General features: G+C 38.8%; 5 protein-coding genes across 6 annotated transcripts in view; 2 read left to right on the top strand and 3 right to left on the bottom strand.

Moving 5' to 3' along the window:
* Positions 1-42463: 42463 nt before the first annotated feature.
* LOC149385087 (uncharacterized) lies at positions 42464-48827 on the bottom strand. Its single transcript, XM_089626238.1, has 4 exons — positions 48187-48827; positions 44497-44568; positions 42650-42766; positions 42464-42595 (listed from the first exon to the last, which is right to left on the bottom strand). The coding sequence occupies exons 1-4, from the start codon at positions 48694-48696 to the stop codon at positions 42464-42466; spliced, it is 831 nt and encodes a 276-aa protein (XP_089482364.1). The 5' UTR covers positions 48697-48827.
* A 5148-nt stretch (positions 48828-53975) lies between these two features.
* LOC149385086 (ras-related protein RHN1-like) lies at positions 53976-57330 on the top strand. 2 transcript variants are annotated; one of them, XM_089625758.1, is made up of 7 exons: positions 53976-54119; positions 54642-54719; positions 55464-55598; positions 56520-56568; positions 56676-56749; positions 56851-56944; positions 57023-57330. In XM_089625758.1, the coding sequence occupies exons 1-7, from the start codon at positions 54081-54083 to the stop codon at positions 57121-57123; spliced, it is 570 nt and encodes a 189-aa protein (XP_089481884.1). In that variant the 5' UTR covers positions 53976-54080; the 3' UTR covers positions 57124-57330. The 2 variants fall into 2 exon arrangements, with proteins under 2 accessions (XP_089481884.1, XP_089481883.1); XM_089625757.1 differs by having other exon boundaries at positions 55431-55598.
* A 2639-nt stretch (positions 57331-59969) lies between these two features.
* LOC149385085 (kinesin-like protein) lies at positions 59970-62819 on the bottom strand. Its single transcript, XM_089626088.1, has 4 exons — positions 61733-62819; positions 61488-61663; positions 61174-61397; positions 59970-61086 (listed from the first exon to the last, which is right to left on the bottom strand). Exons 1-4 carry the CDS (start codon positions 62613-62615, stop codon positions 60285-60287), a joined length of 2085 nt encoding a protein of 694 aa, XP_089482214.1. The 5' UTR covers positions 62616-62819; the 3' UTR covers positions 59970-60284.
* A 3927-nt stretch (positions 62820-66746) lies between these two features.
* On the top strand, positions 66747-67740 carry LOC149385084 (uncharacterized). Its single transcript, XM_089627571.1, has 3 exons — positions 66747-66887; positions 66959-67257; positions 67333-67740. The coding sequence occupies exons 2-3, from the start codon at positions 66970-66972 to the stop codon at positions 67678-67680; spliced, it is 636 nt and encodes a 211-aa protein (XP_089483697.1). The 5' UTR covers positions 66747-66887; positions 66959-66969; the 3' UTR covers positions 67681-67740.
* A 2864-nt stretch (positions 67741-70604) lies between these two features.
* The window catches only part of LOC149385083 (uncharacterized), a 2695-nt gene continuing 1210 nt past the window's right edge, over positions 70605-72089 (bottom strand). Inside the window, exons 2-3 of the mRNA XM_089626237.1 lie at positions 71485-72089; positions 70605-70616 (exon numbers count right to left, since the gene is read on the bottom strand). The exon at positions 71485-72089 is cut by the window's right edge and continues 205 nt beyond it. Of these exons, the coding sequence (XP_089482363.1) occupies positions 70605-70616; positions 71485-72089 (617 nt within the window). The remainder of the gene's footprint in view (positions 70617-71484) is intronic.

The raw sequence follows: 72089 nt of genomic DNA, 5'->3' as shown, positions 1-72089 counted from the left end.
CGATCCATCAAACTTCCCGATCCCGTGCACCGTGCCTTCTTCGCCTCTCATCGTTTTCTATGTTGCTTCTTCTCCACAAGCCGCACTCCGTTTCAATAAGAAACTGCAAACCTAGAAGCTCTGATACCAGTTGTTGGGATTTGACCTCGTCACTTCGTCTTAATAGCTCGCTTCAGCTGTTGGGTTTTAGTTCGTCAGTTCGCCCAAACCGCTGTTGGGGTTTACTTCGTCAAAAACCCATTCTTATCTCCCCCTCTCCGAACAGAAAACGAAAAATAAATAATAATAAGAAGGGACACAAGATTTATAGTGGTTCACTTTCTATGGGAAAGTTACATCCACTTTTCCGCTGCAAAACTATAAACCCAATTGAAAAAAGTTTACAAGTACAAGTGTTTCTATTTTAGGATACACAAGAATACAACACATAGCATCCTTTATATATACTAAGGAAATGCACAAAGTTACTCTCCCTAACCGATGTAGGACTTTTTCCAATTCCTTAGATTAGGCTCCACCACTAACAATTATTATATTTTAAGTAGAGATTTCTTTCTAATCTTTCAGCAAGAATACAATTATATATATATATTTTTTCATTTGATCCGCAGCAAGTCGCGCGCATATAAACTAGTTATATAACTAATAGTAAACTTTGTTTTTTTTTATTAAGGTGTACATAAAGAAGGTCAGTTTCATTTTAATTTTTGTAAAACCTGGTTTTTGTACGACAAGGAGATTCACATAGATGTTCACATGTATTTGATGTTGGAAAAACAATTATTTTTTTTAACAACTATTTGTTTTCCTTTGATTGTTCACTAAAGAACAAATGTATTGGGAGAGAATGTGTGTATGGGAAAGAGTTTCCCATGACACAAACATTAAAGATTTGAACTCCTTATATATGTTCTAATTGATGATCCTTATTAAATACTATGAAACCTAGAGAGTGCCACTTGTCACTTTCTCATGCGCGTTGCTTGCGCAAGAAGGTGCGAACATGATGTTAGCATCGGGTTCGGGTATAGAGGCGTTAGTGGCGCTTAGCTGGCGCACTTAGGCACAACGCCACATAGGCTCGTGGCGAGTCTCGGTTCGCGGGCATTCTCGCCGTGGCAGTGGCCTAACCAACGGTCGCATCTTTTGGCATGATGGTTATTTTTTTAATTTATGTTTGAACGAGCAGTTGCGCCGTTTTGGAAACGAACGGTCGTGTCGTTTGCGACTATAACTGTGGTTCAAACAAACAGGTATGACTGTTCGTCATTACCTTTCGCGAACAAGTACGATTGCCTGTACAAACCACGCTGGGTTTCTGGAATTCGTCACATGGTTTTCGAACCTATCTCTCTCCCTCTCTGAAACACTTTACTCCATAAATCATTTTTGGCTACGTTGAGATTTCACTGCGTCTTGGTGTAGTCCGAATTCAGGCTTGTCGTATCCTGCGGTATTCTTGTATGTGACCTAATGAAATTTTTGAGGTGCAAGGGATACTATAAGAAAAGGGCATCCCATGCGTGATACAAGTCCATATGTCTACAACTTCGAAGAGTTTCACAACATTTGACCCAACATTCTAATACATTTTCAAAAAGGATCTAGAAACACATATGAAACCATTTTAAGTTAATAATTTAATAAATCTTCAACTATGCAATTTATCAAAATTCTTAAATACATCACAATACTCAAAATCTTAGAACAAGATGATTTTTAATAGACAAATTATAGATCATGAAACCTACCTTACACTACTACAAATCGAGCTATTTGCGTCGCTCGAAAAGTGACGCAATAGGTCATTTACGTCACTTTATAGGCGACGCAAAAGGCACTGCCGCAATAGGTCTGGGACGTCGCTTTTAAAAATGAGACGTTCCATGTGGCGCCACGTCGGATCTAACGCAAAAATCAGTTGGGGCGTCGCTTGGTTAAAAGTGACGCAATAGGCTCCGCGTCACTCGAAAAATGAGCGACACAACAAGTATAAAAGCGACGCAATAGGCCGGGCATCACTCATTTATCAAGCGATGCAATAGATAATTTATTTTTAAAAAAAATTACTTTGAGCGTGGAGATTCAAATTTTAAATTTTAAAATTCAAATCTCATGCCCTCCAAAAGTAAAATTCGAAAAACTTAAAACTACACATAAAAATAATTAACTTAGAAATTTAAAATAACTTACCGGGATGAGAGGCTCGGCCGTAAACATGGAGACATGGTCGGAATGGCTAAAGGCGATCGAGGAAGTCAACATCGAGTAAAAATCTTGAAACCACAAGGAAATATGCATTATAATCGAAACCTAAAATCAGGCCGAAACCTCATAAAAATGTTAGTTTAAAATAAAATAAAAATAAAACCATTTATATATATGACCACAAACATACCTTCGACGGAAACAATGATGGCCAAAATCGTGAGTACCGGCCGAACCTTCCAAGACCGAGTAAAGGAAACCAATGTTGAAAATTGTGGGTTTGAAAGTGGAGAAAAACCTTGGGTGGTCTCGTAAGAAAAATCAGTGAAGAAGTAAAGAAGAAGAAGAAGAATAAGAAGAATCAGAGGAAGAAAAAGAAGAAGAAGAAGAAGAAGTGTGTTTGAATTCGCTAAGTTCAGATTTTATACATGGAATCGTGCGTCGCTCAATTTAAAAGCGACACCCTAGATGGTAAAAATGACGCAATAGAACAAAAGTGATGCAATAGGTAAGAAAGCGACCCGCACCACATGTCATCATATAATTGGATTGTGTGAACTTTCTAGTGTCACTTATTTAATAAGTGACGCTTAATTTAAACCCGTCAACCCAGCGTCGCTTTTTTACAAAGCAACGCCCGATTAATTACACGTGGCGAATTATGGCCATGCCACATCATATTTTGACGAGAAAAAGAGCTATTGCGTCGCTTAAAAACAGAAGTGACGCAATAGGGCGACGCAAATAGCCCTTTTTGTAGTAGTGTTAAACTATGACGAAAACTTTAAACTATGACAAAAGTGACGGTAATAACAGTTGACTCAATAATTAAATTTGGATGTTCAGCCGGAATTGCATTTCCATTTCCAGCGGAACGCCTATTCCAGTCTTTAATGGGACGGAAGATTTCAGCCACTAAAAATTGGAAGTTTCAACTGTGCGGAACATAAATATTTTTGTTATAGCATAACTGTTAAGACGAAGAAGAAGAAGAAAAAGAAGAAGAAGAAGAAGAAGAAGAAGAAGAATCATCATCTTAGTTTTGAGTTTAGTTCTTTATTATTCCAGACTTTGATCTAGTTTTATGTCCATTTGAATATTGTTTGAGTTGAATCTTGAATTGAGGATATTGAAGTGATTATATTTTGAGTTTTGTTTGAATACCATGTCTCTTTACTTTCTATCTTTTAACTTTTCCTTATTGTTATTTTGCTTTGTTTGATTTCTATGATGAGTAGCTACATTTGTAAAGGGGCATGATGTAGTTGGAGATTTGATGATGGTTAGTTCGTATCCTTAGGATTAGAGTTGATTTTCATAAGGAAAAAGAAGAAGAAATCTATTGTGTTGATACGTTACTTGTTGGCTTTATTTTTTAGTGCAAGTTGTGTGGAAAGATGTCGTTCGTTATGTTTCTACTTCTGGTGTGACATCTTTCCTCCTGTGTGCAGACTTTATTTCAGGCAAGTTTCCAGAATTGACAGAATGCTTCGCTGGTGACTTAATTATGAGATATTCTCGCTGCTGTCTTCATTATGAGATATTTGCCTCGCTGCTGTCTTCATTACAAGATATCTGTCTCGCTGGTGTCTTTACCATGTGATATTCGTTTGATGCCGGGTAAGGAAATCCGAGATTCACTTCCAGGATTGTAAAACTGCCATAAAAGACATGCGCTTCCCCTTAGCAGCCTCGACGCTTTTGATAAAACACTCAGAGCTCTTAGACGTGCAAGACCGGCGGACTGGGAGGCTGTGTGTTTTGTTGATAGTGGTGTTTTCTCTCAAACATTATTCCACAAAGATTGAGTGTCTGTGAGAGTTGGGTTTTGTGTTCTCGTGATTGAAGGTTCACGAACTGCTGCAGACTAAAGGTCATCCGAGCCAGGAGGTTGCTCGAAGGGTGGAATTGAGACAGAGCTCAAATTCAGGGGGAGTCCCTGACTAGTTGATCACTGGTGGTAATAGTCTCTAGGTTTTTATTGATTTGTTGATTGTAATCAGATATAAACCTTGTGTGTACTATTGACTACAAGATAGTGAAATACTTTCCACTGGCAGCGTGCCCCCAGATGTAGGTGTTGTTCACCGAACTGGGTAACCATATCGTGTGTATTTCTTTTACTGCACTGTTTTTTGTTTATCTATAATCTGTGTTCAACCAAGTTGTCGGACACATTGTCAACGCATTGTGTACGACATCTTGTCTTTGAGACTAATCAGAATTTCAATTGGTATCAGAGCAGGCACCTTGATCTTTTTGTTGGTTTCCTGGATTTTTTTTCTGATTACCTATTATGGATAGTTCCCGAGAGGGAGGTTCTGTAAATCGCCCTCCAGTAGTCGACGGAACCATCTATTGTTATTGGAAGGCACGCATGACCGCCTTCATGAAATCCCTTGATAGCAGAACATGGAAAGCTGTGATACACGGGTGGGAATCTCCTGTCAATGTTGATGACAAAGGAGCCTCTACTGTTCCGAAACCCGAAAAGGACTGGACCCCCACTGAAGATGAGGCGGCCCTTGGTAACTCTCGTGCTCTTAATGCGATTTTTAACGGAGTCGATAAAAATGTTTTTAGGTTGATAAATACATGCACTAGTGCCAAAGAGGCCTGAGAAATCCTTGATCTTGCCTATGAGGGAACTACAAAGGTTCGTGAACAGAAGCTACAATATCTCACAACCAACTTTGAAGCCCTCACCATGCTTGAAGATTAATCAGTTGCTGAATTCAACGTTCGCATCCGAGACCTTGCCAATGAATCCTACTCTCTCGGGAAACCCATGACCGATGAAGATCTTGTTCGAAAAACCCTGAGAGCTTTAAGCCCAAGATTCAAAATGAAGATCACGGCCATTGAAGAAGTTCATGACCTAAAAACGCTGAAGTTTGACGAACTCATGGGATCCCTCATGACTTTTGAGCTTTCTCTACCCAAGACGTAGAAGAAACACAAAGGGATGGCCCTCAAAAGCTCTATTCATGAACAAAAGGAACATGTATACTCGGATTCTGACAATGATATTGACGACACTATAGCTATGCTCGCAAAAAATTATAGCAGGGTTATGAAGAGACTAAATCAGATGAATGGGAAAAATGTCTCGCAAGATGTCAAGGACAATTTCCAACAAAGATTCCAGAAGAATATTAACCCTCACAGGAATGGTAAAAGTGGTGAACGCTGTCATGAATGTGAAGGTTTCGGACACATTCAGAAGGAGTGTCCCAACTTCCTCAAGAAACAGAAAAAAGGGTACAACGCTACTCTATCGGATGAAGAAGATGAAGATAGCGACTCCGATCAGATAAGTAACTTTGTGGCCTTTACTACTTCTATTCATACACATGAATCTACTAATGAATTTGGTGAATGCTCCCAGAAATTTGTTCTAGAGGAAGAACTTTCTGACGGCGCCATGAATGACGCTTACAATACTCTGCACACCAAATGGGTGGAGGAATCCCAGATTATCGACAAACATGGTGCTCTGATCCTCACTCTGACTGAAGACAAGGCAAGGCTTCTAGAGACCATTATAGATCTGAAGAAGGAAGTTAGTCGCCTGAATGGAGAACTTGATCAGATGACTAAATCTGTCAGGATGCTGAATTCCGGGACTGATAGTCTTGACAAAATCCTCACCATTGGCAAACCTGCAAAGAACATGAAGGGTCTTGGATTCACTCACGGTGCTTCATCATCCCACACCACTTTTGTACCCCAACAGCAGGCTAGCCAGATGTCGCGAAACATGCCTCAACCATCTGGTAGTGACAAATTCCCTTATCTACATCAGCAACATCCCTCTGGACCAACCAGGTCTCTTGTCAACAGACCTCGTTGGGTCTGCCATTATTGTGGTAGAAAGGGCCATATTCGACCCTTTTGCTATCGGTTATACGGGAGAAATGTCCGACAGCAAAAATCCATTCACAGGAATGCCCTACCTCGCCGACAACCTTTCACTCGGCTGGAATGGAGAGTAAAAAATACGTCCTATCATGCCAATATTGCCTACACATCTTTGAGTGCGTCCACCGAGAGTGACTGGTATTCCTACAGTGGTTGCTCACACCACATGACAGGTGATCACACCTTCCTGACCAACGTGAAACCTTACTCTAATTGTCATGTTACCTTCGGAGATGGAGTAAAAGCCAAAATTGTGGGTAAAGGTCAGTTAAACTATCCTGGTATGTCTTGTTTGACTGAGGCTTTGTTGGTAGAAGGACTAACTGCTAATCTTATCAGTATTAGTCAGCTTTGTGATCTGAACTTACGTGTCAATTTCACTCGTGATAAGTGTGTGGTGGTTAATGAGGAATGAACTTATGCAAGGAACCAGATCTCGTGACAACTGCTACATGTGGTCTCCCGTACCAAACAACAACTGCTTCATGACCAAGGTTGACGAAACCAAGCTGTGGCATCAAAAGCTTGGTCACCTGAATCTCAGGAGCATGCAGAAAATTATTTCTGAGAAAGCCATTATCGGTGTCCCCAATCTAAAGATTATTAAAGGAAAAATCTGTGGTGAATGCCAGATTGGAAAACAGGTCAAGAAGTCTCATAAGATGGTGCAACATCTTACCAAATCTCATGTTCTGGAACTTCTCCACATGGATCTGATGGGACCGATGCAGGTCGAGAGTCTTGGAGAGAAGAGATACGTGATTGTGTGTGTGGATGACTACTCCAGGTATACTTGGGTTGATTTTATTCGTGAGAAATCTGACACGTTTGCTATTTTTGAAGCCTTGTGCAAGAAGGTTCAGAGAGAAAAAGGAGAAAGCATAGGCAAAGTGATCAGAATTCGGAGTGATCATGGGAGGGAGTTTGAGAATATGAGCTTCGCTAAGTTCTGTACTGCAGAAGGAATAGCCCATGAATTCTCTGCTCCCATCACACCACAACAAAATGGAATTGTTGAAAGGAAAAATCGAACCCTTCAAGAAATGGTCAGAGTGATGATGTTGGCCAAAGACATTCCACCACATTTTTGGGCTGAAGCTCTCAATACTGCCTGTCATATTCATAATAGAGTTACTATTCGTCCAGGTACTTCCATCACTCATTATGAAATATGGAGGGGGAGAACGCCAAATGTAAAATACTTCCATGTCTTTGGTTCTGTTTGTTATATCCTTGCTGACAGGGATCCTCGACGTAAATTTGACCCCAAAAGTGATGAAGGTATATTTCTTGGGTACTCTAGAAATAGTCGGGCCTATCATGTCTTTAACAAACGCACTAAGACTATGATGGAATCTATAAATGTGGTGGTAAACGATGATCATGATGTTACTAACAGTACTAATGATGAAGATGAAGTTTTTCCTAGTAACACAGATGTCAGGACGGTTGCTGAGAACTTTTTGGACGACATCTCTTCTGAAGGCCCTAATGTCAGGACAGATGCTAATGACAAAATGAGCGACATTTTTCCGGATGAAGAAACACATTCTGAGACTGAACAAAGAATTCCTTCCAGAAGAATTAAGAAAAATCACCCTGCTCATGAGGTGATTGGCGAAATCAGTGAAGGAATAAGGACTCGCCCAAAACCTCCTGTAAACTATCGAGAGATGATTGGTAATCTCTGCTTTGTTTCTAAGATTGAACCTAAGAATGTAAATGAGGCTATTGATGATGAATACTGGGTTAATGCTATGCAAGAGGAACTTGTTCAGTTTGAAAGAAATGAAGTCTGGGAGCTAGTTCATAAACCTGACAATGTGAATGTCATTGGAACCAAATGGATATTTAAAAATAAATATGATGAACATGGCAATATAACTCGAAACAAAGCTAGACTTGTGGCGCAGGGTTATACACAGGTGGAAGGTGTGGACTTTGATGAAACCTTTGCCCCTGTTGCGAGACTTGAAGCCATCAGACTCTTGCTTGGAATCTCCTGTCATCTCCACTTCAAACTCTTTCAGATGGATGTTAAAAGTGCTTTTCTCAATGGGTACTTGAATGAGGAAGTCTATGTGGCCAAACCCAAAGGCTTTGTAGATCCCAGCTCACCACAACATGTCTACAAACTCATAAAAGCTCTCTACAGCCTTAAGCAGGCTCCTCGGGCATGGTATGAAAGACTAACTCAGTTCCTTGTGCAAAATGGTTATACCAGAGGTGGCATTGATAAAACTCTGTTCATAAAGAAAGAGGATGGCAACCTCATGATAGCGCAAATCTATGTTGATGATATCATTTTTGGAGGAATGTCAGACAAGATGGTGGACCTTTTTGTTCGACAAATGCAGTCTGAATTTGAAATGAGTATGGTCGGCGAGCTTAATTATTTTCTGGGCTTTCAGATCAAGCAAATGAATGATGGTATCTTTATCTCCCAGAGTAAGTATGCCAAAAACTTAGTGAAGAAGTTTGGGTTGGAAAAATCTTCTCACAAGCGGACCCCTGCCGCTACTCACATTAAACTCTCTAAGGATGAGCATGGAGAATCTGTTGATCAAAGCCTCTACATGAGTATTATTGGTAGTCTTCTCTATCTCACTGCCAGCCGACCAGACGTAGCGTACTTTGTAGGTGTGTGTGCGCGATATCAAGCCAATCCCAAAGCTAGCCATCTAGCTCAAGCCAAGCGAATCATAAGGTACATCTCCGGAACTGCCAATTTTGGCCTCTTATATACCTATGATACTTCCTCTACGCTTGTGGGAAACTGTGATGCTGACTGGGCAGGTAGCACGGTCGATAGAAGAAGTACCTCTGGTGGATGTTTCTACCTTGGAAACAATCTCATCTCCTGGTTCAGCAAGAAACAGAACTGCATTTCCTTATCCACAGCTGAGGCTGAATACATCGCTGCAGGAAGCAGTTGCACACAGCTCCTCTGGATGAAACAGATGCTCGCTGAACATGATGTTGGACAAGATGTCATGACATTATTCTGCGACAATATCAGCGCCATCAATATCTCTAAGAACCATGTTCAACACAGTAAGACCAAGCATATTGAGATCATACATCACTTCATTCGAGATCTTGTGGAAGATAAAAAGATCAAACTCGAATACATTCACACCGAAAACAGCTCGCAGATATTTTCACCAAGGCTTTGGATGCTAACCGGTTTGAAAATCTCAGATCCTCTCTAGGATTGTGCGTCATTGAGCAATAGCAATTACTGTTTTTCAGAGGGATCATTGACTTTATTATCTGTGTTGTCAAAGCTGATACTTCTCTGTTTCTTGTTCGCGTTCTTTTCATGGAAGTTTTATCATGGGCCCATTTTTCTGGTTGGCCCATTCAATTGAATTGCCAGGCTAAAATGCCACTTGTTATATCCTTGGGCTTAAGATGGATCAAAGCCCACTACATGCCACGACGTCGTGTTAATACGTTCATGTTTCTCATACGTGCAGACGGTTCCATTCTCAAGAAAGAAAGGGAAGTTACCTCTTATTTGTATTTTGAAATTTCCCGTTTTTCTTCGCTGTTCTTGAGCTTTATTTCTCGTTTTTTCTCTTTCACCTCTCTCGACGGTTACTTGTGTCGTAGTTTCCTGAAAACTCTCTTCAAAATGGTTGGTACTAGAAGCGGGATTAACGCAACCATTCCCTCCAAGAAAGAGAAGGCCATAATGAAAGGGAAAGATGTCAAGACGAAGAAACCTGGACCGGAGAGCAACAAGCACGGTGTCAGGGTACGAGGATTGCGATCTAGTGAACGCGCCGATGGTCAGGCCGGAGGTGCAATCACTGGGTCATTAATTCCTCCTGTGAATCCCTTTCTATCTGCCACTAGAAGGGCAATACTCAAGAAAGCCGCCCTCTCGATCGCATACATTACCGGAGAAGTAAGCTCCAGCAGTTCTTCTGAAGAAGGAAGAAAAGATGACGCTGCTCCAGAAAAGGAAAATCTCACTGGTGGGTCTCCCATTGAGAGCCCTCACAAGGTTATACAAGGTAACCCTGAAACCTCTCTTCCCTCTGATAAAAATCCTAGGGATAGTGATATGTTGGATTCGCTCATCGGTGATCAAGAGCCTCATCCTGTCGATGCCATTGGTGGCATTCTGGGTTTAAGTGGAGATGTCGCGAAAGATGTTCCAACATCCTCTTCTCTGAGGCAAGAGAAGAATTCTGATCAGGTTCGGGATGATGGGGAGGATATCATTGCCTCCCTGAAAGAGAAGGTACAGAAAGATGATGACGTGTGTATCGCCACTCTTCTATCGGAGAAGATAAAGAAGAAAAGGAAGATGACGAAAGAAAGTATGCCTACTGTTCATGAACCGGAGAAAAAGAAGAAGGTAAAGATGGGTTTGAACAAGAAGAAGCTGAAGGAAAAATCTGCTGAGGAGAATGTTCCTGATGTTCTGAAGGATATAAAGGAGGAAGAGGAAGCTGCCCGTCCGGACATCGTGTCCCTCATCTCCAGGAAATCTCTTGGGGGTCAAAAGCTTCCTAAGGATGTTCCCGCCGCTCCTCTGGATAATATCTCATTTCATGAAGAAGATCGCGTCAGAAAATGGAGGTATGTCTATAACAGAACTATTTTTCCGGAAAAGGAACTGTCAAAGGAAGCCCTGAAGATTGCCGTGATCATGGAACTCATGTACGATGCTCAACTCGTCAAAACTGTCTCTGGGATCGGGCCTTATTACCCAAAACTTGTGAAAGAGTGTATTGTGAATTTGTCCTCTGAAATTGACCAGCCTCATCACCCTGAGTTTGGGAAAGTCTATGTTCGTGGCCACTGCTTTGATGTCTCCTCCGGTGCGATCAATGGCTTTTTTGGGACGAGGAAAAATTGTCACTGCCGATCGGCTTCCCTCCCTGGATGTGATTGCCAAAGAGCTCTCAAACGACGAGAAGAAGACTTGGCCCTCTAAGGGCTCCCTGCCTTCCTCAGATCTTTTTGCAAAATATTCTGTTATGTACAGAATTGGGATTGCGAATTGGGCTCATTCCTCTCATGGTTCAAGCATCAACTCAGACCTGGCATGCCTCATTTATCAGATTGGTACTCGATCGTCTTTTGACTTTGGGGAGTTCGTGTTTAACCACCTGGCCAAGCACGCTAAGTCATTTGCTATGAAGTTTCCTATTGGCTTCCCTTCTCTCCTATTTGGTATAATGGTGGCTCAGAAGAGAGATTTACTAAGGGCTGATGACATTGCTGGTAAGCCTCCCAGTGAACTTTCCTTCAGCCCTAAATTGTTTGAAGGGAAACATGCGAGGGATCTTGCTATGCCTTCTGTCGCATCTTCTGTCGCCCATGGTCGCACCATCAAGGTTGTTCCCCTCTCGGAAAATGCTAGGAGTGATGTTCTCAAAGGCCTGTTTGAAGAAGTTGATGCGCTCAAGGAAATCATTGATATCTCCTCTGGAAGGAAATCGGCCTGTGAACATCTTATCTCTGTCATGACCACCTCCTCTACCTCTTATGGTGCTACCACATCTCAGCCAAGTCACACTATGTATCCGGATGACAACGCAGACAATGAAGATACTGAGGATGATGCTGTCAGTGATTCCGAGGGGTCTGAAGGACGAGCGAAAGATGTTTCTGATTCCTTTAATTGATGTTTATTTGTTCTGGCCTGTAACATCTAACTTCTTTTCAGACATCTTTCTGTTGGTTTGTCACTCTGTTTTCTTTGTGGATGGCTGTTTGTTCCTCCCTCTGTGTTGGTCGATCCTTGCCTTTGGTATTATTTTGAGGCAATCAGGGGGAGACGCGTCATCATGAGGTCATTTATTTTGACTCTCTTCTCTGGTCATGACGCTTGTATGAGAACGGTTCCTGGAAGTGCTTGCCTAAAAAATAGCCAAAGGAAGAGATTGTTGATACGTTACTTGTTGGCTTTATTTTTTAGTGCAAGTTGTGTGGAAAGATGTCGTTCGTTATGTTTCTACTTCTGGTGTGCCATCTTTCCTCATGTGTTCAGACTTTATTTCAGGCAAGTTTCCAGAATTGACAGACTGCTTCGCTGGTGACTTAATTATGAGATATTCTCGCTGTTGTCTTCATTACGAGATATTTGCCTCGCTGCTGTCTTCATTACAAGATATCTGCCTCGCTGGTGTCTTTACCATGTGATATTCGTTTGATGCCGGGTAAGGAAACTCGAGATTCACTTCCAGGATTGTAAAGCTGCTATAAAAGACATGCGCTTCCCCTGAGCAGCCTCGACGCTTTTGATAAAAACACTCAGAGCTCTTAGACGTGCAAGACCGACAGACTGGGAGGTTGTGTGTTTTGTTGATAGCGGTGTTTTCTCTCAAACACTATTCCACAAAGATTGAGTGTCTGTGAGAGTTGGGTTTTGTGTTCTCGTGATTGAAGGTTCACGAACTGCTGAAGACTAAAGGTCATCCGAGCCAGGAGGTTGCTCGAAGGGTGGAATTGAGACGGAGCTCAAATTCAGGGGGAGTCCCTGACTAGGTGATCACTAGTGGTAATAGTCTCTAGGTTTTTATTGATTTGTTGATTGTAATCAGATATAAACCTTATGTGTACTATTGACTACAAGATAGTGAAATCCTTTCCACTGGCAGTGTGCCCCCAGATGTAGGTGTTGTTCACCGAACTGGGTAACCATATCGAGTGTATTTCTTTTACTGCACTGTTTTTTGTTTATCCATAATCTGTGTTCAAGCAAATTGTCGGACAGATTGTCAACGCATTGTGTACGACATCTTGTCTTAGCGACTAATCAGAATTTCATATTGGAATGGGTTATGTGTTAACTCTAGTTAGAGTAGCTAACTAACTAGTGAATGTCTAGGCAATTTTTGAAGCCGAGAGGTAATGAACATGAGAGTTCTATCCCTCTCGTCACAAATCCTCATAGCTCTATAGAAAGACCAGGGGATATGTGTAGTTGTTTGAACCCCGATTTTAATACGATTGTGTGTTTTAATAGGATCCAAGCCGAGAGATGTAAATTCGTCACCCAACTAGGTCATTAAAGACTCGGGCGATATTAATAGATAATTCTGAGGGGTAAAATTAAGTTTCCGATTCTTAGCAGATCTAAATGTGAACTCAATAACCAACCACATTATTGAAGCAATGAAGTCATGTCCCTTGCTTTTACCGTATTGTTTAAAACGCTTATTTTACTTTCTTGAGAATCTTGTGCAACAACCATCGAAAGCCTCATTTTTTTATTGTTTTATTTGTATAAATTCAAATTCAAAAGAAGTTAAAGCGTCTAGTCTTCGTGGGATCGAACTGTGCTTTGCACGTATATTACTTGTCGATTCATACACTTGCAAAAGTTTCTTGAGAAATCTCCCGATCAAGAGAGAGAGAGAGAGAGAGAGAGAGAGAGGGAGAGAGAGAGAGAGAGAGAGAGAGAGAGAGAGAGAGAGAAATCAAACTGGTTTAGGAAAATTCTTAATTTATACTGATTCTTGTAGAGTTGTCAAATATGTCTACTTTCCACTGTTAGTTCTACGTTAGGAAACTAGTTATTAGGTTGATTTATTTTATTTGAAATAGTAATCTAATTCACACAGATTAGTTTGATAATGTACATGTATCAATAAGTGTTCATTATAAAGAAATAGAAAATCAAACTTTAACCAATATTTCTGAGTTGGTATGCAAACCCTATTTTCCCCTCTTCTGCACCATGTCAGATGTCTCAAACGAATCCACCCTCACCCCACCTAAACAAACCACGAAACCTTTCAAAATTCCCTCTTAATCTCAGCCCATTCAAATCACCATCATTCGGCTCAATGGCTATAATTTCTTGAGGTGGTCTTAATCAATCCGGATGTACATGAGAGGTCGAGAGAAGATGGGCTTCTTAACAAGAGAGAGGATGGCTTCGAAGGATGATGATTCGGCATACGAAGCATGGGATGGTGAGACCTCCATGGTGATGACTGTGAGTCTAAGTCCGACTTGGTCAGCCCACATGAACTGAGGGACTCATGGGGAGTGGAATGGCGTGGCACTTTGAACATGTGCATGTGACAAAGATTTAGTCACATTACCAAGTCTTCATCTATTATTTAGGATAGTGGAGCAGTTTTAGGATCGTGGAGTAATATTAGGGATTTGTGTTTATGTTATTTTCCTTCATTATAAATATTATAGTTGTTTGATTCCAAATAATTAGAGCAGAGGTGCTCCATTTGTAAACCACCGCGTGTAGGTTTCATTTGATCTCATTCAAAGAATGTAAACACTATAACAAATATCCAGACTTTGGTGTTTTTCTTGAGTGTAAATTGATCTCTATTTTTCTCTATTATTTGTTGTAATGTTTTGATAGATATCATATCTAACAAGTGGTATCAAAGCGCAAGAGATGCCGAAGCAAATGTCGTCGCCGATCCAGGTCATCGTGGATGTAGCGATGCAGAAGGGCAGAAGTAAGCGAGTCTTGGCGCTTCAATACCCGTTGCTCACATGGAGCAACTACGGCGCGTGGTCGATCAAGATGCGGGTCAACTTGCAGGCTCAAGCTATCGAGCACAACAAAGTTGATGACCACACGGATAGGTTGGCTTTCGCCGCCATCTATCAAGGAGTCCCGAAAGATTTGCTCCTAACGATGGCTGAGAAGGACTCGGCTAAGGAAGCATGGGTGATGCTCAAGACGATGCACATGGGTGCGGAGCACGTCAAGGAGGCGAAGGAGCAAACCTTGAAGAGTGAATTTGACGTGCTTCACATGAGAGATGGCAAGTCGGTGGATGAATTTACCATGAGGTTGACAGCAATTTTCAAGGGTATCAGAGCATTGGGCGACAAGTAGAAGAGGTCTACGTCGTCAAGATACTTCTTCGGACGTTTTGTATGTACAAATTCCTTGTTTTCGGACTTGAATTGAAGCAAATCCTTAGGTGTTTTTTTATATATCTTTTTGTGTTTTTCTTTGTTATTAGAGGTTTATCATAATCTAAAAGTTTTTTGAGAGCAGTGGAGCAACTTTGGGATAATTTGAAGATTTTTCGGATGAGTTAGAGCTAACCAAGAAACATTGCGTCTTCATCTGCATGATTTGAGATTCTGAAGTGATGATTCTGGATATATTCTCTCCACTATTAGATAGATCTCTCTCTTATCTTTCCAACACATATTTATTCGCGAAAATCGGACATTGAAGCAAGAAGATACGGCCGATACAAAAACAGTGTGCGCGTTAGGAAGCATCCGCGCGCTGCGCGGAAAAAGTGCGAGCCGCACGGCTCTCCAGACTACTAGCACGCACCGCGAGTCCTTAACACGTGCACCGCGCGTTTCTTCGGGTTTTGATGGACTTTCTTTCCATTTTTTATGTTTTTGAGCCATTTGAACTATTCCAAAGGCCCAATATACTCCGAAAATTACATCTTAACTTATATATACGACTTTAAGCTCTCAAAAACACATCTTCCCTTTTGTTTAAGTTTGTCTTTTATTGTTTGGTTGTTTTTGAGAGCTTTGCTTAGAGAGAGCGTTTTTCTTTGGAATCGACAACTCCGGCGAATCACTTGAACTCACAACCATTGTTTCTCCCTCTTCTGTTACTTTTATTTTATTGTTATATCTTAAATCTTGTTGAAATCGTTTAATTTCAATATGAATCTCTTTTTGCTTTCCATGCTCATCTTGTTGCTTTTAATTATTTTGCTTTGCGTTTTGATTATTATGGGTTCCATTAGCGGCTAGGTTCTTATGGGGTTGCAATGTAGCTAGGGTTGATAATGGAAGGGGGGATTCGTTAGGTTAGATTATGCTTGTCCATTTATTGAATTGCTTGTCATGAATCATGCTTAGTGCTTTCTAGTGCTTAGAGCTGTTGTCTACGATTGTTTATTACTCGAGAGAGAATTGATAATCATGCTTTTATTCATGGCTTCATAGTTGATCCTAGGTTAGTGGAAAATATAGGCCATTTATGTAATCGTTTGACTTCTTCATTTATTGCATGTGATTGTTTTAATAGGATTAGAAGCCGAGAGGATAATAATCCGTCAATTGCATAGGTTTGCTAGATCATTTGAGAGAGGCTAGTGAGTAATTTCGATAGAGTGAGATTATCATTCATAGGAGTAGATATGTTGTTCGAATTCAAAACCCCCGAACTAGTTAGCTCTGGTGAAGTCGTGACCCCTACCTTCTCATCTTTGTATAACTCGTAGTTAATTCTCTGTTTTAATTTTATTTACTTTTGTTCTTGTTACAGACACCTTCTCAATTTATTTCGATTTAATTAGCATCAAGTTTTAGAAAATCGCTGTTTTCTAGTCTCTGTGGGTACGATACTCGAATTTACATTCTATGTTACTTGAGCGACACACGTACGCTTGCTTGCACGGATTATTTTGCAACAATAGGGACATATCCAATAATGACTTGGCTTGTAAACTCCATGGAAGAAGACATCAGCTCCACTGCATGTGTTATGCAACTGCCAAGGAACTATTGGAGAATGTTAATCAAATGTATTCTGATTTGGAAAATCAGTCGCATCTTTGAGTTAAATCTTATGCTCAGTGATATAAAGCAAGGTGAGGACACTATTACTAAATATTTCACTTTCTCTTAAAAGAATCTGGCATGATATGGACCTATTTGATACCTATGAATGGAAATCTCCCGATGATGGCTGTCATCATAAGAAAACCGTTGAGGACACAGGTGTGGTGCGATTTATGTAACAAGCCACACCATACTCGTGACACCTGTTGGCGAGTCCATGGAAAACTAGCAAACTGGAAGAGCAAATCGGGCAACATGGTCGGGCGTGGAATCCCTATCGTGAATGAGGCCGAGACCAGCCCCTTCACAAAAGAACAGATTGAGCATCTTCAAGCACTCCTGAAATCCAATCCGCAATACTCGGTTATTTCTGTTGCTTCTATGGCACATATAAGTCATGGCAAAAATGCTCCTCATTGTTTCTTTTTGAAAGATTCTGGAAATGGTGTTTGTTTGAGAGAGAAAACCTTCTCTGTGTAGAATTCTCATTAACTAAATTGGTTATTACAACTATTCATATATATACACTTATCATTTCATAACTAACTTAACAGCTCATTAGCCCACTTGCTCTTATTGACTCGCTGACGTGGACATTGACTCAACTGACTCTCTAACACCCCCTTTCAAGTGAAACGGGGATTCTTCCACGTGAAGCTTGTTCTTCAGTTTGAGAAATCGTGCAACTGACACTCCTTTGGTTAACACATCAGCGGTTTGCTCAAGTGTGGGTACATATCTGATTTCAAGCCGTTTTCCTATTACCAAGTCTCTAACAAAGTGTAGATCCAGCTCAACATGCTTTGTCCGAGCATGGAATACAGGATTTGCGGCCATGGCTATTGCGCCTAGATTATCACACCAAATCACTGGGGTTTGACCCAGTGTTATCTTGATTTCACCAAGCAGCGACTGTATCCACAGAAGCGCTGCTGACACATGTGCTAGAGCTCTGTATTCAACTTCAGTGCTAGATCTAGCCACTACACCTTGCTTCCTTGAACTCCAAGACACCAGGCACCCGGCTAGGAACACACAATATACACTCATTGACCTTCTATCGTCGGGACAGCTTCCCCAGTCTGAGTCAGCAAAAATGATGAGATTGGCTTCCTTGGTTGGTCTAAAGACAATGCCATGAGCTATTGTTCCTTTCAGATATCTCAACACCCGTTTACAAGCCAACCAATGAGTTTCTGTGGGGCACTGCAAAAACTGACTTAGTTTATTGACTATATAAGCTATGTCTGGCCTTGTAATGGTCACATACTGGAGAGCTCCAACTGCACTTCTATACTGGTAAGGATCGTCCATTGGCACCCCCTCGTCCTTGGACAAAGTGGAGTTGGGAGCAGCAGGGCTTGAGGCCGGTTTAGCACCACACATATTGAGCTTCTTCAGTAGATCGCCAATATACTTTGCCTGGGACAAATGAAGAGTTGTCCGATCTCTGAAGACTTCAATGCCAAGAAAGTAATGGAGAGAGCCAAGCCGCTTGAGTGCAAATTGAGCATTGAGATCCGTAGTAAGTCTTTCAATCTCCAACTCATCATTCCCTGTAAGTAGAATCTCATCAACGTATACCAATAGTAGCATGTAGGTCGATCCTTTGGCATAGATGAATAGAGATGAGTCAGATTTGGATCCTGCAAAACCCCATGTAAGGACTGCTGTCGAAAGTCTCTCAAACCAGGCTCGTGGTGCCTATTTAAGACCATACAGCGCCTTCTTCAGTTTGCACACATGGTTGGGGTGAAGCGGATCAACAAACCCAACTGGTTGCTTCATGTACACGTCTTCAGTCAAAATGCCATTGAGAAAGGCATTATTGACATCAAGCTGCTTGACATCCCAACCTCTGTACATAGCAAGAGTGAGCACAACTCTAATGGTACACGGCTTAATAACTGGGCTAAAAGTCTCCGAGAAGTCAACCCCCGGTGTTTGTGAATAGCCTTGAGCAACTAACCGAGCTTTGTGTCGCTGCAAAGAGCCATCTGAGTTATACTTCAACTTAAAAACCCATTTGTTTCCAACAAGATTGTGAGAGCCATAAGTTGTCACAAGATCCCATGTGTCATTATCAGCCAGGGCTTTCAACTCAGCTTTCATCGCAGCAACCCACCTCTGATCAGTAAGTGCCTTGACAACTGTGTCAGGCTCAGTTGGTCCCAGATCAATGGACAAAGGGTGGTTGGTAACATTGAATAGTTTGGGTTTGTGAACACCTACTTTGGATCTGGTTACCATATGATGGGCATTTGTTGTAATTTGTGGTTTCATGAGACTGATGAGTTCTGTATGGGAGAGGGCTGTGAAGTAACAAGCTGAGATGGTGTGGAGCTTTGGTTGTTGGAAGGGGGAGCAAAAGTTATGTTGTGGTTATTTGTGAGGTTTGGGTTATTATCCAGTGGTTCAGAAAGTGTATGATTGTCAGGTACATATGAGGAGCTCGATGTATTGTCCAGTGTATCAGGAAAGGTATGATTATTACCTAAAGGTTCATGGCCAGGACTGAAAGGCAAGGTTGGTTGTACCTGAACAACTGGTGTACCTGCATCAAGAGAAGCACTAACATATGGACTGGATACCTGTAGACTAGGAGACTGCTGATTGACCACTGACCCAAACTCAAAAGATGGTAACACAATTTGTTTTGACTCTAAGAAAGGACAACATGACTCAGTGAAAAGCTCTTTGTAAGGAAATTGTGTTTCATTAAAGACAACATTTCTAGTGATGTAAACTCTTCCTGAGGGGTGTAGACATTTATAGCCTTTATGACACGGACTATAGCCTATGAAGACACACTTGGCTGAGCGAAATTGAAGTTTGTTTGCATTGTATGGTCTGAGATGTGGAAAAACAGTAGAACCAAAAACCTTCAGAAATTTGAAATCAGGATTATTGTGATAAAGAACTTGTACAGGATTGAGGTTGTTTAGGACCGGTGTGGGAAGAGAGTTTATGACAAAGCTTGCTGAGTGAAAAGCATCAAACTAGAAAGATAAAGGCATGTTGGCTTGAGCTAACATAGTCAGACCTAGTTCAACAATATGCCTGTGTTTTCTTTCAATTCTACCATTTTGACCATGGATGTCAGGACAAGGATGACGAAAACTGATACCGTGTTCCTCAAGAAAGGTTTTGAACACACGATACTCTCATCCCCAATCACTCTGAACTTCACAAATGTTATGTCCCAGAGATTTTTCAACAAATTTTTTAAAGTTTTTGAACACAGATATTGCATCAAATTTTAGTTTCATTGGATAAATCCAAACAAACCGTGAAAAGTCATCTAAAAAACTGATATAATATCTGAAACCAAGAGTAGACATAACTGGGGCAGGACCCCAAACATCTGTGTGGATTCATTGAAGTGGTTTGGTAGATTTTGACTGAGACAATTGAAAAGGCAGAGAGTGACTCTTTCCATGTTGACAGGCATCACAGAAATCGGTTTTATTTGCATTCATATTGTTTTGAATGTTACATTGTCTTAACACTAACTCAACAACCTTACTCGAAGCATGACACAAACGTCTATGCCAGAGTTCATACTGATCAGTGGTGCTAGACACAAAACATTGAGCTGAAGGAAAAACAGGACTACAATTGTGAAATTCAGTTTTTACAGACAACAAGGTATGGTGTTTTGACTCACTACAAGAACTTGTTTCAGCATCTCCGGGCCGTGGTATGAGGTATAGTCCATTGTCAAGCGTTCCTTGAAGCAAGATCACACCTGTTCTCAGATCCTTCACAAAGCAAGTGTCAGGATGGAATTCAACAAAGACATCATTTTCAGAGGTAAATTTTGATATACTGATGAGGTTCTTTTTTATTTCTGGAACTCTGAGAATATTTTTTAAAACAAGATGTTTGGTTGTAGGGTTAGGGATTGATCTGGAACCAACATGAGTAATTTGTAGACACTTATCATCACCAACCATAAGCTTTTCTTTTCCTCTGTACTTTGAGTTGGCCTGGAGATTGTCAAGAGCAGCTGTGACATGGTTCGTAGCTCCCGAGTCCATGTACCAGGAAGGATCCATTACTGACTCAACTCCAGCAAAGAACGCTTGTTTGGATTGAGGCATTCGAGGATGAGAGAGGCTGTGGTTGATAGGACTCATCAAGTCTGTGCCAGCAAGCCGAGGCAATGTGGCCTTGTTTGTTGCAGATTTGGCAAATTGGTCGGGAATTTCCTCGAGCACCATTGCTGCGTCCACGTCTTTGCCTTCCTCTTCCAGATCGTCATCTTCCACGAGCATCACTGTAGTTGACATTTGCTCCATGAAGACTCACTTCAAGGCTTGCCGTTTGGTGTTCGATTTTGGTTTCTTGAGAGAGTGCCATAGCAAGCACTTCTTGAATCGTGACTTCAGAACGAGTCAGATCACCATTTTGCAACCGACTGCTTATCATTGCCACAATTACATCATATTCAGATGGTAATCCCATAAGAATCGATGTAATTAGGTCATCCTCAGAGACATCGCAACCAGCAAGGAAGAGCGAATCTCACTACTACAAATACAGTTTTCCGGTGCGGATGACTTTTGGGTGCGACTTTTCGCACCTAAAAGTCGCACCAAAAAGACTTTCAGGTGCGAATAGTCGGACCCAAAAATCAATTAAGCGTTGGAAAATTTTCGCGAATTTTTTTGAATTTGGGTGCGACTTGTCGCACCCAAAAGTGTGTTAATACTTTTGGGTGCGACTAAGTCGCACCCAATACTTTCTCCAAAGTAATAGGTGCGACTAAGTCGCACCTAAATGACCTAAATTTTTCCGCGGCCAAACTTCCCCCTTTTTTTTACAAATGTCATTGGGTGCGACTTTCTCGCACCTGAAATCACTGACACCGGTCATTGGGTGCGACTTTGTCGCACCCAAAGGTGTCATTGGGTGCGACAAAGTCGCACCCAAATTCAAAAGTCTGTATAAATTAAGCAGCAGCTCGGGTTTTCATTCTATCCGAGCCAAACACCAAAAAAAAAAGAACTCTCTCTCCGATTTCTCTCCTACAGTTTCTCCCACCCCTGTCGCCGCCACCACTCCGACCGCCACCACTACCACTCTATCTCAGCCTCCGACCGCCACTACTACGCTCTCTTTCAGCCTCCGACCGCCACCACTACGCTCTCTCTCTCAGCCTCCGACCGCCACCACTACCCTCTCTCTCTCAGCCTCCGACCGCCACCACTACCCTCTCTCTCTCAGCCTCGGACCAGTCCTCCGACGACCAGCCAGGCTCCTTCCTCGCGCCAGACTCGATCTGAACCGGCCTCGATCTTCCTCGCGCGACCCCTCGAAGCCTCTGCACCAAGAAGTCCGTGAGTCTTGGTGTGTGTGTCTGTGAGTCTCTCTAGCTGCAGCCAAGAAGTCTCAGTCTCTCAGGCGGCTCCGTGTATGTGTGTGGTGTGTGTGTATGTGTGTTCCCGTGTATGTGTGTTTATGTGTATGCCTGACCATGTGCGTGTATTAGTTTGTAATTTTTTGTCGTTTTTCAGTCCCAAGCCAGTCCCGAGCCACTGTCCCGAGCGACCTTTGCTTTAAACCCAAATTTTGTAAGTTTGTTATGTGACTGAGTGTGTGTGTATTTGTGACTGTATTTGGTGTATAATTTATAGTATTTTTTTTCAGTGTCGCTGTCCTGATCGAGCTGCTGTCCGATCGACCCCGACCACGAGCCGCTGTCCCTGTGTGTCTACGTGACTCCGCTTCCCTCAAATTGAGAGCCGGTTAGTCTCAGATTTTCGTTCTTATTTGCTTCGTCTAGACCCGCGCGCTTCATACAGTGTGTGTATGTGTGTTAAAGTCTGAGTGTGTGTATTTTTTTTTTAATTCCCCGTCAAGCTGCTGTCCCAGCACCTGAGTGAGCGCTTCATACAGCCGCTGTCCCGCCAAGCTGCTCGAGACCCGCGCGCTTCAACTCCCCGTCGCAGCACTGTCGTGCCTCTCGCAGCCTCGCCGTGCTCAAGTCCCGCCTACAGGTTAGCCTCTCGTAGTCCTTTTAATTGTATTTTTAATTACTTTAGATTAATTGTAATTAGTATAATTAGTCTAATTGTTAATTAGTTAGGTAATTAAATAGTTTTTTATATGTATATATGTATTAATAATGTAGTTAGTTTGATAAAATTGTTAATTATGTAATTGAAATTAATTTGATAGAATTATAAAAATTGTTAATTATGTAATTGAAATTAATTTGATATAATTAGTAAAATTGGTAAAATTGTTAATGTAATTGAAATTAATTTGATATAATTATTAACATTGTTAATCATGTAATTGTTATTAATTTGATATAATTAGTAAAATTGGTAAAATGTTTTATGTATAATTTAAGTTATTTTTTCAATTGTTAATCATGAAATTGAATTTAGTTGAGTTATTGTATAATTTAGTTTTAGTTTACATATTTTTTATAAATGAGTTGATATTATTGAATTTTTGTTGTAATCGAGCCACGGAGGTTCGATTTAGGGTTTAGTTGATTATTAAGATAGTTTTGGATGATTTGTATATGATTTTTGAATGAGTTTGCAGGTTTTTGGTTTGTTAGAATTATAGGGGAAATTCTGCCGAAATTTCGGTAGAGTTTCCAACCAATTATTCTCAAAACCCTAATTTTTTCAATTCGACTTCAAATAACATAAAATTCATAATTTCACCTTTATAGTTCTTCGTCCCTTAGCAATAACTCTTAAGCCGCACTATTCGGCATCAGCGCCAACATAAGTAATCGACTTCACTCGTCTTCGTCATTTAGCAACAACTCTTAATAATTGTTATTTTTCTCTTTCGTTTAGCGAAATCAATGTCCAATCCAAGTAGAGATTGGATCACCGAGAACAATCGGTTGTCCTTGCAGTATAAAATCGGAGTTAATGATTTATCCGCGCTGCAAGAAGATTTTCGAACGATAATTATGAATATCGATGTCCATGCAAGCCTTGCAACAACGTGAGATGGCACGGTATTGGAGTTGTCAGGCATCATCTGCTAAACAAAGGGTTTACCCCGGGCTACACAGAATGGTATCATCATGGCGAGGTCGTGCGTTCCATCAGTCATCTTGAAGAAGTCCCCATCGGAGAAACAGCCCAGAGATGAGTATGAGGAATACATGCTGCTGTGGATGATATAAGAGATCACGAGGATTTCGATGGTGTTACAGAGCCGGCTCCGAGCGATGTGCGTGCGGAGGAGCAAGTGGAAGACTTGTTCGCTGAGTTGGAAGCGGAATTGTACCTTGGATGCAAGGAGTTTTCGTCGTTGTGATTCTTGGTTCAGTTGATGCACCTTAAAGTCACGAACCATTGGACGAACAAGTCGTTCACAGAACTGCTGCAGCTTTTGAGGAAGTCTCATCCAGCCGGTAATCGAATACCGGAGAAGCACTATGAGGCAAAAGCAAAGCTGAAGCGATTTGGCATGGGATACGAGATGATCGATGCTTGCATTAATGACTGTGTCCTATTCCGAAAACATCTCGCGAACGTCGACGTGTGCCCAATATGTAACGAGAATATATGGAAGCCAACTGGAAAGAAGATATCGCAGAAGATATTGCGATATTTTCCCTTGAAAGATCGATTGAAGCGACTGTACGCATCTCGACACACGGCGCTTCATATGCAGTGGCACGAAAGAGATCGCGTCAGGGAAGCTGGCGTTCTACGACATCCTGCTGATGGTACAGCGTGGAAGAATTTGGACGAGAGATACCCAGGTTTTGCTGCAGAGCCTCGGAACGTGCGGCTTGGGCTAGCTGCGGATGGATTCAACCCGTTTGGGGATATGAACCTATCATACAACATGTGGCCTGTAGTATTTACGGCGTACAACTTGCCGCCTTGGTTGTGCATGAAGATAGAGTACCTGATGCTCACGCTTCTGATCCCGGGGCCCCATTCACCAGGAAAAGATATGGATGTTTTTTTGCAGCCTGTGGTTGAAGAGCTGAAAGAACTGTGGGAGAATGGAGTCCGCGTTCGTGATGGAGCCAGAGATGAAGTGTTTCGGTTGCGTGCCGCATTACTTTTGACGATAAACGATTTTCCGGCTAGATCGTATTTATCGGGATGGAGCGGCCAGGGGTATCTCGCTTGCCCTACGTGCAACTTTGACACGCCGTCCCTAAAAATAGAGCTAGACCAGATGGCTCTATTGCAGAAGCTTATGTTGTAGAAGAAGCTCTAACGTTCATTGCAAGGTATATTGAAGATAAGAAAGTAGTTGAAGAAGTTTGAGTGCGAGAGCTCTCCGTTTTTTTATCCGAGATGTGTGTGCCTTATGGGATGATGAACGCGATAGTATTAGACGATGAGCAAAGAGAAAAAGTGGAGTGGTACATCTATACCAACTGTCTTGAAGTGGATCCGTATTTGGCGTAAGTAATCGATCCACTTGCTTCTCTAACTTATTTCATTGTTGTATTTTGTTTAAGCAATGTTTTAAACATGCAACAGCGAGCATTTAGATTTCCTGAACGAATCTGGAGTTCGCGATATTGAAGCGGAGCATAGAAAGGGATTTAAAGATTGGTTTGCGAACAAGGTAATAACACAATAACCCGTTTTTTTATAAACACACAAGTGCTAACCAATACTTTGTTTCGTAATAACCAGATTTTTGAAATGAAAGCTAGTGGCTCTAACGTGTCTGACGAGATCTACTCGCTTTCTATCGGTTCCCTTCAAGTCGCTTATCAATATCCATGCTGCTTTGTTAATGGCGTGAAGTTCATTACTCATCGTCGCGATAATCAATGTGTCACTCAAAATAGCGGTGTATGTGTGCATGTGGATGATTTCACTTACTACGGTCGTATGGAAGACGTCATAGTGCTGAATTATAGGTACGACTGTCGTGTTGTATTATTCAAATGTATATGGTACGGTGACAAGCACGATTCTCGGCGACTAGTTCACAACGATAAGACTACTGGAGAAACGAGTGCTTTTACCGCGAAACAGTGGTTTACAGAGGAGCCGTACATACTCGCAATTCAGGCGCAACAAGTCTTTTACATCAAAGATCTTGTTTTAGGTGGTAACTGGGAAATCGTTCATGAATGCAATCATCGAGGGATTTGGGACGTTCCTGAAGTCGACCCCACCACCTCAGCCTCAATTCCGTTGACAATAGAATTGTCAAACATCGATCGTCTGAATCATCGACATGAAATTGAAGATGCTGAGCTAGTAAATATCGTTGACGATGGTGAGGAAGATGATGATGATTATGAGGAATGCATCATTTTTTAGGGAGAAGATGTTGATGTTGATATAGGTAGTGATGACGATGAATGAGAACTATCTATGTAACCACGGTATTCCTCCGCCATATGTGAGGTTTTATAATAAAATATATCTGTGGTGTCACCCACGTTTTTGTATGATGTTGTTTCCTTTTGTTTTGTGATGTATGTTCACAAATGTTTTATTTTATACGATGTCAATTTACAAATGTTGTTTTCATTTTATAGGATGTCGACCGCTTCAGGTTCTGGTGGAGATTCGCCACAGAGACCGGATTCTCAAGGTCCGCCACAGGAACCTGATTCCCAAGGTCCTAAGAAATCAAGGGGACCAACAACCGGCTCGACGTCGGCGCGAGCAACACAGGGTGTACCGGGTGCGAAGGTGGTCAAGTGGGACCCAATAAACCAAACATTCTATCAAGAGATAAGGAAAGAAAATAAAAAGGTTGGACTATTTAACAACCGCCTCGGTGCTTTGGTGAAAGCACATATCCCGCCTACGACTCGTGATTGGAGTGAAGTGACGCCCCAGATGTTGGCTGCTATTTTGAGCGCACTTCATTCCGAGTTCAGATTTGTGTACACGGATCCTGACACCGGCGAGGATCTGCCTGCGGATTGCTTTCAGAATACGATTGATCAGACTATCATTCGAAATGCCAAGATCAGGCGACGCAACCAGAAGTCCAAGCTATCAGAGAAGTTCAGGTTGGAGTTTTGTGGGAGCACAGAAAATGCTAAGGCGGAAACACCACCGGGATATAAGAAAGAGGATTGGGAGGCGGTGGTAGACGAGTTCGCAACTGACGATTGGAAGGTACGTAATGTATGATTGTAATAAATCACAATATCTTTATCAGATTGAATAATGACAAAATTAATTATTTGCAGAAAAAGTCTAATCGCAACAAGGAGAATTCGAAGAAGAAGAAGACGAGATCGACTCAAGGATCTCTTTCTTTCTTGGCTCATCGTCATTTGAACGTAAGTTATTCTAATTTTGAAATACTTAATTTGAAATAAATTCAATACTTATATTTTCATAACAATTGCAGAGTAAGGATGATGGGACTTTGGGCTCCGCGTTAACGACGTGGGAGCAAAAACACCATAATAGAAAAGGTGAATGGACGACAGATTGGGCGAGACGAGCACATGTAAGTCATATGTGATAATTAAGATTACGTTACTTACATAATAATTAATTTTTAATAATTTTTTATGTGTAAAGGCGCGGATAGTTACTCTACTGGCGGATCTTCAGCGACAAGCAGAAGAGCAAGGCGTAGTCTTTAACCAGGACGACGCAGAGGAGCACGCGATGCTAGAAATTCTCGGGAACCGTCAAGATTGGTACGTTGGAATAGGTCCAGCGGTCCCGAGTGTTGGAATTGATCTAGGGTTTAAGAAAAAGTTTAACGCTTCGTTAAGCGGCGGAATTTAAAAAATTTCTTTTCAAGTAAAAACAGTTTTTTACTAACCTAGACAAAGAGCAAGTACATGTAATTAAAAACTATTATGAGTATAGAAGTTTACTAACCTTTCTTGAAGCTTGAACCTTGAAGAAGCTTTTGGAAAGTTTTTAACGCTCGTCTCCCCTCACAGCACGTCTCTCTTTCTTTTCTCGGCACCTCAAGCAACCACGAAAGTTTATATCACTAAATCACTCGAAATAAAGGAATCAGTGAGTGGGCACTTTTAAACACTACGACTTAAGAACGAGTCTTGAAGTCGCAGAACTAAACACTAGGTCAAATGAGGACCTAGGTGCCAAAACAAGAAAATCGAAAATAAACTAGAGAGAGAGGAAGGGGCGGCCAAAGTTCTAGAGAGAGAGTCTCTCAAATCTCTTAAACTTGGATGAATGAAATGAGAAGAATAAGGCTCCTATTTATAGGAGAGGTCTCACCTTCAATAAGGTAGTTTCCTCTTCTATAGAATATCACATATTCGTGAGCAAAAATCCCTTATTTCCCATTCCCTTCTTGGACGTGTGGCAGCCTTCTAGAAACAAGATTTGTTTCCTATTTTGCTTGCCTTGTCCTTGTCTTGGGCGCCCACTTTGATTCCTCTTAGGGGAAATTTGTTTCCTCTTTTTCTTTTGGCAAGTATCTTGATACATTTATGCACAAAATATTCTCTCCTTCTCTTGGGTATTTTGGGCGTGTAAGACTTTCTAGAAGCCTTCTAGATTTTTCTTCATTTGTTCATGACAACATAAGAAAAGGCCCATTAAGAATTTTCATTAAAATTCTTATGAAATGAAATTAGTCCACAAGGCCCATTGAATCTTATTATGGCCGAGTGTTACTTGTCATCAAATGACCATGTCAAAAAATTTATTGACATTCATTTCATCCTATGTCTCAAAAGACAAAAATACCATTTTGACAATTTTCGTTCTTGTTTTGACTTAGCTTCCAGTTTAACTATTCCTACTCGATGTGATTCGTGACAGTGACCTCATGGACCCAAATGAACAAAGCTTGAGCTAAACACTTGGACTCAAAAGTTCACAAACCTTTTCCAAGTTTAGCTTAATGCCAACTGACTCCACTAAAGAGTTGACACTGAAAATCTCTCGGTTCAAATGAATTTATTTTCTACTCAAGAATTCAACCTAATTATGATGAGCGGATCCACTGAATATTATCTATGTTTACCCTTCATGAATGTCATCAGCTAGTCGGGATTTACTAAATTACCATTTTACCCTTCTAGCTGTTATTTCCTCAACTCATTTGTCGCTTGTGAATAAGTTAGAAACAATGTATTGACGAGGAGCTAACAAGTCACATTGTTTCATCCAAAAGAGTCAGGACTCAATTTGGACACTGGTCAGTTCATTTATTCACACTCCAAGGAACAAAGCATGAGGTGACATACATTGCATTTCAGCAATCTTGTACATGAATTCCATATCTATGAGAACTTCACAAAGTTACTCATGACATTCTCACAACTTAGTACTTCACCAATAGGCCCTGTTCGGAATCACATAGTTAGTCCGAACTCTGACTTTCTCAAATGAGAATACTAAGGTGTGAAATGACATGTCTCATTTCAGGATTAAGGTAAGCATGATGCAATTCATACATAGTGACTTCGAGACATAAGAGGTTAAATGGTTTGTTCTTATCTTGTCTCTAGAAGTGCACTGGTCAATTCAGTACCTTCGGAAGATACCTAGAAGAACTATAGAGTCTCCAACTCTCAATGCCTCATAACCAGACATCGTAGATTCTTCTAACAATCGTACTGAGGTCAATAGTCCTTTGACCCTAAGATTGCGAATATATCGTTTTAAGCAAACTACGAAGAGTTTGTTCATGCAAATCTACATTTGTCTCTTCGTAAGTTGTTAAGTTTGTTTATGGACTAAAAGACTAAGGTTTTATCATAAAGCTTCAAACAAAGAAAGAAGATTGAATGAACGTTTCAACTTTTTATTAATGAATAAGCAATTACAAGCAAGAGTCTTCGTAAGACTATATGACATCAAATGTACATAAATAGACACTACTACTCTTCTTGTGGGCACCATTGACAACACCGAGATCATCTTGGGCTATTGCTCAGGCTCAGGACGAAAGCTCGTCGTCAGGCTCAGGCTCGTCGCGGCGTCGCGTTCCAGATCCAGTGGTTGGCGCTCCAAGCTCAAGTGGCGGCACAACAACTCGTTATGGATGAGATGAGGCGAGCCAACCAACAGCAGATGGAGGAGGTGCAGCGACAAATGTTCGCGTTCACGCAGCAGTTTTCGCCCTTGCCTCAGATGTCGTCCGGCACGATGCCACAGATACCTCAGATATCGCCACAGATGCCTCAGATGTCGCCCGGCACGATGCCACAGATGCCTCAGACGACGCCGTCGCCTCAAATGCACTCGTCGCCTCAGATGCACCCTATGCATCAGACAACGCCGCCATCAGTTTCAATGGCAGATGCTCAGACGACGCCGCCAGCTTCAGCAGATTACCAGCGAGAGCGTACAAGCGGCAGTGAGCATACGAGCGGCAGTGGACGAGGAGGTAGCAGCAGTTCTGGAGGAAGATTTGCCGGAAGAGGGAGTAAAATGTTCAAGGAGTGGTTTACAAACCGAGGAAAAGGAAAGGGAAAAGAATAAACATTTTTTTAATTATTTGTCGTACACTATAATAATTATTGTAATCGAACAACAAATGATTAGTTTTTATTATTATTATGAATATTAATTAATGAATTTTCTAATTAATAAACTATTTTTAGTACATATTATTTGATTACAATTATAGAATTCATAAGCATAATAAATAAATAAATTAAAAAAAAACCAACGGGTGCGACTAGTCGCACCCAAAAATTTGGCAGTTAGGCCAACGGGTGCGACTAGTCGCACCCAAAAATTTGGCGGGTAGGCCAACGGGTGCGACTAGTCGCACCCAAAAATTCGAGGGGTAGACCTTTGGTGCGAATAGTCGCACCCAATGGCCTTCCCGCGGACTTTTTCGCACATCTTTTCTGACTTATGGGTGCGAATATGGGTGCGAAAAACCGCACCTAAAAGTCGCACCTAAAAGTCATGACCATCGGGTGCGAATTTTCGCACCCATGACCTTTAGGTGCGAACTTTCGGGTGCGAAAAAGTCGCACCTAAAGTCACACCTAAAGGTATCATTGGGTGCGAAAATTGACTTTCAGGTGCGAAAAAAGTCGCATCCAATGCTGTTTTTGGTACTAGTGTCTCCAATAGCCTCCATCTTCGCGAAGTAGTCAGAGATCGAAAGATTACCTTTCCTCATCGATTGCAACTGAAGCTTGAGCGGCATAACTCTGGCTTTCGAGTTTACAGCAAATCGACTCTCCAACGCTTTCCAGACTCCACGCGATGTGGTGACTCTCGTTACAGATCTGAGGATCGTTGTGGATAGAGAAGACAAGAGCCAAGAGAGAAGTAGCTGATCTTCTCTCATCCATCGATCAAACTCAGGATTCCGGCGAGCTTCCTTCTTTCCTTCGTCGTTGACAGCCTCGACGAGCTCTGACGGACATGATTTGGTACCATCGATAAAGCCTCTGAGGTTGTGTCCATTGATCGCAGGGAGTACCTGAGATCTCCACACAGAATAGTTGTCCCGATCGAGTTTGACCGAGATCGCCATGTTCAGAGTAGGAGTGAATTGAGAATTCATGAGTGATTGCGCGGAAAGATCGTTCACTCGTGATGGCGGGGAAGATGAAGCTTCAGACGCCATTATCGAGCTCTGATACCATGAAAGATTCTGGAAATGGTGTTTGTTTGAGAGAGAAAACCTTCTCTGTGTAGAATTCTCATTAACTAAATTGGTTATTAGAACTGTTCATATATATACACTTATCATTTCATAACTAACTTAACAGCTCATTAGCCCACTTGCTCTTATTGACTCGCTGACGTGGACGTTGACTCAACTGACTCTCTAACACTTTTTAACCTCAAATCCCTGGATAATTGATTCCGGAGCCTCTGATCATATGACCCATTTCCTAACCATATTTGAATCGTACACCATGCTCAACTATCTGAAAAGTTAGGATTGCTAATGGTAGTCTTTCACGTATTGCAGGAAAAGGGTTTGATCAAAATATTAAATTAAATAGATCTCATATCAGTTCTCTATGTTCCTCAACTTCATTGTAACCTCCTCTCAATCAGTAAAATATCCAGAGATTCTGATTGTAGTGTTGCTTTCTATTAATCTCATTGTATTTTTTAGGACCAGAGCCCAGGGAAGACGTTTAGGGAGTGCTAGGATGATTAATGGTCTATACTATTTTGAGGATATTCTATCTATTTAAAACATTTGTTCTCTTTCTGTTTCTGATCAATTAATGATTTGGCACAATAGGTTGAGCCATCCTTGTTTCCATTATTAAAAATATTTGTTTCCTGGATTATTTAAAGAAAAATAAATCCTCTATCTTTTCATTGTGATAGTTGTTTCTTGGCCAAGAGCCAACGACAATAATCTTATGTTCAAAAATGGTATTGCCCCTATAAACCTTTTTATGTCTTTCACAGTGATGTTTGGGGATCTTCCAAGGTCACTAGAATTTCTGGTAAAAAAATGGTTCGTGAGTTTTATAGATGACCATACTCGTCTTTGTTGGATTTATTTAATGAACGAAGAATCTGAAGTTGCAATTTTTTTTTTTTACAGATTTTTACTATATGATTGAATCCCAATTCCAAACAAAAATAAGCATTTTAAGATCTAATAATGGCACATAATATTTTAATACAAATCTAGGCAATTTTTTAAATGAAAAATGCATACTGCATCAATCTTCATGTCTCGATGCTCCTGAATAAAATGGCTTAGTTGAACGAAAAAATAGGCACCTTCTAGAAGTAGCTAGAGATATGATGTTTTGGATGAATGTTCCAAAATACGTACGGGGGACACTGTCCTAACTGCCCCTTATTTAATAAATCGGATGTCTACTCGTGTCTTCCAATAAACTACCTCATTAGCTTGTTTAAATAAGTATTTTCTTTTTAATATAGAATTCATTCAAACTTACCTTTGATTTTTTTATTGTACTACCTATGTAATTTTAAAGGTTCTAACTTTGACGCAGACCTCTTAGAAATGTACACGTAGGTACGGCTTATGGGTTGGACATGTTCTACGAGTAGAGGCCCGGTCTCAATGGCAAGGCCGAAACGTTGGATGTGGGCCCATACTAGGTGTCCGGGTCTACATATTTGATCGAGGCTTTTACCTCTCGGCCAGTGTTGTGGGCTTGGTTTGGATGCATGCCCTGAATTGAGTGTCAGGGCTACTCTTCGAGGTTGCAGGCCCGGATGATAGGAGTGGACCTATCAAGGACACGACTGTGGCCTTTGTCTCGGGACCCGTCTTGGGTGATGGGATCCAAGGACCAACCTATGTATCAGCCCTAAACCTTTGTGTCAAGGTCATTGCTAGGGGTTCAAGCCCAACCTCTGCGTGGACAGGGCCGGCCCAACCCTTTGGCAATATAGATCATTGCCTAAGGCCTCACTGATTTGAAGAAAAAAAAAAAGAGACCTCAAATATTTTAGTACAATGGTAGGGCCCAACCGATTCTTAAAATTTTATTAGAGCTATTTGTAAGTGTGAAAATTGCTAAACAAGAATACGCGGTGTGTCAGTTGACTTTTAAACCATGGATCATTTTTTTATGGCCCAAAAAAGAGAGAAACTTAAACATCTCACATCTCACTGTATGAGATGGGGCCTGGATCATAGTTGAAATCAATTTAAATTCTTATTGACGTTGCAATTTACTTGTTTGATACATGCACAAAAAATGATTGAGTTGAGGCAAGATACCAATAGAAAAAAAAAATTGATTTATTAAGAATAACATTTTTTTTATTAGAAATGGCGGTTAAAGACTATGCTTCTTTTGCTCTTATTTTGATGTCTTGAAAAAAAAATATGTATAAAAGGCCTTATTTTTATTTTTAGTTTTTTTTGCCTAAGGCCACAATATCGATCGGGCCGGCCCTGGCGTGGGTCCATGCCTGGGGGAAAGGTCTCAGCCTCTATGTTAGGCACGAACTTGAGTGAAGTAGGGCCTGGCTCTTGGACTAGGCGTTTCTCTGCGGTGTCTTCGTTGGGGTGTCATTTTTTTCGAGAAGCCAAAAATGATGTTATATACACTAGTACACTCTTTAACTCTTATTTTCAAGTCCTATTAAAATAATAAAAAAAAACATTGAGAATGAAAATTCACATGATTGCACATAAGTTTAGGTTAGATATCCCTCTCTATTAATCACCAAACAGTAATTCAAGCTAAAGAGCGATTGTTCGTGATCTCCCAATATCTAAACAATCCCAAATAAAGAAACCAATGACGATTAAACATTCAAAATATAATATGAACATTTAAAATGAAGCAAACATTGTATTGAAAACGAGATAAGAACAATTCAATTATAGAATCATCATTTGTTCATCAAAATGTGCTACGTCGTAGACCAAATAAAAAATCAACTGCACATAATTATGTTGTGGGATGCAACGAGAAGGAGCGCACTGCGCTAGGCGTCTCATGGGGTCAGTTTTCGTGCGCCATTTCTCGCCGGACGTCTATTGGTGGGCGGAGAGTCTCTGCATCGCTGCAAAAATAGGTTTCAAAATTGGCTGTGCGGTCTGGTAAATGATGTATTTATATGTATATTGTTTTTTTGTTTACTATTGTAAATAGTTTCACTGCTAGAGAAATTTAGCCAAAACTTAAAGTAGGAAGTGTCCCTTAATTTTTTTTCTCTGGACCACTTGGTTTTGTTGCTTCATCTTCAACATTTTGATCTTTAATTCCGCTTTTGTTTTGAGAAGGGTATATGTTCTAGTCCGTAGTTTAGCAAACGAGCCCAAAAGTCTTGTATGATTTTATGGGGAGCTTTAATTCATTAATTTAAGTTAGTTCAGGCCAATAGAGTTTTTCTTTTGTTGTTGTTGTTGTTTTTTTTTTTTTTTTTCATTGTATTTATATCCACCAAACAGAGGGCAATGACACAATTATTATAGGTTTATCATTTAAGCCGAAGAGCCTGGTATAATAAAGGGAAAAAATGGGGTTGATGAGGAATATAGTAAAGACAGAGAAAGATATATGTTGGACCTACCAATAGCTAATTAAAATGCATATAAATAATTAATAAACAAATACAATTTCAGTATTGTGAATTGTAACGCACAAAACTTGAACCCCACAAAGCCAGAGTCAAATAATGACAAGCTCTTTGCTCCAACAAAATAAGAAAAGCTTATGATCTCAGCTCCTTCTATTGTTAAGCCTGGAAAGAACACTAACTATATACATCTCCAATTATATTTTCCCCTTCAATTCTTCTTCTTCTTCTTTCGCTGTAAGGAATGCTATCCTATTGAGATCAAAATTTGCAATGAGTGGTCAAATTTATATACAAAAAGTATAATTTTAATTGATACAGTTAAAGAACGGAATCATGTATACTAAGAATGGCTTATCGATCGTGTATCGATAACGATATTAGGAATAACGGAAACCTAAAAAAAATATAGATAATTGGGAATAGGAAACGAGTGGATTCATGGAGTAACACTCAAACAAGCAATTATTATATATATATATATATATATATATATATATATATATATATATATATATTTTGCTACAAGGAAATATTATGTATCAATAATGTTTTATCATCCTCGTACGTACTAACCAGTTTCTAGATGAAAAATTGTTCAGTGAAATATATCAAACCCTGGACTGGCATAAATATTAAAACCATGAGATAAAAAGACGAAACTTTGTGACAACTAATTAACCAACCACTCAAGAACTCTCGTGAAACACCCTCGATGGAACGGCAAACCGAGCGGAGAAGGAACGCGTTGAGCTTTCAGGGATCGCAGTCGATCCTCCATGATCGAAATTCTGAGAGTAAGAGTGAGGATCGTAGGGAACGAGGGTGGCCACGTGGTGAGACGATGAACAATCGAAGAACCTCTTTTTCTTCTCTCTCTTGATCATCTTTCTCCACCACGATTTCCAGGCCTTTGACGAGGATCGAGTTAGCAATGCACTGCTCGTGTTGAGCTCAGCCGCACTGCGAAAGCAAGACATGATCATGCGTGTCTTTGTTGCTTTGCTATGTAAAAAAATGTTGAAACTTGTTATTATTTGTTTTTGGGTTTTATAGCAGATGAAGATGATGATAAGCTCACACTCTAAAAAGGATGAACAATGCGGAACATTTCTTTCAACCTCAACACTAATGATGTCTTGCTGTCGTCTAGTTATTTATGTATTCATTATTTTCAGAAAAATGTAGGAAAATTTTGGGATATGATGGACATTTAAAATTGCCAGCCAGAGAAAAATAATAAAAATCCACCTATAACCCACGCCTAACACATATTCTCAACACAAAACTTGGCTAACTCTAATTTTAAGTCACCATGTTTTCTTTGAGCCTATAACGAATTATTATGGAGAAATTGACATCTCTACCACCATTTCATAACAATTTTTCCATTTTTTTACCAAAAGTATAATTTGGACATATCTACTATTAAATCTTGGAGAGAGACTATTTTCTAACCATTTTTATCCTCATGGAAATCTTTTCTTACAATCTCCCACCAACTCCTTTAATGACCACTAAATAGAGACATTTAATAAAGAAATGACGTGAGCTTCGCATTTAATAGAGATCTCCATATAATATCTCTTTAATATTGCTGAAAATCTCTCTCTCTCTCTCTCTCTCTCTCTCTCTCTCTCTCTCTCTCTCTCTCTCTCAATCGCGTCTCCTTTGCCCAAGCTCTGAAATCCTCGTCCAAGCTCAAGCCTTTGCTTCACCCAATCTTCGCGCATAAGGTCCGACGTGAGATCTTCGTTTTCTCGCTCGAGCTGAAGCTCAAAGTTCATTTCTTTTTCCCTTTCAAACTTTTCTGTGGTTTTATAAGTTCTCAATCATTTTTAAAGGTTGTTTAAAGGTTCGGTGTTTTCTGTAAGTTGTGTTAAAAACTGGGTATTTTTAAAGGTATTCTAAACAAAGTTCATTATTTGTTGACAACGATGTCAACGAATGTCATCAATTGTTGACAACGATGTCAACGAATGTCATCAATTGTTGACAACTATTGTCAACAAATAATCAACTTTATAGAGTTTAATGTCAACAAATGATGGCGTTTGTTGACATCTAAAGTCAACAATCATTTTTTGACATAAATAATAACTCTGCTAATAATTTTATGTTCGCAGTGATGTCTGAGATTTATTTACTATTCAAGCATAGTGGTAGTTGGGTTGAACTTGATATGTACGTTAAGGGATGATCTTTCGAAGTTACTGTGTCGTATGTAGTTCACTTCCCTTGTTTGATGCAAATCATTTTCGCAAATTTGCGTAAATTACCATACACTCATGCCGTTGCAGTTGCATACGCGATGACTAGTGCTATGAAACCTATTGAGATTACCAATGATGACACACTGAAATGTTAATTATATTTGAGAAGGAGGTGAGAAGATGACACTAAGAAATTTCAATTGATATCGGAAGTAAATAAAGAACCATGTCAAAAACTATATTTTTCGGAGCTTAATTCTCCAGGGGTTGGATTATTCGCAACAGTCATGATAATGGTTGTGTTGGATATCTGTCTAAAAGAGTTTCAGACATGTCATCTATATCCGAGGAGGAGTGCGGTGAGGTCCCAACTCTTGAATCGAGAATTCGTTTTACGTTGGGATTGGATGACTTGATGTTCGACTAGGAGAAAAAGCGACAATGATAATGCTCTCCACCATGAAATTCCCATCCACCAAAAATTCCCCTCTACCACGAAACTCACCTCCACCACCATGAAACTCGCCTCCATCACCACGAAATTTTCCTCCTCGCCATGAAACTCTACTCATTTATCGTCTCCGCCAATGAATTTAAATAGTGTCCCAAGTTCATCTACTAGAAAAAGCCCAGACTTGGATTACATTGTTGTTTTGGATGTTCATTTCATTGTATATATTGAGCTTCATGCATTGTACGCTAATAAGAAGACTTTACATAAACACTTGATGTTGTTCGCGATAAACAGCATCTTCATGTTTAAGACAAAGTACTCGGACATAACATCCATGCATGTAGTTTATCTGGTAGAGCACTGTATTGGGATGTTCGGACTATGAGAAATGCTAACAAGTCCATATTTCAAATTAGAAAGTAAACTCTCTTTGTCAAACTATTCACGAAATTTAGGGTGTATCTGTTAACGAATTTGTTGACATCTGATGTCAACAAAGACTGTCATTTGTTGACATAGAATTCTACAATAAGAGAACTACTACTTACAAATAACAATTTTGGATATTTGTTCTACAATTGTTATTAATTGTTGACATAAATGTCAACAAATGATGTCAATTATTAACATAGATGTCAGAAAATACTCAAAATTATTTACATATGTGTCAACATATGTTATGATTCGCAGTATATATTTTAAACTAAGTGTGTCATTTTCATGCTTTAGGTTTGACAATGACCACTCTTGTGCCCTAAATGTCAGGAAAGGACGTCACTTGCAAGCAACGTGTAGTTTAATAGGAGAGGTGGTGAATCATAAGTGTATTGACCCAACCATGCGTATATAAAAACCGAAAGAGATAATGAGTTACATGCAAATGGATTACGGTATGTCTATGTCTTACAAAAAAAGCTTGGCAGTCTAAAGAGAAACATCTACGGTCCCTCTATGGCACTTCAAAAGAGTTGTACGCATTCCTACCTAAGTTAAGGTACATGGAAAAAGGGATTGTAGTATCTTAGACTTTTTATTATCATCGATTAGACTCATTTAAAGAACTATTACAAATGAACGTTGTATACAGCGTATGAGATAGACGGAAACAAACAAATTTTTCCACTAGCCTGCTGTGTTGGTCCTTCAGATTCTAATGAGACTTGGATTTACTTCTTCGCGAAATTGAATGACGCAATTGGGGAATGAGAGAGTACAATATTTTTATATGATAGACACACATGCATAATCAATGGTGTCAAGACGGTATTTACAAACTGTGATCATGGTTTTTCCATGTACCATCTCCATGGGAATTTGAAGAATAATTTCAAGGGGATTACGAAAGAGGTGAAGTGAAAATTTTACTGTGCCTCAAAGACATACACTCAGCAGGAATGAGAAAGCAGCATGGTTATGTTGGACGCTGAAAAATCCAAAATATGTCGATACTTGGCCAATGATGTCAGGTACCAAAGGTGGGCACGGTGTATGTTCAAGGAAAATAGGTGCGGTATCATGACAAACAACAATGCGGAGGCACTGAATGCATTAAATGTAAATGTGAAAGAGTATCCAATTGCTATTTTCATGTATTGGCTGAGAGAGAGAAGTATGAAATGGTTTTATACGTTGCGGCAAAAACTGTGTTGATTCTACAAAAAAAAAAAAAAAATACCAGGCCAAAGCAGACAAGTACCTAGGATACGATGTTATAATGATTGTAAGTGTTTATTATAATTGATTAATATTCCTACATATTAGTTGTTGACATCTACGTCAACAAGTACTGTTGTTTGTTGACATAAATGTCCACAAATACTGTAACTTGTTGTTATCTGTGTCAAGATTTGTTGAACATGTCAATTAGACTTTTTTGTATACTAGTTGAGGTCATTTTCAGTCCATGACTTTAAGGTAGTAGGCAGAGAGTGGATTGTATTTGCTGTTAATTTAAATAATCGAACATGCTCATGTCGGCGATCTCAGGCTCATACTTTTATTTGCCTACACGTAATTGCGGCTTGTCGAGTTTGCAACTTCCCAGTTGAGAACTATATTTCAAAATTCTATACTACGGGATATTGGCAGGTAAGCTACGTAATTTTACATCATCCTCAGGGCAACATTTCGAGTTGGACAATCTCCCCTGAGGTGGAGAGTATCGTAGTTCTTCCGCCTCAACACAAAGCACATGTCGTTGGTAGGCCAAAAAAGAGAAGAATACCTTCTCAATATAAGGCGCAAGTATACACATAGCAGATAAATTGGCCATAATCATCAAACTACAATAGTGTTGCTCCTTCGTCCAAACAACAATATTGGTTTTTCTTCCTATTCCTACTTTCATGAATTTCAAACTTTTTTTGTTTATTTCAAACTTTATTGTGTATGACTATTGTTTCGAAAATTTATTGTGTATGACTCTTGTGATTTCGGACTTTATTGTGTATGAGTATTTGTGATTTCAAACTTTATAGATGTCAATAATTATTGTCAATTGTCGACAAATATGTCAACATTGATATCAATTTGTTGACAATAATGTCAATAATTTCTGTAATAGTTGACATCCTGTTAACAAACAGAGAACTATTACTTATAGATGTCAACAATTATGGATATTTGTTGACATAGATGTCAACAAATGATATCAATTGTTGACATAGATGTAAGCAAATACCCATAACTGTTGATATGTATGTCAACAAATGACAACTTTTAGTACATAATAAAGTATAACACACCAAAATAAAATGTCTGAAATGAGTACTTAAATATTACATATCAAACGAACCAAGATAACACGTTTCCCAATATTCGAACATCATCAATCTCCATGTTCGATCCCAATCCAGTCGCTATTTCACTGCCCCATGTCGGTATATGTCAATGGTAAACTTTTGTTGGTACATGGCCATGTGTTTTAGTCTGACCTCTGTCAGATCAAGGCCTTGAGTCATAAACTCAATAGCCTTTATCATAAACATGTCACAATCGCCACTGTTTAAAAAAATGGTATTAGAAAACTTGTGTATTAAAATATTATTAAAAAATAATAGCCATATACAAATACATTATCATGTGTGGCAAGTTGTTGAAATTTTTTACTTTGATCGGGATGAACTCGTATCTTCAATTCTCAGTCGATCGAATGCATGAATAAAACATATGAATAATAGGATGAATTCAGCAAGTTGTTTGACATGGGCCGTTACCCTTTTTCGATGATGTTTGATGTTAGACATGGAGTAATAAATCGCTATCGAATCTTCACGACTAGGAGATGATAGTGCCACCTGCCCCCAAAACAAAATGGAACATATACCGCATCGACGTCCACCCACGGCCAAGAGTATTTCAGCGATTTGTTGTTGGCAGTGATGTAATCCAAGATTCGTGGCTAATTGGTCCAATCAAATCGATCCTTATCATTATACTTCATCCAAGCTTTATCCCCTAAGATACAATAACTATGAAAGAAAACATTCATTATTGTGAACGATTCTTTCAACTAACCGCACATCCTCTTCTTCCTTAGGTAGTAAAAAATGACATCTACAGAAAAATTAGGATTTGATGCAACAAATACCCACACTTGTTGACAATTGTGTTATTGTTGACAACTATGTCAACAAACAGATAACTATTAATTATAGATCTCAATAATTATGGGTAATTTTTTACATGGATGTCAAAAATTATGGGTAATTTTTGACATAGATGTCAACAATTGACCTCATTTGTTGACATAGATACCTCATTTGTTGACATAGATGTCAACAATTAACATCAATTCTTGACATGTATGTTAACAATTACTCATAATTGTTTATATCTATAAGTGTCAACAATTATGAGTAATTGTTGACGTATACGTCAATAATTGATGTTAATTGTTGACATCTATGTCAACAATTATAAACAGAGATTTATTACTTACATATGCCAACAATTATAAACAGAGATTTATTACTTACATATGTCAACAATTATGGGTATTTGTTGACATAGATGCTAACAATTATGAGTATTTGTTAACATAAGTCAATTGTTGACATCTATGTCAACAAATACCCATAATTATTACATTTATGTCAACAAACAAAGAACAATTACTTACAGATGTCAACGAATTTAGGTATTTGTTGACATAAATGTCAACAAGTTATAAAAGGACACCGTTTAGAGAGCGAATAAATCAGATTATATAAATGGCAGTCGTACTTGATCAGAGAGCTACTCTACTGACGTCCAAAATGTGAATAAATTTTTTTATCTAACTTTTAGTTCTGTGAATTTTTATGCCCAAAGTAAAGTTTCTTCAAATTTCACGTACCAAATCTCATCATCGCTATTCTTCTTAAGCCAACTTTCTATTATAAGAACGTCTTCAAGGGATGTTGGAGAGAAGAGAGAAGACAGAGGTATCTTTTGGGGGCGTTCAATGTTTTTGATGAACTTCATATATTGTCTCGGCACGGGAGTTGGAGTGTATTTCTCTGGAGATCGAGTGATTCTTTTTTATCTCCGGTGAATCCTTTGCCATGACTCCAAATTTTCTTTATCCCATGCATCATTAATCTCCTCCTCCATGTGCTGCAATGTTTTGCCCTCCAGAACCGTTCCAACATAGATAAGTTGGCTGTCATCATACGCCTCTACATCCATATGTTCCGAATTTAACTGTAACATTTGTGCTCTTGACTGTGATTCAGTGAGTTCTTGGGTTTCTTCTACTTGGTTGTCTTCAACCGACCCTATCTTTAGAATAATGCATAAGGTAATCCATAAAAAGTATGTACAATTGTTGACAACTATGTCAACAAAGACCGACAATTGTTGACATATATCTCGACAATTTAAAGTGTTTGTTGACGGTGGATGTAAACAAATACCGGAAATTGTTGACATATATGTCAATAATTGCCGATTTTTGTTAACATAGACAAAAAATTGTCAAACATTTTTAAGACTAATAATAACTTCTCGATTGTCTTGACTTTCTTCCTTACCTTCTTCTACTTGGTTGTCTTAACCGGGACTGTACCATTTGATTGATTAAAAACGAGTTGTAAAACAATTTGTTGTTATTTGTTGATATCATTTACATACCATCTTGATTTTCTTCTTTTTTTTCTTCATCTTCCTTGTCTTTTTTTTTCTTCTTCTCCATCTTCCTTGTCTTCTTCTTCTTAATCTTTCTTGTGTTCTCCATCTTCTTTGTCTTCATCTTCCTTTTCGTCTTTCTCTTCATCTTTCTTCTCTCCTTCATCTTCATTCTCTTTTTCTTCATCGTCTTCTTTAACCCGCTTTTGTTCTTCATCCTGTCAAGGCATCTCTACCTCCCGACCGACCTCATGTTCTTGCTAACTCCTCACATTCTTGTGGCACAGTTTCAACAATTGATCGTTGACACTTTTTTGGAACCAATGTAAACCTTGTTTGATCTCGATCTTAAACAACCCCCACCCTCCCTTCAAATGGTTGACTGTGCCCTTCACAAAGTTCAATCGAGCATGTGTTATATAAAATTGATGTTAGACAATATTATTTTGATGAGACACATGTCAACAAAGGTTAACATTTGTTGACATCTATGTCTAGAATTGATGGTATTTGTTGATATAGATGTCAACAATGGATATCAGAAGTCAACAACGGATACCTTTTAATCGTTATGTGTCAACAAAAAAAGGAAATTGTTGACATCTATGTCAACAAATTATGTCAATTGTTGACATTTAAATCAACAAAACAATCAACTTTCCAGTGTTGTCATTTGCTGACATATACATGTCAACAAATCGTCAAACAAATTCATATTTCTTTAAAAAAAATATCGAGAAAATTACACTAGAAGATCAAACAAAAGAAATTCATATTCATGCGAGTTCAATCGTCATTAGAAGCAAATTTCATTTAAAAAAAATATATATAAATGTCTCCTAAAGGACATGATACAATAAAATTCTTTCCTTTGGGCACAAACCACAACAAAATGAACTAACACATCATTTATACTTGGTTGCACCATGTGCCAACGGGTATGTTGCATACCGACATGTAACAAACAATTAAATTACATGTTTGTCGATCGGTGATTATGGATCAAATGTTTGCTATGGGTATTTATATCCTTGAATGAAATTACTTCAGAATCATCGTTGAATATACCCAAGAGAGAAATAACAAGTGGACAAAATTTCTTTTCTATATATACAAATTGAGAATACGTACAATCTGACCCTTTGGTTATGCTGGTAGTTGACGTGGAATTTTAAGCGAGCATTGAAATTGGAAAGCCCACAATTAGAAAATATATAATAATTAATAATAATAATAATAATAAAATTACATGATTAAACCACTTGAAATATTGAAATTATAAAGTAACCAATATATCGATATTATAAACAAAATAGTCAATTTGATGAGTGGTAACTAATTCAAACGTTGAATTCCGATTATATCCTTTGACTGAAAAATATTGACAAATTTCAACCTCCGAAATTGGAGATTTGATGTTCTAAATGAGTTATTTTACGGTGACCAATTTTAACCTCCAATAATTTCATTTATTTGAGATTTTCAAGTAAAATAATCAATATAAAAAAATTAGTCGTTGATTGATATTAATCATCATACAGTCCTCATAATGTAGTACCTAGTATAACTTAGTTGGTAATTCCACATTACCTCCAAAATCGAAGTCGTGGGTTCAATTCCCACTGGCAGCAAAGTCGTCCTTCAAAAAAAAAAGTCGTCATGCTTCTATGTTTCTCCTATGTTCACAATTGATATTTAACTAATGCTATCTCTCTAAATTATTAGATATTGACCAATACTAACCTTTGAAATTGGAAGTCTGAATACGTTTTTTTTAGTTGATACGATTTGTTTCTCTATAAGAGTAGTTTGTTTAAGTTTTTCTCACAGTGTAGTGAAAAAGGGTAATTTTGTCAAAATGCCCAAAAATTTTAGCCCAATTTGTTTTTCCACCCTAAGTTTTTCTTAGGCCTCCTTCTTAAATGAGTTGGGTCCGCCACTGATTCTAAGTAATTACTATTTTGTAATATATTGCAAAAGTTAATTATTTTGCAATATCCGAGTTTCGATTTAACTAAAGTTCCCTACTAAAAATAAAATAAAAAATAAAACGTTCAAATGTTAACATGAAAATAACAAATAACAATGATGTAAATAAAACTGAAACACAATATCTAACCTGGGGATAACAGTTTTGACGGAGAATTGTTTGGTTAACTGTGTTTATTGATACCTCACATGATACTTTTGCCTGTCCATCATCACATAAGTAGCACAAATTAATTTGTAAGTTAGTTAGTTAACTCTCCCCTTATTAAAATAAACATTACGCACATATATAATCAAATTAACGGGGTCAAATGTCACCCGCCTGAGCAATGATGTGAACAATGCACCGTTAAAGTCAATAAATTGGTGTATGTTTGCTTAATAATTTTTAAAGAAGAATTTTCAAAAGTTTTTTTTTTTTTTTTTGAAAACTGAGAAAACAATTGAGTTAATAGGTTATTGTTTTACTTAAATATAAATAAAAAAGAAGGATGCATTATTTTTTTTAAATGGCTATTCAAAGTGATATATTGATAAAAAAAAAAAATAAAAAAAAAAAAAAAAAAAAAAAGTGAAAGTCTTAGATTAGAAAAATAGAAAACTTCTACAGAAAGAAGATGAAAAGTGTACCACAAACAATCATAAATACCACAAAATAACATGTGGATTACCATTCTATGCAGGTAATCAATCATTTTCAGATTACCACACGAATCGCAAGCGAAAACGCCGGTCTTCACCGGTTGCAGATTGTGGTTTTAGAGGTCTTTCTCGATTGAGATCCAAGCCCAAAGAAAATCATATCTTAGATCTGAGATTCAGATCTGAAGAAATATTCATAACCACTCCGATTAAAAATCGGGAGGTACAAAAGACAGATCTAATAGCTCTGGATCATTGAAACATAATAAATAAATATAAAAAACATGAATAAGTAGTCCTCTATTGGTCGAGATCACCGAAGTCACCGTATTCCAAGAGAGGGGACGACACCGAAGGTTGAAAGTCCAAGTCTTGATTTTCTGGGAGCGAGAGCGCAGAAAGATCCTCATTTTATTCACTTATTAAGTTAAAGTTACTTCGTACTTGATAGTCCAAGACGTAGATTGAAATTACTAAAGGTGTTGTTAGATGGTTGTTCAACTAGTGGGTGAAATAACTTGTTGAACAACTGATTGTTTTGACCACGATTAAAGAAATCAACAATCACGCAAGCAATCACAAGCCGAAAGCAATAAAGTACACGCAGAATTGGTAACCCTGATCGATGATGAAGCACCTACTCAGGGGTCCGACTGATGGTAAAAATCAATTCGCTATCTCAATAATCAGAGATCGGGACTTAAGTTAGATGACTCTCTCTCAAACACCTCTCTTCTTTGACTTCTACAATGGATGACAATCTAAGCTCTTTTTTAGATTAGAGAGTACTCCCTCTCTCTTTCACCTGATCCTCTCCTGAAGATTGACACAATACGTCAATGCAAAAAACGCAATCACAAACTCTGTACAAATAAAACACAGCAGCAAGAAGCACCTCGAACTTGTTGTCGATGAGATCTCTTAGAATAGAGAGAGAAATACGAGGTTAAAGTCGTCTGAATTGATCAAACAGAAAAGTGAAAGATCGAAATAAACCTTGTGTGAGTTTTATTCGATCTGCTCCTAATTTTTTTTTTGAGATTTTGATAAGTCGGAATATAACCAAGTATCGATACTTATCTCCATAGAAATCGGAACTAATATAGAATATTCTAGTTCTATTCGTGCGCACGGGAGGAATGTGACTAAGTAACCCGAGGCATTGACAATTTATTTTAACTTTGATTTGAACAGCTGTTACAATTTGTTTCGCAGAGTTAACCATATGCTCTATAGGTTCCAACATAGATGAATTATTCTGGTTTGTTTGGAATGAAATTCGAATATGAACGGACTAGACTAAAGTCTATTTAAAGATTTTTATTAAAGAAAATAAATATAAATCTTAAAAATTAAAAAAGTCTAACTTTTTATTAAAGAGTAGTATATTTTTTCAATTACAAATGGTTAATTAAAATATATATATATATATATATATACACACATATATATATATATATTTATATATATAATGTGTAAAGTGGGTCTTCCTCCTTGATTTTGATAATCTGTGAGAAACCAACTAAATTTATTTTCAATTTTATGCATTTTTTAGTTTTATAATTATTAGTTCTAATCTTAGTATTTTTATTACCATTATTATCCTTATCCATATTTTTCAAACCTGTTCAAATAATCTTTCGTTAATATTGAAAGCGTTAGTTTATTTCATGAATCCATGGTTTTAAATCCCGGGGGAACCGGGCTGGTTCCCCCTTTTTTGAACTCCCAGGCACCGGAAGTTTCCGGTGATTCCGGGGGAACCGGACCGGGAACCAGTGAGGAACCCGGTTCCCACTTCCCGGTCCGGTTCAGTTAAAAAAAAAAAAAAAACCCGGGTATAAATACCCGGTTTCCTCCTTAAAACACTCATTCACGTCAGTTTGAGGACGCTTACTTTCCGCCGCGAGCCAAGCCATTTTTTCCCAGATCCCGCCCGGATCCCGCCAAACCGCCACCTTCCCGACGCGACGACAACCATTTCCTCCCAGATCCCGCCGGATGCCGCCTTTCTCGGTGAGCTTCCCGACGTGTTTTAAGTTTTTTTGATGATTTTGAGTTTAAATCTTGAAATTTCTTGATAATTCTTGAAGATTAAGTATAAATTGATAGTTGTGAGCATGAATGTAGTGTGTATTTAAAATTTGTGTTGATGTTTGTAATTTTTTTGTATTTAATCCGAATTATGTTGTAATTTTTTGATTAGTTAGTGACGATTAAGGTTATGTTGAACTTGTTTATTGATTTATGAATAAATTGTTATGAATTGTTTTTAATTTTAGAGTTTGTGTTGATGTTTATAATTTTTTTGGTAATTAATCCGAATTATTTTGTAATTTTGTGATTAGTTAGTGATGATTAAGGTTATGTTGAACTTGTTTATTGATTTATGAAGAAATTTTTATGAATTGTTTTTAATTTTAGAGTTTGTGTTGATGTTTAAAATTTTTTTGGTAATTAATCCGAATTATTTTATAATTTTGTGATTAGTTAGTGATGATTAAGGTTATGTTGAACTTGTTTATTGATTTATGAAGAAATTGTTTTGTTTAAGGTTTGTACTATTGAACTTACTTTTTGTTGTGTTTGTAATTTGGTATTGTGTTGAAACATTCTACACTATTTTTTATTTTATGAATTTTATCCTACGTACTTTGTATGTTTGTATATTTCTTTTCTGAATTCCCCTCGGTAAATACGATATTTGACGGTATTCACTACGATAACGGTAAGTTCACCGGTACCGGTTTTTTTTTTCCTGCTTTCCCCGATATTCTTTTACGGTACCGAGGGTTACCAGTAAATTCGAAAGCTCAGAACGGTAACGATAACGGTATTTCGATCCTGGCATGAATCATGATAAATTTTAGATGTAGTCAAGAGTAATACTGATATTTATTTAATTTATAAAAAAGTATGGATATTTATTTAAGTATTTTTAAAATATTATTGAGTATATTTAAACAGAAATTGTTATTTTAATCGTTGAAAATGGTGAAAATAAAAAACAAATATATATGGTCGTATTCTTGCTGTAAGCATGTATAATTACATATTCCATATATATAAATAAATGCTATATATATTTTTAATATATATAGCATTTATTTATATATATGGAATATGTAATTATACTTGAATTTTGATTGGTGCACCAAACAAGGAACAAATTTCTTACCTGTATAGGAAAGTTGAGAAAAAAAAGACCAAGCCGGCCATTAATCGCCGTAACCGTTTCAAACCGAACTGTACCCTTAGCCAAGTCCTCCAGCAGAAAAACGACGTCGGAGAATAACCCAACGCCTTCGAGGTCCAGCTCAGCTTCCACGTAGGACGAGCCCCTGGCTCTCACGTGACCTCCGTCGGACCTCACATGGCCAAGCTTCTTCCCTCTGTACCCGACGACCACGTCAAGTGCGGTGTAGTCCATCGAGTAAACGTCGTCGTTTCGGACGCGAACAGCCAACGCCAATGAGACGTCAACCTCCACGTGAGGCCTCCTGTGGATACGCACCCTTTTCACCCTCATTCTCGTGATCTTTAAGTCCGGATCGGACGGCCAGAAAACGTAGGCCGCTCCGATGAGTGCAATGAATCCGACGGCCCAGATTGAGCGGCGACCTATGAGTCGGCGAGGGAAATAGAGTGGTAAAACGATGTAGTTTTGGTCAATGTTTGAGGTTGACATTTCTTTTTCCCTTTCTCTATTTCGCTCCCTGGTTAGGGTGAGTGATCTAAGAGAAGATGGTATTATTTTTTCGCAAAAGAACAAATATTTCTATTTTATTTTTTTGGTTTGGGTGCGCTTTATTATTTGTGTTGGTTTGCTAGGAAAGTGTGGTGGGGTATACACTTTTACTCTACGTTGTTTTTTTTACAAATTCCTAGAAAACTTAACGTGTACTAAATACTAATGTCCTTACAAAAAAAAAATAATAATAATAATTAGAGGAAACTAATTTTCTGTTCAATAGGTAAGGTTTTAACTTTATAGGCTAAATAGTCAAATTTTAAATATACATATTTTTTTTTTGGAAATATAGTCAAATTATAGCACAATATATATTTACACTATTAATTAGTATTTGCGAATTGTTGATTTTTTTTTTTTTTGATATTTTGGTAATTATAGACATATTTTGATTATTTTACAAATTTTATAAATTATATTTCGCTGCTAAGCTGCAACACGTTTACATATTTATATATTATGGAAAAGGTTGGTTTGAAGATTGAACTTTGGCATTAGAAATATATGGAAATTCACGACTTTTATAATTTTGGAAAAATATAATAGCAACAAATAATTGAAGCTTGTAACTTTTTATGAGTTAGTAGCGATAAATATACCTAATGTTATATTTTAGTTGGATCGTATGTATTTAGACTGTTAAGTTGGATGAAAAAACCTGTGATATCCTTTGATTTAACGAAAAATTAATATATTTTTTAAAGCCAGAGCCAGCCCTTACTATAGGCGAACAAGGCCAGTGTCTTATGCCTCCGATTGGGCTGGACTCCAAAATTTTAAATATATATTATATATGTCCAAAATATATAAATTTTTATATTTTTTATATTTAAATTTTACTATTATCGAATGGCCCCAAAATACTAATTCGCCTAAGGCCCTTAATGAAGAGAGATTTACACCAAAGTCACTTCTTATGAATAAAATTGCATCTATGTCACCACCAAAAAACGTGTTGCAAGTAAGTCACTCTTATTTATTATTAGACCAAAATACCCTTAAAGTAGAAAAGTAGAACCATAGTTAAATATTTACAAAACAAAAGTAGACTAGAAGAATAAAGTAGAACCACAGTTAAATATTTACAAAACAAAAGTAGACTAGAAGAAGAAAGTAGAACCACAGTTAAATATTTACAAAACAAAAGTATACTAGAAGGCTGAATCTGTGATTCCGGCGAGAGCTCCGACGAGGGTTACGGCGGCGGTGGCCTCGTCGGAGCGGCGATCGGCGCGGTAGTCGGAGTTTAAGCTAGAGAGATTAGGGTTTGTGAGAGAATTTGATGAGAGATTAAGGTTTGGGTGTGGATATGAATTCTTATTAGATATAAAATAGAAGAGTAATTAAGACATTATATAAGTGACAAATATGCAAAAAAAAAAAAAAAAGACACGAATGCAATTTAGACTCATTTGTGATACAAATGAAATAATGTGCTGCTATTGTGACTTCAACAGCAAATTCCACCTTAATGAATACTGGTGAGTTTGGGCCGGCCCTTTTCAAAGCTACTTAAATATTTATATACAATACAAAAAAATTTAAATGAAAAAAAACAAAAAAAACTTTATCTTCGTCAGTATACAAAATCATTAAAATTTTCATAAAATTAAATAAAAATTAATTAAATCATTTTATAATCCAAAAGAAGTTATAACAAACAAAAAATTTCTCCTCATAAATAAAAAAAATAGTATGAATAATGTTTACTAAATTTTGTTGTAACTAGCCAAATTTGTCATTCTTATTGGGAGAATAGCCCAAGTTTCATTTTATTAAGCAAATAACTCATATATTCGGCTCAGACCATAATGCCCTCACTTCATTCGCGATAGGTTAATTTAATTAACATACTGGAGTGAGTTAGGTTAATTAGTTAACTTATTGGTTGAATATTAGCTTAGGTTATGATTTTTTGTGAGTAAAGTTAATTTACTAAATGATTGAATTATGAATTAGGTTAATTAATTGAATGCTTTGAATATCACTTGACTTAAGTTCTTATTTTTGTAATTTTTTTTTTTATTTCAAATCCTTCACGAATCAGTTAATTAATTAACCTAACTCACTCTAGTACGTTAATTAAATTAGCATATTCGCGAATTTACAGTGAATCAACAAAATCATCGAATCCCTCTCTTCCCCGCCGGAAACTCGACTCTGACCTCGCGGCCGTGGAGGACTGCGATTTTCCCCTCCTCGATCGTCGACGTCGCTCCGGCGCCTGGCTTCGCTTCGTCGGAGATGGAGGCGGCGATTCCGGTGATCTCGTTGGAGACGAGAGGGATTGATCCGGAGCTGTGCTTCACCTTGGAGGACTGCGATATTCCTCTCCTCGATCGTCACCATCGCTCCGGCGCCTGACTTCGCGTCGTCGGAGACGGAGGCGGCAATTCCGGTGATCCGGAGCTGTGCTTCATGCACCCTGGTTTTCCAGCTCCGAGAGCGAGCGCAGAGGAGAAATACTAGGGCTAGGGCTCCGATGAGGAGAAAGAACGAATGTGAAGAACAGAGTTTTTTTTTTAGCGAATTGAACGAGTTTTAGTTAGGGGTAGTTTAGGATGTGTCTAAATGTTGAGCTATTTAGTTAATAAATTGAAACTTGGACTAGTCCCTTAATTTTGGTGGGTCAATTAGGCTATTGAGCAAAATAGCCCTAATGTTTAATTAGTTTTAAGATAAATTAGTGATATATTTTTTTGTATAAAAAAATGATATAACTATTGTTGAATTATTTTTATAAAAAATATTATAAAAAGATATATTTAATTTTTAAATTAGTTTTAAGAAAAATGACTAAGATTTTTTTTTTTACTATAAAATGAATAAATGTTTAATTGAACTTTAAAAAATTAATAAATTTGGTATATTGATGACGAGAGATATTTTTTTTCTTTTGAATTTTTGTGTGTTATAAAATGACTTAATTAATGTTTAATTAATTTTAAAAAAAATACTTTTTTTTTACTAAATATGAGTCTGTCATGTATTTTTGTATCCAACTTAACGATTTACGTATTTACGGTGTAACTAAAGTATAATATTAGTTATTTTTGTCATCGCAAAATAATAATTAAATATATAATTTTGATTTCAAATAATGTTAAGTATTTTTGCCAGCATTAACTCACTATCTATGAACTTTTTGCGGTGAAAAGTAGTTTTGAGGAGTCTTCCATCATGCTCAAAAATAATTATATATCACTATTAATCTAGCTAGCTGTGAACATTATAATAATCAACGTATCATGTGTGATTGAGATAATTCTATGAATATAAATACTCTAGCAGCTCTCTCTCCCAAAAGATTATGATTCCGGTTTTCAATCTTTGATTTCGTCGTTTTTCTTAGAATACGGAGACTTCGGTGGTTTCGAACCAATGAAAGAGTCTTGACTTAGAAGAAAGTATCTTTTATCTTTATTTTATTTTTCATGTTTTTTTCCTTTGATTATGTTTTAATAATTTAGACTTATTAGATCTGGTTTTTTGTATCGCCCGATCTTTAATCATAGTGTTTTTTAATGAGAATCGTTAACAACTAAACCACTTAAAACATATTAATTTTATTATAACCAACCTTTAGTTAATAATTAATAATTAGCCAAATTGATGATGTGGCGAGTGAAACCACTAATTTTGTACCGAATATACCCTTATTAGTTAATTAATAAAATTGATTTTCGTATTAAAAAAATATCATTATTCTTTAAATTCCTTAATTATAGGATCTGGAGTTTATGATTTCAAAATAAACTTAAAAAAAAAAAAAAAAAAAAAAAAAAAAAAAAAAACCGTTATACAAAGGACACGTTTCATTTTTATGTTTTTCTTCAAATTTTCGCAGTAATAATTAGTAATATATAACAGTTAATAATCAATAATAATCGTTAATAACGTACTGGTCTCAAGATTATATGTTCTTCACAGTAAATAATCGTTAATTTTTGTTAATACGCGTTTGTTTATCTCTTTTTGTCAATATTTTTATGGTTTTGTTCAGAATTAATTATTGTTAATTATCATTGATACGTGGCCTTTATCTTCTCCAAGAGCTTTTTTCTGCGATTTTAATGTGTTGAATGGCTTATATGTTTTGGTTTTCTATTTTAAATTGTGTAATTGGTTACGTGTACCATTAAATATGCCTTATTAATTGTATTTATTGGTTTTTTTTTCTCATGTAACACATTCACGTAGCATTGGGCGGGAATAAGTTGTAGAGGTACACATGTCTATTTGCACCTGGTAATAAATGAAGATGGCCAATTGTCACAAATTATCTAAAAGGTGGCTAAAATACAATTACAAGTTTCAAAATGGCCACAAATCTAGCCCGCCCTTTTTTAATAATATGATTTTCTTTGGACATGGATCTCAATAAAAAAAAGACCCCTGAAGACCAACATTTCCGTTCGTGATTCATGTAGTAATTTGATAATGATTAGTTACATACATAGACGAGTTACTCACAAGTTATTTCGTTGTATTTATGATTGTTTGAGGTCCATTTTTCATTTTTTTTTTTCTGTAGATGTTTTTTTTTTTTTTTTTTTTGCGCTATTTTTGTAATCTAATTCTTTGATTTTTATCAATATGTTCTTTTGAGGAACTTTTTATTGAAAATAATAATAATAATAATAATAATAATAATAATAATAATAATAATAATAATAAAAATAATAATAATAATAATAATTCTATCTTAGTTCCCTAAAAAAATCAATATTAGTTGTTTTAGATAGGGAAAGCATATTAAGTTCTTATCAAAGAAGATCATCTTCAATTGATTCGCGGGGATGATGTGGAAAGTTATATTATAGCGACAAAATCGCTTGCTCTCTATGTTGGATTAGAGAAGGCATAAGAAAATAGAAAAGACTAAAAAAAATCAATAATTAATATATTTTTTTCTTTCATTCATTGAACTATTGAAGTTCAAGCCATGTTACTAGAAGGAATGAGAAGTTACAATACAATGTGAAACGGCCCATCACTTTAAGTTTGATTTGTTAAACAATTTTTTTTTTTTTTTTTGGTTTGTTTTGTTAAATAAATACCTAATTTTGTGAATAAGCGTTGTGGTTGGTCTATCCCATGTGTAAATAATAATAAAAGAATATTGTTTGCCGGAACTAACAGTCAACTAAAACTACTAGTCCTTGGCTGCCTTCGTTTCTAGTTTCATCAAGGTTTCCAATTAAAGTCTACACAAATCTTTCATTTCGACACCGCAAATATACTAAACAGAAAACTTTCTGTAGTAGTTTTACTCATTACTTTCTTTTGCTTGATTTTATAATTTTGATCATAGTTCATGCATGGCAAGGCCTGGAAACAAAATCATACAAGCCAAACTGGTGGGTATGTCTTACCTTGACATTGTTTCACTTTCTCTTGCTTTATTTATAGTTACCTTTTTTTTTCTTCCCATGAAATCCTAGGATACAACAAATAAAAGATCTGAGCCAGATTTTATTGATCGAGTCGCATGAATAGGGATAACTTTAAAAATATGATTACATAGAAGGTTTTTTCCTATTATCTATTAGTAAATCTTTATTTTACTTTTATTGCTACAATTCACATTAAATACAGTTTTTTATTATAAATTTGAAAATAAATATAGTTTTTTGTGACATGGACTGTCGTAAAAGTGGAAAACAAGAACCTTGCTGATGGAGAATAAGCAGAAATTAAGTACTCTTATGTATCTAACACAACTATATATATATATATATATATATATATATATATATATATATATATGCCTTTTGGAAAATGAGAGTTGTAAGAAACATCTCAAATCTGCCAAATTAACTTGGTTCTATATTTAATATAAATTCATTTTGAAATATATTTTATATTAAATTCCTGTTTAGGTGCTTCTTGGGGACATGGGAACTGGGAAAACAAGTTTGGTAATGAGATTTGTGAAAGGCCAATTTTATGACCACCAGGTAAATTTCTGAACAATCTCTTTTTTTTTATTATATGCTATATGTATTATGTGGAAAAAATAAATGTGCCGCAACGGGTACGGGTTAAGGTCGGGTACACTTATTCCGTTACCCGTACCCGCTATAATTTTTTACCGTTTACCCGGACTCGTTTACCCGGGTTTTGAGACAGGCCGGGTAACAGAGATACTCGTCGGGTAAGCGGGTTAAAAATATTAGACCCGTTACCGTTTATCTGGTTTAAAAAAAGGGTAGCGGGTCGGGTAGACTTGCTTACTCGTTTACCTGTTTATAAAATAAAAATCCATCAACAATATAAAGTTTAAAAATAATAAAATTTATGTGAAAAATATCATAATGCTACTACAATATAAAGAACATTAAAATTCAAAATAAAAAAAATATAAAAAAGTCTTCATTGCAAATTGGGTAATCTTTATTGCAAATTGGGTCATCTAATTAGGTGAACATATAATGATTTATTATATTTTTAAATATTTAATAGTTAACGGGTCGGGTCCCGGGTAACCGGGTACGAGATGACTATTCCGTTACCCGGACCCGGACCCATTAAAACCTTAACGGGTATTACCGGTATACCCGTTTACTAAAAAAGAATGGGTATTATCCGATCCGATAAAATCGGATAACGGGCCAGAACTCGGATAACGGGTCAAATTGTCATCCTTAAATGTGCCATATATATCTCAGGAACCAACAATTGGAGCAGCATTTTTCACACAGATATTATCACTAACGGAAGCAACGGTGAAGTTCGACATTTGGGACACGGCGGGGCAAGAGCGTTACCACAGTTTGGCTCCCATGTACTACCGTGGCGCTGCAGCCGCCATTGTTGTCTACGACATTTCCACCATGGTAATACCACACAACGTTTAATTAACTCCAAATTGACGCTTTTCTTTAACTAATCACATGAACAACAATGCATCTAAAGTTTTATTACAAAAATAGATTTTTCAAGTTTCTTGATGTTTTTTTTTTTAATTTTTTTTTATCATTTTAGGCTTCATTTAACTTTTTTTTTTTTTTTTTTTTACAGCCTAGAGTTTCATTTATAAGAAAATAACTATTTACAGTTTAAGAAACACTATTCTCATGATTAAATTAATCTAGAGCTTCCCCTTCAATTAATTAGTAACATTTGGATACATTGATCCAATGAAGTGTACAATTGTTTAGTCGAATTGTATATGATTAAGTGTTTTGTAATTCAAAAAAAGATTAGATATGTTTTAAAGATTTGTGAGTATTTTTTTATTTTTTTCTTGAACAAGTCTTAAATGACTTTAAATATATGGAATTGTTATCGGTCTTGTCTGCCAACCCATTTAATTAAGTTATTTTATTCTCATATACTTCTTCAATATTTAAATGTGAAGAATATACGTAGTTGATCTAATAGTTTATCTGATTAGGTGTTTGGAGGTTTTGGGGGAATGATCTTTTACTTCAAATATAAGATTTCGATAAAATAATTCCAAAATTACTTCATATATAGGGTTTTGATCAATTTAGAAGTAATACTTGTTATCAATAAATTTTATGAAAAGATTAGAAATCTCGGTGCCTAAATTCATACATTAATCACTCATTTCCCTGTTCTCGTTTCGTCGTATCAAGTATCTATTTATGTGCTTTCTTCTAAAGCATTTCGAAAATTCTCAATTAGTTTGTCTTTGTGGCATAATCATACTTTATTTGTGAATCAACAACTGAGTCAATTTCATTTCGTACGATGAGTGATGATCTTCTGACTTTTATCTTGGATTTCCTCAGGACACATTTGTCAGAGCAAAAAAATGGGTTCAAGAACTACAAAGACAAGGTATTGCCAGCAGAATTTGAAGCGTGGTTAACTACTAGTTTAAATTTTTTTTCGAAGTTCTAGATTATGATTAAGGTATTGACCATGGAACCACTGAATTTTATTAGGTAACTTGAGTTTGGTTATGGCATTGGTTGCTAACAAGTCTGACCTGGAACCAAACAGAGAGGTTGAAAAAGAGGTCTGCATTTTTTACCAACAACAAAAAAAAAAGAACATTTATTTTGAATTTTTTGTCTCTACATAAGACATTGATTGTCAATCAAATTGGTATGGTTTCAGGAAGGTGAACAATTTGCACAAGAAAATGGGATGTATTACATCGAAACCTCGGCAAAGACTGCAGAAAATATAAACGAGCTCTTTTATGAGATAGGTAAGATATCCAAGTAATTTCTAAAGATGTTATAATCTTGATTTGGTTCTGATTGCAAACATTTTATTATTTACACAGCAAAGAGACTAGCCAAAGCTTTTCCGTCAAAGCCTAGCACAGGAATGAATCTTAACAATGAAGTCCGAAACAAGAGAAGAGGGTTTTGTTGCTTAGGATGACATGTGTATCATTGAATTACTTCCTAATCGGATCCTCTATTTAGGCATGGAATGTACGTGTAAATAAATGCATACATCAAAGCAGAAAAAGAAACAGAAAAGGGAATGTGATATTAACTAAACAACAATACTTAACCCCAAAAAAAAAAATGGAGGCTCCAAAATTTGGCGTGTATTCCCTTCCCAGTATGGAAATGGCAATTGCATGTATTATATATATATATATATATATATATATATATATATATATATATATATATATATATATATATTGACAGGATGTAACTTTGGGGCTAATACACGGAAAAAGTTCACGATGAGCTAATTTGTATATCTTTAGGTTAAATAAATTTAAAAACTGGCAAAAACTGCAAAAACAAATTTTGAGGGGAATTATGGCTCCCCTCAATTTCACCTCCCTTCGGAACTAAGTTGAGTGATAAATGAATGCTCAAAGTTTGTTAAAATATATCACAAAATGTGAAGAAAAAATATATATAGATGTGTTGTGGAGAGAAATGAATATGAAATAATTTCACTTCATAGATATGTGGATTTCGTATTTAATATATATATATATATATATATATATATATATATATATATATATATATATATATATATATATATCCATTATAGAAACGCGAGAGGCAAATACTTTGTAATATCTTCGGATTTGAAAATTTGAAGGCAATTTGAAGATTCGTGACTATTTCCTTGTATTTTTAGGTTTTAGTTTACATTTGAGTAAATTAGGTTTTAGTAATTTAGTTTAGGTTTTAGATTTGGGTCATGGATATGTTGGAGATACTAAAATGTTGTGGTTTAAAGTATGTTCTCTTAAATTAAATAATAACTAAAATAAAATTTTAAAGAACGTAAACTAATTAGACGATATATTTAGTCTGTCTATTAATAAAGAGTTTTCTAAGTAATTAGGCCACCTAAAACGTTTGGTTTGGGATCTAGCCTATGTTTGGAGATTTTTAAGGAAATAACCAAACGTATTAGGTGGCAAAATATTTTTTACTTTTTTGTCCTTCAATAATTAAAGTAGTTTTTTTTTATTTATTTTTTTCCCTTTTTTGTGCATTTTAAATTCCTATTTTGTAGAAGGTGGTTACCAAATATTTGAATTCACATTCTTTCTCTCTTCCACGTCTTTTTCTCTCTCTCTCTCCACAAAACAGATCTAGATTTTTTAACCACGTTATCTATCTTCCTCTTCCACGTTCTCCTCTCCCGCCGAGCTTTCAACCCAGCCCTCCGAGCCCTCCCCGTGACCCAACATGACCGAGTCTGGGGACCCTATCTCGCCTTGGTCTCCCTCCCCGGAGTCCCTTCCGACACGTCCCTGCGAGTCTTCCGGCGATTCCTCATGTTCGACCCGACCCACGTCGAGGACTTTCATCGAGTTTCTGCTCTCGGCGGGACTGTTCCAGGAGGCGGCGGAGCGGCTCGCCGGAGTCCTCAACGACGTCGGGTTCTCGTCCGTGAAAGGGAAGACGAGGCACCGGCTTTGGCTCGAGCGCTGCGATTTGCTGAGGAAGCGCGCCGAAGAGATCTCAGGGCTTGACGTGGAGGCACCTGCTCTGACGAAGCTCTGCGATTCGGGATCAGGAAGTTCACCGACGAGGTACAGATGATTTATTTACAGTTATTTCCAGTTATTTCCATTCAAATGACTTAAATGTGGAGAATGAGATAATTTCCAGTAATTTACGTTTATTATCTGTGTTGACAGGTTCCCAACAGTAACGTCAGTCTTGGTGAGCCGTTCTAGATTAGCGCGCCGCGTGATTAATGATATCTTTGATAAAAATATTTTGTTGAGATTTGTTAGAGGTTAAAGGTTACGTGTAACAATTTTGAAATTGTCTGTTATTTTATATTGTTATTGCCTATTATTTAATATAATTATATTCATTATTTCCATTTGATTAAGTAAAAGGGCAAATTAGTCTATTAATTATTGACACCTAAGCACGTTGGCTATTTCTCTAAAAGTTATGAAACATAGGCTAAAAACAAAATCTATAGTTTCAAATTGGCTATTTTGCTACAGTGCCCATTAATAAATTAGTTTCGACAAAGCCCTTTAATTTATCTTCTCTTGAATATAAATTCATTCCTCCACATTATATTTTATACATGGAAAATAATAATGGGACAATTAGACCAGTAGTCCAGTTTTATTTTATTAATAAAATACTTTAACGGGTCGGAATTAATTAAATGAACTATTTTAGTTAATTTAATTTATTTCGGCTTGGTGGGCTATTATAAAATGAAATTTTAGCTTGAATCGCAAATAAAGCTAAGAAATCAGATGGTTGCAACAAATTCTACTACAATAATAGTACGAAATTATTTATTTTAGTTTATTCAATCGATTCGATATTTAATAAAACATTTGTATCATGAGGTATGCAAAATAAAAAATAACATTTGTCAAAAAAAATATTTCAATTGAGTAATAGTGACTTTTAGCGACTGGGTAACAATTAACAGTGACTACAATCATTTTATTCATGTCGTTGACTTTATATTTTTTAATCATTGACCTGTTAACCAAGTACTGAATAATACAACCAACGGTGGAGACTTAATGAGACTTAAGTTAACAGACCATACACTGGTACTACCAATGCCCCAAAAAACTCCCTTACAAAAAAATTCCCCCAAAAAAGGACCTGGAAAACTAAAATATTTTCTGACGTTTTAAGACAAACAAGTCGATGTAGTTCAATAAATACTTGATTCTAAACCAAGAGAGTGACCTTAAGTGTAATAAACATTTATTCAATTAATATTTGATATTTCCTTCCAAACAAAAAAAACCAAAATTTGATATTGAAGAAATCACCAATGGAACCTTGTGATTTACAGGTTTAACCACGAATGGCAATTGGCTTCTTCCCTATGTTTACATGCCCTTCTTTGAGGGCAAAGAACGTACACAAAGTTTCAGCAAAAAAACATAGAAATCTATTGAATACAGAAAGACATGAATTAAAGACATTTTCTCCAATGACCTTATAAATACATTATTACCCACCTAATACAGCTACTAATGAGCTATAATGGAGGGTAAATTAAAAAAAAATTGAGAACAAAAAGATACAACTGACCAAAGTTTTGTAAAATATACAGTGTGGGGTCTACACGGAGCCCGCGTTCTCATTGCGATTACGTGGCTGCGACCTGACTCTCAACTCACTGTACATTGCGGAACAGGACACGGAAAACTCTGACAGGGCTCTGAAAAGCTCGGGAAGGCGAGTTCTGAGGCTGACGAGGGACTTCTCTCTCACCTGGAGGCAATGCCTCTGATAGGCTTCTTGCTCCTCCTCGAGCCTCTTCTTCACCAAATCCACGGCCATCTGTCTCTCCACAACGGCGTCGTCGGCGTTCAGGTTCCCGTCAGCCTCGCCGTCCTCGGGAATCATGCGCTGCATATACTTGCGGTACCAGTCCTCGAAGGCCCGGGTTTTTCGGGAGAGCTCTCTCCTCGTCTCCTCGCACCTCTCTCTCAGCCTCATCTCCTCGTCCTGCTGGATGCTGATGGTGTCGATGACGGCGCCGAAGTTGGAGATGGCTGACCTGGCGACCTCGTCGGGGAGCCTGTCGAGGTGGTCGTGCCAGGCGAGGAGGAGCCTCTGGATCGGAGGGTTCTGCGGCCTCGGAGGGGACGACACTTTCTCCTTCATGCTCGTCTCGGTCGGGATGAGGTTGAGCTTCAGCCACGCGTTCAGGGACTTTATGTACTGCCTCTGCTTCTGCACGAGCTTCTCGAACTGGGAGCACCACTCGTGCACCACCCCGCACAGCTGGGACGTGATTCCGTGGTGGTGCTCGCTCGTCTCCTTCAGAGTCTGTGATATGTCGATGTATTTCAGGGCTAGGACGATCCTCGATTGGGCCTCGTGCTCCTCTCGCATCGTCTCCCACATCCTCGCCATCCTGTACGTTCCAACACAAGCAACGACTCAGCATATACACTTTTGACCTTTTTCGTATACATGAGTTAATTATATGGAAATTACTGACCCATCAACAAGCTGGACGAGTTTGGGGAAGAGCTGTTGATCGCGCAAACGGTTGATCTCGGAGACCGTGGAGTCCATGGCTTGCATGTCAACTATGTATCTCGTGTGAAGAAGGCTCACCGCCGCTTTTGCTTTCTCCAAAGCATCGGAGTTGCCACCGCGTTTCTTCAGCTTGCTCAGCGAGTTCACCTTCCTTTGGTACTCAAACTTCATCACTTCCCCTGCCTATCCAACCCCACCATCAGAAATAAAATCCACTCATGAAAAGCAACATCAATAATGATTTCACCGTCTCAAAGATCCCGGATCGCGTACCTTGACTTCGTCGTAAAGCTTCTTTTCCCAAGCTAACAGCTTATCCAAAACCGTGGCGTGGGTTTCCTGCTCTTCCGAGTCGAAGTCGTCGTTCGCATCGTAGTTGTTAGGCAAGCCTTTGAACGACCGGTTCCAAGTGATGACACGCATTACTCGAGCAGAGTGGTCGATATGCCCTGAAATAAAAAAACATCATCAACAAGAGGTTTCCTCGATCATAGGTCGATACAGCGCAACGGCCTGACCTCGATTATCGGCGAAATTGGAGTGGTAGTGAAGCCGGGTGGCCTCGAGCATCTTGGAGACCTCGTGAGCGCTCTGCGAGGCCTTGAGAAAATGATCGTCGAGATCCACAAACACCTTGAGCAAGTTGACGGGCCTCTTCGGCGCCGGAACGGGGGCACCAGGCTTCGCCTTCTTCAGGCCGGCAGCCTCCGGCGGAGGAGGCGGAAACGGCGGAGGCGGAGCTTCCTCTTCCACCTTCACCGGCGGAGGAGGGAGAACCTCCTCCGGCTTCGCAGTCTCCACCGCTTGGACAGGGGCTGCTTTCTCTCGCTTAGGTCTCTCGACGATCTCCTCGTCTTCGGCCTCCATCTCGCTCAGAGTGGGCCTCGGCATGCTCTCGTAGTCGAAGAAGAAGTCGAACGTCGCCTGCTGCTGCTGGTACGTGGCCACACGCGGCGGCGGCGCCTCCGAAGCGACACCACCTCTGCGGCGCCGCCTCAGACTGGCGGCGGCCTCGGCTTCCTCGTCCTCGTCGGCGTCCTCGGCGTCCTCGATGATGGGCTTGGGCCTGGAGACCGGGTCGGGCTTGGCGATCTCGGGCATGGTGGCGGCGCGCTGGAGCGGGGCCGGGGCGGCGGAGGGCGGCGGGGGCGGCGGGGGGAGGGTGTCGGGGAGGGGGGGCTGCGGCGGGGGCTCGGCGGCGGAGGGAGGGGCGGTGTGGTTGGCCTCGGCGTGGGCGTAGTCGGAGAGGGCGGCGCCGGTGTTCTTCAGGCCCATGGCGTACGAGGAGTGCGCCGCCGCGAAGGCGTTCCTCGCCGCCACGGTGTCCTTCATGTGAAGCTTCCGCTCCTTGCACCGCGCCACCGCCTCCTCGTTCTCGATCTTCGACTGCGTACAACCCATCTCTCTCTCTCTCTCTCTCAAAAACCAAGTACAGCTACTACAAACGCCATATGCACCGAAAGGAAAGGGCTTTGGGTTCGTTTACTTTCCCTTTTTTTTTTTGGTTTCTCGATTCGAATTCGCTCTGCTTTTTGGCGTGTCCTTGTCAGACTCGATACTTGTTGTCGAGTTGGAAAAAAAACGAACCTACAACAAGGGGGAGCTCGAGACGGTGTCGTTCCACGACTTTATTGTTACGAGGAAATTATTGGGATTGAAGATGAGGATTTTTTAGATTTTAAATTATTATTGTACTCACCCACCAGAAATTATTAATTTATTATGCCTTGACAATTTGGCAATTTCTAAAGGGAAAATAACATATTTATACCCTGTGTTTTAGTGAAATGTCGAGTTTAACCCTCGGTTTTCAAAAATGTCGAGTTCATACCCTCTGTTTAACTAAAATAACGAAATTATACCCTATGTTTAACTAAAATGACGAAATTATACCTTGAAATGAATAACAGCGTCACAAGTCTCCCTTTCATTGATATTAACTCTTATATAAGAAAAACCGAATCAAATCTAAATCAGTACCCTAACTTCTAAATTATCAATTTTGAAATAAAAATAGTCTTAAATTGAAATTAAATAATAAAACTCATACTTCCTAAGAAATGATTTCATTCCGTGTTCGAATTGTAACTTTAAATCCTTGATTCTCTGTACGAATATGCGATTTTGATTAATATCAACTATCAATGTTTGCTCATTTGCCTCTTTCTGTGTTCTTCGCGATTAAAAGACTGTTGTTTATTTTTTAGTTTTTATATAAATTACATATATGGCGCGAATGAATAAAGATAATTGATGTTTATATATAAATATTATAGTCAACGTCAATGAAAAGTCAATAAAAATAATATTCGTGACACTGTTGTCTATTTCAGGGTATAATTTCGTCATTTTAGTTAAACAGAGGGTATGAACTCGACATTTTTGAAAACCGAGGGTTAAACTCGACATTTCACTAAAACACAGGGTATAAATGTGTTATTTTCCCATTTCTAAACTACAATTGAGATATTAGTACCAACTATTTTTCGCTTCCGTACTATATAAACTTAAGAGTGGTTTTTTTTTCCTTCTAATATTATGATAGCTACATTGATTGAAGAAGTATTCATCACAATAATATTAATAATAGTTATATTGTATATCTCTTAAAATATCTGAATCATTTTTTTATTTAAGTTGAATTATTTGGGGAACCTATCTCTTCTATTTGGTTTTGGACTAGTTGGGTGGCCACGTTTAAAAAAATGACACGTGGCTGACTCTTAAGCGTGGCGTATGAAAGTGAAAGCAAAGGTTACTTCTGAGCAAAAATACAAATAAATATATAATAAAAATAAAAGCAAGGTGTTACTAGTGTCTAGTCTAGTAGTAGGAACTTTTATTCGAGCCTTCATTTTACAGCCTCTTTTTTTCTAATTCTTGTTCTAAGGAAAGTTGGGAGCAATAATATTTGTTTCACAATTATTAAAAATCAATCAAAATTTAAATATTCACACATTTAGTATTAAATCGATCCCAAACGAATTGATTCCGTGACATATTTCATCACACATTTAATATTAAATGTGTCAATATTTGATTAATTAGTTCTTATTATTGCGGACATTTTCTCTATTCCTTAGAGACCAAAGATGATAGGAGAGAACATTGGAGGTAGAATTTCCTTTATCTGCTCGGATAATTGCAAGATTGATGCCGTTGCCATGTGATGCCTATGTGGCTCTGAGCAGATTAATGCACTCAAAAAGGGCATAATAATTTTTCCTGTAACCCATTTAGGTGTCTTTGGCAAAGATGACGCTTTCATCAGCATATTTATTGGGCTACTTTAAAACTTATTTAAAACCCCATTTTGATTCGACCAAAAAAAATGCATATTATTATTGTTGACCTGTAAAATTAGTACAACAATATCTCACGAAAATATACCGACTCCGAGTACAAGGCCTCCGAGTACAGAGGTGATTTAGGCAAGATTTTCTCTTTATACAGACGAATCTAATACAAGAGAGCAATGTTTTCTAGAGATTCTAAGTGACAGAAAAGTGTCTAAAAAAGTCCGTGTTTCGTTCTGTGCTGCTGCCTCTATTTATACTCGTCTGGTCGTGTCTTTGACGGTTATTTTGAGGAACGTGGGGTGATCAATCCCACGTTCTGGACGGTTATGGGTAACTGCTTTTCGCCTCTCTCTGAGGTAGGCGGTTAATGCTCCTCGTGCGGTTCCTGAACCGTCGAGGTGTGCGTTTTAGAGCTTGAAACATGTTTTCTATTAGTTTTGACTAGTCTTTGACCCACGTTCTTCTCTTCTCTTCGAAGTTCTGATCGGTGGGTTTCGTTCTTAACTTATGAACGGTTCGTTCCTTTTTAATGGATGACCCTTGGGTTTACTTAACCTGAGCTCGGTGCTGGATTCGTATTTCTGCTCGGCGGTCCGACTAGCCAGGTCGGAGTCTGACTAATTTATCCCGTAACAGCTACCCCCCAGTTTCTTAGTTTTTTCTTTAGCAAAAATGGTAAGGAACTATTTCGGTTTGCTTCGTGACCGTGTTCATCTTTGCTTACTTGTCTCGGGATGATCCGAGTAGAATTCTTCATTCTTTCTTTTTACAGGACGACGTCGTTTGTCATCGGGCCTTTCTGAACCGTAGCGTCTTTTGCTTCGACGGTCAGATGTGTTTGGCTTCCTGGACAAGCTTAATCTCCACCGCTCATGAAGTCTTTATATAAGGCCTATCCTCAACTTTCGAATTCATTTCGCTTTTTTCTTCTGAATTCTGATCTCAGAGCGTTCTCGGCTTGACCTGCTTATTCAGATTTTCTCTTGACTTCTTCGTTTTTGCTCGGATCTTCCGACCTCCAATCTTGCGGGTAAGGTCTGTTCTCTTTTGTTTTATTGTTTTTGATATCTTCCTTTTGTTTTGAGATTGTTGTTTGGCGATCGGTATCTTCTTTATTTATTGTATTCGGACCCTTCGGACTTTAGGAATCTTAGTTTCTCAACTTCATTAGGGCTATGGGTGGACTTGCGCGTCCTGATCTGAGCTTTGATCCTCGCGTCGTTCGGCGATCGGTACCTGATCCCGATAGTGTTACCTTGTTGGATGGGTCCAAGTTTCCTTTCCTCAGAAGTCCCGTGTGGTATCATATCCCAGAGATCGGATGGGACCGTCCTGTAATGGCATATGATGAGTCATGCGTGCCTCCCAATCCTGAGTCCGAGGGGGTTGATAACGAGAAAAAGGTTATTGACTCGTCTTCCCTGTCGTGTAGGGACACTATGGTCGTGGAGTTATCGTCCTCGTCCGATTCTTCGAAGGAGAGCGGGTCGGAATCTCGTGATACGACGAGCCTTTCTCTTTCGCAAGACCGAGGAGAGGGTTGCTCTCAAGGCACTCCGGGTCCAAGTGGGAGGACTTTTGGGGTTGATCTTCCAGAGGAAGAGGAAGAGGCCCTGGTCTTTGAACGGAAAGAGGGCCAGTTTTCGGCCAAAGTTTGGACTTCTCGGGTTACCGAGAAATATCTACAAGGGTTGATGGAGGAATTCGAGATAGCTGAGGGAATTACTCTCTCGGCACCTCTGGAACACGAGAGAGCCGATCAGCCTCCCGTCGGAAAGATTGCGTTCAATAGGGCCATTTTGAACGTGATCGGAGGGTTGCCAATGCATCCACTCATTTCCCAGTTCGTGTCCGACCTGGGTTGTTCTCCTACCCAGCTCGTCCCCAACGTGTATAAAATCTTTGTCGGGATGGCCGTGTTGTGGGCGAAGATTTATGATCGCCCTGTCACTTTGCAAGATTTCTCACAATACTACTCTTTTAAGTCGGCCCCAGGGCAGCATGGTTACTATTATGCTCGGGCTAATGACGATCAGTCTAAGGTGGTTACTCGCCTGCCGACCAGCCAGAAAAATTGGAAAGATCATTTCTTCTGGGTCGAAGGGAACGCCTCTTATGAAAGATGCCCCATAAGGGCTCCGTTCTCGGAATTGGGTGTGATTTTGGTCCAGAATTTTTGCTTGATAATCTGAGCCGGGCTTTTGTTCTGGGTTTTTATATGTTTTATGTTTGGTTTCAGGTCCCCTTCCGCAATATTCCGAGGAGGAGCGACCACTTCACTCGGAAATTTTTGATCTTTCAGAGGCTGATCGGTCGACGTTCCTGTTATCGGACCCGGACCTGCTCGACCAATATTATTATTACCCTTATTCAAGTAAGTATTTTACCTGTCCTTTCTCAGTTTACTTATGTTCTTTTCTCATTTTCATTTTCGTTTCTTAACAGAGATCGCCCAGATGGCAAAAAAGAAATCTGCTCCCGAGCTGATCCCTCCCAATCCGAAACGCGTCAAGGCTTCTAAGGCTTCGACGGCCGGCAAACGGGCTTCCTCGTCGATTTCGAAGGTTCCGGAGCCTCTGAGCTCTTCTCCCGCTAAGGGTCTGGCCGAGCCTTCATCTACCTCCGATCCTTTGGCTCCGGTCGTTTCTTTCTTCCGCGAGCGTTTCCCTGCCGAGAAGGCTCAGGAGGTTCTCAGGCTCGAGCCTTTGGAGAGGCTTAACCAGGCCACTGACTTGGCGATTTCGGTAAGTTTTGACTCGTCTAGTCGGTACCTCTTCTCTTTTGATAACTCATTGTGGCTGATCGTTTGATCGTTGCAGAATTTTGTCAGTATGACCGGGCTAGTCGGACTGCTAGGCTCCGAGCTCACCTCCTTGAGACAAAGGAATGATCGATTTCTCAAGGAGAGAGATGCTGCCAAGGATGAGACAGCCAAGGTCAGGTCTGAGTTAACTCGAAAGTTCCGAGAAGACCTCGAGGCTGCTCGTCTAGCGGCGGTGGAAGAGTACAAAGCTTCCGACGATTATCGTGATATGCGCGATGATCTCTATACCGCTGGGATGACCGAGGCTGTTCGGCTTCTTGGTCCGAAGAATCCTAATCTGGATGCGACGGATCTTGATCTCGACTCGGAGTCAAGGGCTAGCGAAGAAGGCGACCAGGAATAGGATTTATAGTTGTTGTTTTTATATATTCTTTTTATATTTCTGTTAACCCGCTTGGGTTTTGAACAATCAGTTCGAGGTCGGATCTTCATTTTGTAATTTTTGTTTTTCCCTTTCGGGATTTGAACAAGTGATCCTTGGTCGGATCTATATTTTGTGTAAATTTAGTTTCAAAAATTTGGTAAAGTAAAGTACTACTATTACTAGGTAATTTTTCTAAAAATTGTTCGTTAGTTATCTAGCCGCCCAGTTTACTTTGTCGAAATTTTTGAAAGATGATTTATGATAAGTACTACATAATGCGTAACTGCGAACAGAGGAAAGAAAGATGAACAAATACTTGAAATTATAAGCGCGTGATTACTCGAAACTCCGAGTAGAAAATTTGAAAGATAGAAAATTACTTGAAATCATAAGTTTGGCGACCAAGCCGCTTTTCGAAAAATTAACAAGTGAACATAATTCATGCGACCAAGCCGCTTTTTGAAAATGTAAATGCGATACATGCGACCAAGCCGCTTTTTAAAAGATTAACAAATAAACAAGTCAAACGTAAAATCGGCGAAGATGCTCAGCGTTCCAGGGGTTTTTCTCCATATCGCCGCTCAACTGTTGTAGTCGGTAGGCCCCGTTTCCGAAGTCTTCTCGGATGATGTAAGGTCCCTCCCAGTTTGCGTTGAAGGCTCCCTTCTGGTGGATTTTGGTGTGGAGAAAAACTCTTCTGAGGACTTTGTCGCCGACTTTGAATGACCTTGGTCGGACTCTCCTGTTGAAATACCGAGAAACCTTTTGCTGGTTAGCTAGATTTCTTAATCTGGCGTTTTCTCTTTTTTCTTCTAACAGGTCTAGATTAATTTCAAGCATTTCGTTGTTTACCTTTGTTGAGTATTTTTCCCTTCTCATTGTTGGTATCAAGACGTCGGTCGGTATGGCCGCGTCGGAACCGTATGCGAGGGAGAAAGGTGTTTCGCCTGTGGCGGAGTGCTCGGTGGTCCTGTATGACCAGAGGACTTCTTGAAGCATATCCACCCACTCTGACTTTTGCTCGTCTAACTTTGTTTTCAGGCCGTGTTTTATCGTTTTGTTGACGGCCTCCACCAATCCATTGGATTGTGGTCTGACTGGTGTAGAAAAAACTTTGTTAATGCCATATTTGTCACAAAAGCTTTTGAAAGAATCGCAGTCGAATTGGGTTCCGTGGTCGGATACAATTTTGACTGGTATTCCAAAACGAGTAATGATATTTTTCCATACGAATTTCTCAATTGCATGGGCCGTTATTTTATTTAAGGGTTCGGCTTCAACCCACTTTGAAAAATAGTCGATGGCTACAATCGCATACCTGCATCCTCCTCGGCCTGTTGGCAAAGCTCCGATTAGGTCTATTCCCCATTCTGCGAATGGGATCGGGCATGAGAGGGTGATGAGCGGATTAGGTGGAAGCCTCGGGATGTTTGAGAACTTCTGACACTTGACGCATCTTTGCGTCATGTGCCGTGCATCGGCCTTTAATGTCGGCCAGTAGAGTCCTTGTCGGATGATCTTTTGCGCCAATGCTTCGCCTCCGATGTGACTTCCGCATATCCCTTCATGGATTTCTTTGAGAGCGTACTCGGCTTCGTCTTCATCTAGGCACTTGAGTAGAGCTTGGGAAAATCCCCTTTTGTAGAGATTCTGACCTTCGAGGAAATATCGGGCAGCTCTGAACTTCAAACTTCTAGCCTCGTTCTTGTCGTTGGGTAGGGTTCCCTGCTGCAAGTATTTTCTGATCGGAGTTTGCCAAGACTTTCGTTGCTCGACATGAAGCACGTGGGTGGCCTGCTCGATGCTGGGCTGCCCAATTTTGATCACTGGGATTGACTCTGAGTCTGATCCTTGAGTGGCGTGTTTTGCTAACGCGTCGGCCTCTACGTTCATGGCTCTTGGGACTTGAGTGATCTCGCAAAGTTCGAATTCGTTTGCTAAGTTTTTGGCCTTCTCGGCATATAGCGACATCTTTTCGCCTTTTGCCTGAAATTCACATTTCATTTGATTAACAATTAACTGAGAATTCGAATATACTTTGAGCTTTTTGATTTCTAAATCTTTTGCTATTTGCAGCCCATGTATCATAGCTTCGTACTCAGCTTCATTGTTTGAAGTATTAAAGTCGAATTTTAAAGCGAATTTTACCTTGTCTCCTTCTGGACCGGATAGCGCAATTCCGACCCCGGACCCCTTTTCGTTGACTGCTCCGTCTACATACATGTCCCAAATCGGGAATTCGACTGGCCTGTATGTGAACTCTGCAATGAAGTCGGCGACTGCTTGTCCTTTTATTGCTGGTCGGGGGCTGAAGTGTATATCATATTGTGTCAACTCAATTGACCATTTCATTAGCCTTCCGGATACGTTAGGCTTTTGCAGCACCTGGCGCAGTGGGAAATTGGTGAGGACCGTAATCGGGTGTGCAAGGAAGTAGTGTTTTAGCTTCCGAGAGGCAGTGATGAGGGCGAAAGCTAGCTTTTCGAGTTCCGGGTATCTTCCTTCTGCCTCGTTAAGACGCCGCGAAGTATAATAAACCGGGACTTGGTGTTTTCCCTCATTCTTGATTAGTGCTGAGCTTACTGCATGCTCCGAGACGGCTAGGTAGATCTCCAAGGGCTCTCCCTCCTGTACTTTTCTCAAAGTCGGAGGCCATGCCAAGTGTTCCTTTAGAGATTCGAAGCTCTCGTCGCACTGCTTGGTCCATTCAAATTCTTTGGAGCCTCTGAGTATATTGAAGAAATGAATACTTCGGTCGGTAGACCGAGAGATAAAGCGACTTAGTGCAGCTATGCATCCCGTCAATTTTTGCACCTCTTTGATATTTCGTGGTGGTCTCATGTTCCATAGGGCTGTGATCTTCTCTGGATTCACTTCAATGCCTCGTTCATGAACGATGAAACCTAAGAATTTTCCTGCGGACACACCAAATGTACATTTTAGAGGATTCAATTTCATGCGATATTGCCTTAATAGTTCGAATGATCTTCTAAGATCATTCGTATGTTCAACTATTTTTCGGCTCTTAACTAACAAGTCATCAATGTATGCTTCCATTGTGATCCCGAGTAATTCGGCGAACATTCGATTTACTAATCTTTGATATGTTGCTCCAGCATTTTTTAACCCGAAAGGCATTACCGTATAACAGTATAGCCCCCGATCAGTTATGAATGCCGTGTGGTCCTGGTCGGGACCATACATAGGAATTTGATTGTAGCCAGAGTAGGCATCCATGAAACTTAGGATTTCATGACCTGCTGTGGCGTCTACTAACTGATCAATTCTCGGCATAGGAAAACTATCCTTTGGGCAAGCCTTGTTCAGATCTGTAAAATCCACACAAGTTCTCCACTTCCCGTTGGGTTTCTTGACCAAGACGGGGTTGGCTACCCACTTAGGATATTTAGTTTCTTTTATTGATCCGTTAGAAATTAGTTTATCTACTTCTTCCTTCAGAGCAGTATACCTTTCGGAGTTTAAAGCTCTTCTTTTCTGTCTGATAGGTTTTTCTTTAGGATCTATATTTAACCTATGGCATGCTATTTGAGGATCTATCCCTGTCATGTCGGACTGCGACCAAGCAAATATATCTAAACTATTAGATAGGAGAGTAATTAAGTCACTTTTGGTACCTGATTCAAGATACTTTCCAATTTTGAGCTTCTTCTCAGGTTGCTTTGGATCTGGGGCGACTTCCTCGACTTCGTCTCCTGGGCCAATTTCTTCTCGGCTCGGGAGGCGTGGGTCAAAATCTGGATCGATCATCATAACCTTGTGAACATCTTTGTCCTGACTCTCCTTGAGATAATTCGCATAGCAGCTCCTTGCGATAGCCTGAGTTCCGACCACTTCACCTATCCCGTGCTCGGTAGGGAACTTCATCTTTAAATACTCTACCGACGCAACGGCCCCGAGGGACTGCAAGGTGGGCCTGCCAATGATCGCATTGAATGAAGATTTTCCGGGGACCACTATCCATGCTGTGTTGATGGTTTTACTCCTCGGGTTTTCTCCCACAGTTATTGGGAGTGAGATTAATCCCTTGGGCTGGATTGAATCTCCCGTGAAGCCATAGAGATTCTCGGGGGAAGGAGCCAACGCGTCTTGCTTAAGACCCATCTTGTTGAATGTGTCTTCATAGAGTACGTCAACAGCGCTTCCAGTGTCCACCAAAATCCGATGCACGTTCCTGTTGCCGATTAAGGCTGAAATGACCAATGGGTCGTTGTGAGGATACATCACCCACCGAGCATCTTCTGCTGTAAAGGTGATAGGTTCCGAGCTAGACTTGGCTATCTTGTTAGGCCTCTGCTCGGCTGCAAACAAGATCTGCCGGGGTCCTGCGTAGGCTTCCCTTACATAGCTTTTTTGAGCGCTCCTTGATG

Source organism: Urtica dioica, chromosome 9 (assembly GCF_054948205.1).
Source record: "Urtica dioica subsp. dioica isolate 48M chromosome 9, U.dioica_male_clone48M_v1_H2, whole genome shotgun sequence".
NCBI classification, from domain to species: domain Eukaryota; kingdom Viridiplantae; phylum Streptophyta; class Magnoliopsida; order Rosales; family Urticaceae; genus Urtica; species Urtica dioica.
This window is presented reverse-complemented; position numbering and strand designations above follow the sequence as displayed.

Bases quoted from the DNA above. Each gene is read 5' to 3' on its own strand.
- LOC149385087 (XM_089626238.1), bottom strand. From the start codon at position 48,696: ATGTCAACCTCAAACATTGACCAAAACTACATCGTTTTACCACTCTAT. The intron at 44,569-48,186 runs GTAAGAAATTTG...GATGATGGACAG, and splicing joins TTCTCAACTTTCCTATACAG to GCAAAAGTATCATGTGAGGT. The intron at 42,767-44,496 runs GTTAGATATTGT...AACTTTGTGAAG, and splicing joins GTCAAAACTGTTATCCCCAG to GGCACAGTCAACCATTTGAA.
- LOC149385086 (XM_089625757.1), top strand. From the start codon at position 54,081: ATGGCAAGGCCTGGAAACAAAATCATACAAGCCAAACTG. The intron at 55,599-56,519 runs GTAATACCACAC...GGATTTCCTCAG, and splicing joins TCTACGACATTTCCACCATG to GACACATTTGTCAGAGCAAA. The intron at 56,750-56,850 runs GTCTGCATTTTT...GTATGGTTTCAG, and splicing joins ACAGAGAGGTTGAAAAAGAG to GAAGGTGAACAATTTGCACA.
- LOC149385085 (XM_089626088.1), bottom strand. From the start codon at position 62,615: ATGGGTTGTACGCAGTCGAAGATCGAGAACGAGGAGGCGGTGGCGCGG. The intron at 61,664-61,732 runs GTCAGGCCGTTG...TTTTTATTTCAG, and splicing joins CAATTTCGCCGATAATCGAG to GGCATATCGACCACTCTGCT. The intron at 61,398-61,487 runs GTACGCGATCCG...GGGGTTGGATAG, and splicing joins AGCTTTACGACGAAGTCAAG to GCAGGGGAAGTGATGAAGTT.
- LOC149385084 (XM_089627571.1), top strand. From the start codon at position 66,970: ATGGCAAAAAAGAAATCTGCTCCCGAGCTGATCCCTCCCAATCCGAAA. The intron at 67,258-67,332 runs GTAAGTTTTGAC...TGATCGTTGCAG, and splicing joins CCACTGACTTGGCGATTTCG to AATTTTGTCAGTATGACCGG.